At 52.1% G+C, this 71,758-nt stretch overlaps 1 long non-coding RNA gene across 1 annotated transcript; it reads right to left on the reverse strand.

The window, feature by feature from the left end:
- Nucleotides 1-11,070: 11,070 nt before the first annotated feature.
- LOC139079182 (uncharacterized) lies at nt 11,071-37,558 on the reverse strand. The gene is made up of 5 exons (XR_011532551.1): nt 31,175-37,558; nt 30,942-31,025; nt 25,154-26,190; nt 23,081-23,173; nt 11,071-14,868 (listed from the first exon to the last, which is right to left on the reverse strand). It is a non-coding gene; the product is annotated as an uncharacterized lncRNA (long non-coding RNA).
- Nucleotides 37,559-71,758: the final 34,200 nt, after the last annotated feature.

The raw sequence follows: 71,758 nt of genomic DNA on the forward strand, positions 1-71,758 counted from the left end.
TGTACCCTCCCCTGCCCTCCTTGCAAACTCTGCCTCATCCTTCAGGATGGGGCTCAGACATCACTTTTTCCAGGAAGAATAGCCAGGAAGCTTCCCCCGCATTCCCATGGGACCTCCACCACCGCAGTCACAGCACGTGCTGCTTTTGGGTGGCCCCCATGCATTTCCGCCCCCTCACTGGACTGCGAGCTCCTCCAAGGGCAGAGAGGGGGTCCCCAGCACTCAGCAAGGGGCCTGGCCCGGAGGAGGGACTTAAAGGGTACTCGGTGAGTGAACACACGTGTTGCAGATCAGAGGCTCCCCAGGAGCTGAGTACTCTAGGAGGACACAGGAAGCAAGTCAGGAAGAGCAGTGACCCTCCAGGCCCCCAGGAGGCTCAGAACAGAGGTCAAGCAGGCACATGCCAGATGCTTCCTCCGCCCCTGCTAGCCCTTCTCATGTTGGCACAAGCAGAGCCCAGGGGCAGGACGGGTAAATCTCAGGCGCCACCGCCTGGTGCTGCCGCCCGAGAACGTAATTCCAGGCAAGTAACTTACCCTCCCTGGCTCTCCATTTCTGCTTGTGCCGAGGCCTGCTGGGACTACTGGAGGAGGAAGTAGGAAGTATGGGCAAATGGCCTGTGGTAGACTCCCAGGAAAGGTGAGCTGGCGCGTGACTCCTTAGCCTTCCCCTGGCCTTGCGCTCTGGGGAGGCACAGACATGTCTGCTTCCCCTGCCCAAGGACAGCTCCATAGGGAGGTGGGGACACCACTTGGGCCCCAACAGGCCTTCCCTCCTTGAGACCTCATGCTGGCACCTGCACCTGCTGCTCCTGTGAACATTTTCTGGCCACAGTGCCCTACTCTGAACCAGCACTCTGGGCCAGCGCCTCCAGGGTGACCCGGTGACCAGGTGCCCGGAGAGTGGAGGATGTGACGTGCTCCAAGGATGTTCTCCACCCCCCCACACCGCCTGCTCCCCACACCACAGAGGCCTGGCCTGGGCGCTGTCCCCTCCCTCCCAGGGGAGCCCACCTCCGCCCACCCCGTCCAGGTCAGCGGAGTGTTCGATCTTGCACCTCTCCCGGAATCCGTCGACGTCCTACCGTGGAAACACAGCCAGTCACGCGGCAAGCTCGGCCCGCCAGCCCTGGCACTCCCCCTCTGATCCCGTTTGTTTTTCTAATATAAAACTAATATGACATAATGTATAATCTAATTTGGAAATTACCATTTGCCTGGCTGGCCCACACTGCCAGCCAATACCAACAGCCAGAGAAATTATTTAAGAATGTTTCTTTTCCTTCGGAACACGGCTGATAATTTATTTTTCCGTCAGAAGATTACTTTTCTCTTTACGACATTTCCTGCCCGGGGGTTGGCGTTAGCGTTCAATAAAAGGCTCTGTGCCTGACGGAGGGAGCCAGTCAACACGGCTTTCCTTGAAGGAGGGCGGGGCTCAGTGGCGGGCAAGGGTGGGCTGGCACCTGTGGCCCAGGTACAGGAGGCAGGTGACAAGGGGGCTTGTAGTGGGGAGGCGGGGCAGAGCTCAGGAAGTCTCCTGCCCCTTGTCGGGTAGGCCAGGCCTCACAGCTGCCTGAGGTCCGGGTTCCCCAGGGTACACTGGCCTCTGGGGGGTGGGGAACGCCCATTTGGCATTCCCCGGCAGGAGGGCTTAGCACCCCGGCAACTCTAAGTCGACAGTACACTTTGCTGAAATTCAGGCTTCCCACGTCTCCACCCAGGTCTTCACCAGAATGAAGCACCTCTTCTCTTGCAGCCCCATACACACAGGCACACACGCACGGTCACACCCACACCTTCAGTGCACCACAGTGCAGGCCGACTCCCCCCTTCATCCTTTCTGTCAATGAGTATTTGAAGGCACGTTGGCTCCTGAAGTTAGAGCTGTTTCAAATCCTGGCCCTGCCCTTTGACAGCTCTGGGACCTAAGACAACTTTCTTCCCCTCCATGGGCCCCCACAAGCCTCACCTGTGACATGGGGACAACAACAGGGCTGACCTCATTGAGTTCTGGAAGATAACATGGGATGAAGTATGAAAGGGGGGTCTCGGCCCAGTGCCTGGCCCGCAGTAAAAGCTCAGTGACGTCACTCGCACTGCTAAGCTCTGAACGATGGGGCTCTGGTGACGACCAGAGCTCCTGGACTTGAGGATGGTTCCAGGCCCCAAGGGCCTCCGGCCTTGGACACCAGGCTCATGCTGAGGGCCAGTGCCTCGCTCTGAGAACCCACTGAGCTGACACACGGTGGGTCCCAGCCACCCCTGGGTCACTGCGGGCACTGAGAAGCCTCACAGGTCTGGTCACTGGAAAGAAGCATCCCCACCCCAAATACTTTCCACCAGGCCACACCGGAGGGGGCTCCTGTCCACCCCGCCACACAGGGGGAAGGAACACAAACGGCCTTCTCACATCTCCGCCCCCTCCGCCCACGACGGTTCTCTCCCAGAAACCCAATCTCCCAGCGAGAGTTTATTTACGCAGTCGAGTGACAGCTCTGATTTCTTTCTGGGTGTTTTGAGACTGAGCTGATGGGAGCCCTGGTCAAGTACAAAGAAGAGAACAAGCCCCCGGCTGTGCCCACCGCCCCCTGGCGCTGCTGGCCCGCGTCCGCCGGCCGAGCGGGGTGCGCTCGGAGAACTTGGCCTTGTGGTTAATTCGCCCAGTGAAGTGGTTGTTTTGGTTTCACGGTGTGGAGGCAACTGGCCCTTCATCGAGCTGACTGGATGTTTAGACACAGCCTCTCCTGCTTGAGAGGTTGTTTGACAGAATGGAGTGGGTGTTTTGTTACCGCCTGGCGACCAGGGTGACCTGTGGCTTCGGCTTAGTTTGACTGGGTTGACTGCTTGTTTAGCCGTGCTGATTGGTGGTTTCAGCAGCTGACCGGTTGTCCTGTCACCGTCAGACCCATCCGACCGGCTGTGGAAGCGGGCGCGCTCCGGCCTCCGCGCCCCAAGCTGACTGGATGTTTGAAGGAATCAGTCCAAATGTTTGGACACTGTCTGAGGCCACCGATCGGCCGTTTACAGCAGATGGGGCGCAGGGCGTGTGGCGCAGGTCTGACCCGGCTGGCCCAGGGTCCTGGCGCTGGCGGAGTGCACGGCCAGCTGTCAGGCGGGTTCCGTGTGGCGGCTGCGTCGTACTCAGCAGACAGGTTGTTGGAAGTCGTCTGCCCTGCGGATCGCCTGTCTGACTAAGTCGAACAGCGGCTTAGGTATCATTGGATCATGTCGACTGTTTTCAAATCGAGCCAACGTTTGACCCGGCTGTTTGAAGGTGCCCGTTTCTTGGGCCACGTTGAGAGGTTGTTCGGCACTGTTTGGACAAGCCAACCGGGAGGGAACCGAGCTGACCAGGAGTGTGGGCTCGGCACACCCACGCCCACTGTTGCTTGGCCACTTGACTTCACCTCTAACTGAATGAGGCACTGCGGCTTCCAGCAGGTCACCCACGGCGAGTCTCACGGGGACAGGAGCAGGGGCCAGCCCAGCCCTGCCCAGCGGAGCGGGAAAGAACAGGGCTCGGGGGACCCTCAGTCTCCAGCTCAGGCCCGGGCAGGGGAGGACAGAAGGCTGGTGACCGTGCAGCTGCTGCCCGGAGCACTCCGGAGCCAGTCACCGGAGCCGGGCCAACACACAGGCAAAACACTGCAGGAACGCAACCTCTGGGTTAAGTGGTGGGAATTAGGCCCGATGGGGCCATTTCACTGAGAATTTATAGTCGCCCACAGGACTCCGCCCCAGTCAAAGGAGAGGCCCTCCCATGTGGACCGAGGTTTGCTCCGGCCCAGCTCACCGACAGCACACCCCGCCTGGAGGAGCTCTGAGCAGCGCCCTCCGAGGGGAGCCTGGGGACGCCGGGTGCACCCTCCCCATGGGCGGTGCCCTGCCCTGAACCCGCAGTGGCGGCAGCAAGGACTTCTCTCCCCGTGGACCTCCTCACAGAGGCCCCGGGAGGAGCGGCCACCCACGCCGGGTGACGAGAGTGGCGCCACCAAAACCTCCATCCTGCTGGCGGGTCATGGGAGCGGAAGTGCCCACATCCTGCACTTGGCACATCAGATATCAGGGCTGGAGGGGATTCCAGAGCGGGGCAGGACTGACGGCCTCATTTTGCACATGGGGAAACTGAGTCCTAGAGGGAAAGGGACTTTCTGAGCTGGGCCTTAGGGCACTCCAGTTAATGAACCCTTTTCAGTCTAGACAGGATGAAATTGGAAAGCCTTGATCAGGGCGCTGAGGGGAGGCATCAGCTCTGATGCAGCAGTGAGGAGGAGGGGGAAAGAAAAGGCTGTAGCCAGGGTGGGGCTGGAATGGGAGCCCAGCGTTCTAACCCCCGTGTGGACTTAACGCAAGTCCCTGCAGGAGAAGAGGAATGAGCCACTGCTAAAGAAACATCCAGGGTCATAAGCTCTGGTAACCGAGGCTTGGGGTTCACAGTACCTGGACTTTCTGCCTCCGGTTGCAACCCAGGAGTATCATCGTCAGAACAAGGGAGGTGATGGTCTCACCAGGCTCCACATAGAGTTCAAGATAAAGGCTAATGTGTGAATGGTAAAGTGGGTCACAACCAGGAAGCAAAGGTTCTCTAAGCCATGTTCTGGGAAAAACTGATGAAGGCAGAAAGGCTGTCCTCCCTGGAAAAGAGAAGGCAGGAAAGATGGGGTCACATCTGGAAAATGCAGCGGACTTTCAGAGAGTAGGAGAGCAGGCAAGCTGGCGAGTGTCAGAACAAAGATAAAAACAGTGCAGCCCCCAGTAGGTACTTGAAAAATATTATTAAATAAAATCACAAGGAGGCAGAATATAAGAAGAGCTTTCTAACCGACAGAGCCACTCGAAAGAGAGGATGCCTTGTCACTGGCAGCTTGTGGGCAGGATTCCTACATCAGGTGAATAAGGAATTAGGTGAGTCAGAAACGACAGACGTGTCACCTCCTTGCTCAGAAACCACATCTTCATTAATGCAGCCTCAGTTGTGCTTCCTTGCTCTGGCATTGTCAGCTCGCACTGAGCTTAGGTACCACTATGACCCCCAGATTCTTTTCATACAAAGAACTGTGAAGCAGACCTCACTGCCCTACACTCAGGCAGTCACTTTTCAAACCCCTGTTTTCAAACACTTGAACCTTGGTAAATTCCAGTTCCGGCATCTCCACTCACGCTTCCAGGTGTGTGAAATTAACAACAGAGAGTAGCCTCGGCAGCCCTGGCTGCAGGCAGAGGCTTGCTGCCCCTCACTGGAGACCTGCCTTTGACTGAAAGGCAGGGAAGCAGAGAGCCGCTCTGCACCATCTGACACCTGTAAATTGTTGGTTTTAAGATGCTGCTGTGCATACGGTGCCAAGTGCCCCAAGTCCCTGGGCTGGCTCCCAGAAGGCACAGAAGGAAGTCAGAAAGACAGCCAGGGCATCAAGTCTACCAACAGGGACCCCAAGAAAAGACGGATGGGGCATGTGAGCAGCCTCCATGGCCCTTGGAGCCCTGGCCAGACAAAGAGGCATCGTACCCAAGCATGGTGGGTCCAAGGGCCGCAGGCCACCCAGGTGGCCCGGGCACGCAGCACTGGCACTCACAGGAGACCAGCGCATACCTGTGGGGCCTACTCACTGCTCCTTCCTGCAGGAAGCACCTTCCCAAACAGCCAGGGCCTCGTCCACACACACACACACACACACACAAACCCTGAGGCCCTGGGGGCTGAGCAGAGATAGCAGAGGAGGTCAGGCCGCTGTGGGCTCTGTGCGCAAGAGGCGAAGGCTGAGCTCTCAGGCCCACTCCCCGCCGACATGCGGGCAGAGCCGGGTGAGGCCCCTGACCTCGTTGGGCCTCCTCTTCACTGCTCCTCAAGGTGGAAAACCCCAGAAACCTGGGGTCCACCCCCTCGGCTCAGACGAGACACCAAGCCCAGCCAGTCAGTGGCGGATCTGGGACCGGAACTCGGTCCCTGCCCCCAGCCCCCAGCCCCCTCTCCACCTCACTGAGCTGCCCCCACGCCTGCGCACGCAGCTCAGAGAGGGTCTAGGACACACCTCGGGCCTCCATGCCAGGATGCCACTGAATACCAATTAATTGTCGCAGCTCCGGAGGCTGCAAGTCCACAATCAAGGTGTCGGCAGGGTCACTCCTCGGGGGCAGAGTCTGTTCCAGTCTGGCCTGGCACCCTCCCTCGCACCCCTGGGCTTGTGGAGGCCTGGCTGGTCTCTGCCTCCTCCTCACATGGCCTCCTCCCAGGGGTCTCTGACTCCAGTCCCCTATTTATAAGGACACCAGACATTTTGGATGAGGGCCCACCCTAAAGATGTCATTTTAACTTAATTACCCCTGTGAGGACCTGTCTCCCGATAAGGTCACATTCTGAGGTCCTGGAGGCCAGGCCTTCAACCTGGGAACTTGGGGAGGACACGGTTCAGCCCATAACAGAGGGGTCTGTGATTCTGCTCAGGACCCTACACACATTCACACACACTTGCACATGCTCACACACGCTCACACACACTCACATGCTCACACACTCACGCTCACACACACATGAACGCACATGCTCTCACATGCTCATACATGCTCATGTGCTCACTCACACACGCTCATGCTAGCACACACATGCTCTCACATACTCACACGCTTACACACTCTGACACACTGGCAGCTGCAGCAGAGCAGCCACACTCACAGGGCGGCGTCCTGGCCGCATGGCTGCTCTAGCAACGCGCTCCCAGGAGGAGGGGCTGGCACGCACGCCCTTCACAAAACTTTCCAGTAGAGACGATAGGTGGGAGGAGGCGCCACTCTGAGGCAGGGCAGCAAGGGCAGGTGCTGCCCCCGGTGAAGGTCCTGCCCGCCAGCCCCATTGGGAGGGCTCTGTCACAGTGCTGCCCCACCCCACAGCTCCCTGAGACCCGCTGCCCCAGCCCTGACACGCACACGCACACACACTCACACACACCCCCCAGGACCCCACCTCACCTCCTGGGTTCCAAGAGGCCACTGTCCCGCCAAGGGGACAGAGACCATGAGGTCTCCTGGTGACTCTTCAGACAGCCGCTCACTTGTTCCTGTGGCCCAGTGCCTCCCTCCATCGTCACTCCCATCTACGCGTCCACTCTTCGTCACACATGTGCCCAGTCGTTCGTCCTTCACATTCATCTGGATCGTCCACTCGCTGACCCCACATTCATTCCCCTGGACAGCCACCGACTTGAACACAAACCCATCTCATTTATGTCCATAAATGTTATCGGTGAGCGCCCGCCGGTGCTGGGCAGGTCCCAGGCTCAGGGCACAGAGTGAACACACAGCCAGAGCCTCTGCTCTCGGAGCTCCTGTCCCAGAGGAGGAAAACAGACAAATGTTTCAGACGCTGGATGTACGATGAAGAAAACAATTCAGAGTAACGGGATTGAGACCGACGGGGCAAGAACCCTCTCTGGAAAAGCTTCTCTGAGAAGACACCACTCAGGCTGAGACCTCAGATTGAAAAGTAGTTGCCCATGTAAGGCCCAAAGGGAAAAGCATGCTAGGCAGTGGGAACAGCAAGTAGGGAGGCCCTGAGACAGTGGTGCATCAGTCCACATTCCAACAGGAAATAGGCAGCACATTCTAGGAATCCTGGGAGGATCTCTTCCCAGAGGAGCTGTGGTGAAAGAGAGGGTGTAGGGAAACACACAGAACAGAGCAGTGACCCGGGCACAGGTCCCAAAGCTGTCACCAGTCTAAAAGGGAGGGTGGTGGAGGGGCAGCTAGAACTGAGAGTCGGCCTCCTGGAGAGAAGTGAGGGCCTTCCGTTGAGGGACACAGCCAGCCTAAGACACCCGTAGGGAGAGAGCACGGGACTAAACACCCTGAAGCGCTCAGCTCCCTCCTCCTGATCTCCTGGGGTGCCTCCCACCCACCAAACCCCGCTGGAGGCCAGGCTACAGAGGACCCAGCTGATGGAAGCACCCAGCTCAGTCTTGCCTCGGGGCACAGGGCAGGGCCTAGAGGGGTGCAGAGAACACCTGGAGAGCACGCAGAAGACGGGCCCAGGCAGGGATGGTCACTGTTCCCAGGGGTCAGAGCAGCCAGTGTGGCCAAGTGAGCACCTGGGCTGGTGGGAGGTGGGGCTGCGGGGCGAGCAGGGAGGGGCGATGGAGGGAGCAGGATTTACTCTGCCTGCAGTGGGAACCCACGGGAGGAATTCTGCAGGACAGTGACTGGGGCAGACTACTCCTTCAGAAGCCCCTGCCGGCCGGCCGCTGGGCGGGAAGTTCACTTGTCCACTCAGGATGGGCTCTGGCATTCACCGGCCCCCCTGACCTTCTCTCAGCCCTCCCCAGTTTCAGCAAGCCCCCCTCAGTCCTCTGTGCTGGGCCATCCTGCCCTGTCGTGCACTGAGGATGACGCAGAGATGCACAGACCGGACTCCACCCTCCAGAAGCCAGCATCTGACAGCAACAGCCAGGTGCCTGGTGACCTGGGACACAAGGAGGAGAGTGGAAGGAGCCTTAGGGAGCGCCCGGCGGGGGTCTGGGGTGGGGGTGGAGCGTATGGGGCGAGACCCAGGCTCTAGGCCAAGAGACATGGTCTCTGCCACCCACTCACTATGTGGCCAGAGGCCAGGTGGACAGCCTCTCTGAGCCCATGACCCGGGGGTGCTAATTCTGCCCAGCCACCCCTCAGGGCTGCTGCAAGTGGAGGAAAGTCTGGGGAGGCTGTGGCACCAAACCCATTTCCACGTCTTCCTGAGCATACAGCTGGACTGCATTTCCCAGCCTCCTCGCAGCCCAGTGGGGCCACATGACGAGATGCCAGGCAATGGGACGGGAGTGCAGTGACGTGTGCCACCCCCAGGCTGGCGCCAGAGCACCCACCTCTGCTCCTCCGCGCCCCTGCCCCATCGCCCAGCTGAGTGCAGAGGCCTCCAGCACCCTCGGGATGGCAGAGCCACAGAATGGAGGCTCCTGGGTCCCCGAATCACCACACGACCAGGAGCGCTTGCACTGGACTCTTAATGTGAGTGAGAAATCCACTGCTGTGCTAAGGCCCGGAAAGCTGGGCGATTCCTCAGTTGCAGCAGCCTAGGTAGCCGGCACTGAAGCTGAAGCCCCAGGGCTGCCTTGACCCGAGGGATGCTGAGGGCCCTGCGAAGTTGGGGGGAACAGGTCAGAGGGTACCCAGGGGCCCAGCCATGTGGGGACGTGGTGAGGAATCTGGATGGCACTGTGATTAGAGGATTTACAGGTGCCCCAATTCCCAGTCCCCCCACTACGTAGCCTGCATCCCCCCAACCGCCGCCCCCCTCAGCAGCCCAGGAGGTTGATTCAGGTGCGAACCTTGAGCCTCCGTGCCTCCTGTGGAATGCAGGCACAAGCCAGCCTCAGGCTCTGTGGGCCGGGGCGGTGGGAGGCCCCACCCAGGGACAGGCTCTGAGGCACCCAGGCATGAGGAGCTACCACCTGAGAGGTGGGGGCCAAGAGGACAATCTGTGTTATTTAGGGCAAAAGAAGAGGCAGCCCCATGTCCCCCACCCCCACCCCAGCCCACTGCAGACGGGGCTCAGAGTGTCAGGCAACCACTGACTGTTTAAGTGTAGGGCCCTGCAGGGACGCCTGGCCTTCACCATCAGATGGGGAAATGAAACCCAAGACCACAGACACACTCAAGCTCCCACAGTGGGACAGGAGTGGGGCCGTCAGGGGTCAGCTGGGAGTGCAGGGACCTGGCGCCAAGAGCAGCTCTTCCCTAGGCTGCCCGTAACCTTGAAGCTAAGACCAACCACCTTGAACAGAGACCGTGAGGATTACAAGAGTGAAGGTAGGACATCCCCACAAACACCCTACACGGCCAGGGCGCTCAGCAAAAGATGCTCCATTCAGTGAATCTGCTGCCCTTCGTGTGATAACCTGGAACCCTCTGCTGCCCAGCCGAGGGAGTGGGGCGCACTGTCCAGCCGCTGGACACTCATGCTGGGCCACATGCTGCCTCCAAGGGCCCGAACAGCCACCCCAGGGTCGCCCTGGCCACAGGCACTCCTTCTTGTGTCCCCAGGCCTGCTCTACTAAACTGTGACGAATAGAATAAGGAGGCAGAGAGGAGAAAAAGAGGTGGAACAAAAGAAAAAGGAGAAGAAAGAAGGAGGAAGGATGGGCCAGCTTAGGGGCTGGCGGGCAGCGGATGGGGACACCGTCCGCCCCTTGATGAGAAATCACTGGAGACCTTCCTCTGAGGCCTCAGCACCTCGGGGATTTGTGCTTCCTCCAAGCAAAGGGTCTGTGGGTATCCCGTGGGCACAATAAATCGCACCCAGGCGTGTGTCCCCTCTGCTGGGGAGCCAGGATGAAACGACTACCCGCCTCTCCAGGGAGCAGGACCCTAGGCAGGAATCCATCCTACTTTCCTACACTTTCTTTACATCTTTGCCTGATGGCTTATCTAACTTTACTTCCCCGTATTTTAGCATTTTTTCCGTGTAGATTGCTCCCAGTCGCTTCTGGGAAAAGACTGTGAAGGGAGGAGGAGAGAGCTCCACTCCCTGCTCGGCTTGGACCACAGGACTCTCCTCCCTCGGCAGGCCCCCTGCCTCCAGGAACGCAGCTGCGAGCTGGCCAGCCTCTCGCCTGCCCATCCGGCTGTCAGCTTGCTCTAGACAGAGGGCCCCACAAGACGCCAGGCCGTCAGTCAGGCTCACAGAAGATCAACCTGCAGGAGGCCTTCAAGGTAACCTGGGGGTGATGAGAGGAGGGGGGACGTGAAAGATTCAGCCAGGAACCCTGCAACTCCCGTATCCCCATCCGTGGATACACAACCTCCAAAGCCAGCCCCTTACCCTCCCCTGAGGCTGAGAACTGCCCACTACCTCCTCCCACCCTGCCCCGGCTCTAGGCACGGGATGGGGCTGGGCTCCTCGGCCCCCATCCTAGGGGGTGTCTTAGTCAGTCAGGGCCGCTATAATAAATTGCCATAGACTGGGTAGCTTAAACAGAGGGAATTTATTTCCCAGGGTTCTGAAGGTTGGGAGGTCCACACTCAGCAGCCAGCACGCTGGTTCTGTGAGAGCCCTCCTCCTGGCTTCAGACAGTTCCTCCCCAACGTTTTCGCGGGGTGGGGGCCGGGCAGGGGTAGCCAGCTCTCTGGGTCTCTTCTTAGAAGGGCACTGATCTCATGGAGAGGGCTCCACCCTCACGACCTAATCACTTCCCAAAGGCCCCACCTCCTAACACCATCGCCTGGGAGGTTAGGTTTCAACACATGCATTTTGGGGACACGAATGTGCAGTCCACCGCAGGTGGGGAGGTGACAGATTGTGGAAACTTCCACCTGACCCTTCCCCAGAACGCCCTCGCAGCCTACTTCCTCCCTGGAACTCTGCTGGTGCTGATGGGCAAGCCTGGGACGCCCCCCCCCCCCCACAAACTCCAGGCTGAAACGCCCACCGTGAAGGGCAGTGCAGGTGGTGAGTGACCTCTGAAGGTCACACTAGCTCTCCTCATCCCCATCCAGCATCCAGTAATCATTCCCTGAGCACCGACTCTGTGCCGGGCCTGGGTGGCAGAGGTATGGCGACACCACAGGCTGGGAGAAGACAGAGGCGGGGGGAAAAGTGCGATCAGGGACATGAGGATGAAGTTGGGGATCCTAGATTGCTCAGGGGGTCAGAAAAGTCTTCCCAGAGGAGGGACACTGGGCAGGGCCTTGAAGGATGAGAAGAAGTTTGCCAAAACCCTCAAAAAACTAAGAATTTTTCTATAGCACGTTCTTTGTTCACTTCCAATGTGTCATTTGGTCTTCCAGACTCATGACTCATCCAGCAGGGATTTAGAATGCGTAAATGTTTAGCTCTGGAAGTCTCTTTAGATAGTATTCTCATTTTAAGATTAAGATGACTGGGGCCCAGAGAGGGGAAGGGACTTTCCCAAGGTCACACAGCAGAGGATTAGTGACCAGATCCTGAAAATCTGAGTCTCGGGACTTCTCGTCTAATGTTGTTCCCCCAATGGCTCCCTCACCCCCTTTTCCTTTTCTACCCAACATCTGGCCTGACAACTGCCTGGCCCTGCCAGCCAGACTCAGGACAAGTTTTACAGGGAGGTAGCTGACTGGGGTGAGGGGTGGGGAGCAGGAGGGTGAGAGTAACCCCACAATGTTTTCATACTTGAGATCTGAAAACACGATTTCCCCAGCAAAGAAGCTTAGCGTTAAGCGGAAAATCGGCCGGGAAGGGCATGATAGCATTTCTAACAGTACATTAAATGCAAGCTGAGAACCCGACAGACTTAGGAACATTCAGCACACTCTAGACTAATAAACATTTTACAATATTATTGCACATGTTCATTTCACTTTGTACAAATAATCATTCCCTTCACATCTAATAAGTCTGTTTGACACATAAGTGGTCTTGGGCAAACACCTCGGAGGGTCTTGTTTTTCTGCGCATTGATCATTTATTTGTGTAGCCCGCCGGGACAGTGACTAATGATTTTGAGGGTTTAAACGTCCTCAAACATCGTCTTTGTCTCCCCGCCTGTTATTGCATAAATGTAAAATAATTTCATTTTGGCCGCAGAATGTATTGTTTTTCACGTATGAAAAATGCCTGCCCTTCGCTGGCTGGCATGGCATCAATCAGTTTAAAACAACATTTGGAGGAGCCTGGTCTCCAGCGAGCTCGCGAGGTCCCCGGGTGACAGGCCCAGGAACACCACTTACTGGGGAATTTCCAAACAAACCTGCCACCACCACCGCGTCAACCCAGAGGCCTCCTCGCCCTGCGAGGTGAGCACGGGTCCTCCCCTCCGAGGCCAGGGAGCCAGGATTCACTGCTGATAGCTTGCGCTCTCCTTTCTCCTTCTCCTCCTCCTTTCTCTCCAAGAGCAGTCACAGAGGTCTCTGAGCCTGGTGCTGCTGTGCTAGGAGCTGGGGGAACAGGGATGACCCCAACACGGTCCTGGCCTCCAAGAGCTTAGAAGCTGGGCAGGCCCCCACTAGCTCAAATAACTCCTGTGTGGGAAACAGGAAAAGGGGCTCCCTGTGGGTGGGCTCAGCCACTTGAACCTATCACTTGGTGAGCTGGTGCCTTTGTATGAATTAGACAAAAAGCACTCTTTCCTTTGGGCAGAGGAAGCCCGCGTCAGGGCACATCCCTCCACCGGGTGTTCTTGTGAAGCCTGCAACCTAAACAACCATACACAGAGGCCACCCTGGTGGAGGGGGAGTGGAGGTCAGCGGGCAACAGACAGACTCAGAAACAATGCTATGAAATACACGTGCCGTAGTGAGACAAGCCATTAGGAGTGGAAGCCCAGAGGAGGACAGCTGACGAGGCAGGAGGCTTCGTGGAGGAAGTGACCTTTGAGTTTGGCTTTGAAGAAAAAGTAGGAAGGGACAGGCAAAGAAGGGGAGCAACAGCCCGGCCCTCCCACCGAACAGAGGGAAGAGCCTGCCCACACAGGCATGAGGCCAAGGAAGCCAGCCATTTGGAGGGACTGAGCACAAGGAGAAGGAAAAGAAGGAGGGGAGGGAGAAACAAGAAATGGGTGTGTGAGGAGTGACGGATGGACAGACAGATGAAGGGGTGGATGGACGGATAGGAGACAGAGATTGTATTAAGAAGTCTGAGATTTCTCGAATGCCTTACTAAAAAATCTGTGCTTTATTCCACAAGCAGTGAGACTGGGGGATTCCTATGGGCTCGGGAGCAGGGGATGACAGAGTCAGAACTGCATCTGAGATGGTCACTCTGACGTAAATGAGGCGGAGAAAGTGAGGCCAGGCACTGAGAGGGCCCCCCTGGGCTCCACCAGAGCCACCATTTGGAGTCATCTTGTGAGAAAGCAGGAAGGAAGAAAAGTGATGTTTATTGAGCATCAATGGGGTAAATGATATATTTATTCCCAACTGCGTCATGGGAAAATGAGGCTCAGAAAAGTGATGTGTCTGAAGTTTCTTGTCTGCGGAGTTGCGAGTGACCCCATGTGCCTGTCTCCACAGTTTGCGCCTCTGGCTGCCCAAGCGTGTCTGGCTGAGGGATGCCCCAAAACTGAGCCTCCTCATGCCTCTTCCTCAAGAAGCCCCCAGCCATGGCGAGCACGCCCTCATGTCTGTTCCAGCTGCCAAATACAGCCCCACTGGCCCCACAGGGCCTCCGTCTGGCCCTCCTCCCTGTCTCCTGCCCACTAGTTCCAGAAAATCCTGGAGCAGATTCACAGGTCAAGAAGTCCGGATGAGGCTCTAGCTCTGGCCTCCCTCCTACCCCACTCCACCACCCCCACCACACACAGTTTGCAAGACAATGTGGCATGCCATTCTACCTTCTCTGGGCCTTTGCACATGCTGTTCCCTCTGCATGACTCTCATTCTTTCTCTGTCTAGCTAATGACTTCTTGTCCTTCAAGGCCAGCTTCAGTGTCCTCTCTTCCAGGAAGCCTTCTCTGACTCCCATGGGTGGAATACGGCCTCCTCTGTGCTCCTACAGCTCCTGACTTTTCTCAAGATGGCACTTACATGTTTAGATTTTTATGGTCGATCTGCCTCATCTCTGTCTATCTTACTGTGGGCTGCTGGAGAGCAAGGAATATGTTTTATTCATCTCTCGGTCCTCGGCTCCTAGCACAGGGCCCAGAGTAGAATCAGAGAGTATTGTAAAGATAGATAAGTGGTCACATGGATGAATGGATGGGTAAGTAGTTACATGGATGGATGGGCGGATGAATGGATGAATGGATGGGTAACAGTTACATGGATGGATGGGTGGATGAATGGATGAATGGATGGGTAAGTAGTTACATAGATGGATGGGTGGATGGATCGATGGACAGACAAACAGCTTCTCTCCCTTATGGGAAATAAACTTTGGACTTGACTCCACGACTTCGAGGAAGAGTCACCTGACCTGGAAAAAAAAATGCAATCTTAAAAACTGAGGCTCTTGATGGTACAGAATAACTGAAGATAACTTATGGATGCACAGACCCGCAAATCCAATTCATCCAACTTCACCGAGGAGAAGGCCAGACAAGGTGAGAAATTATTATGCAGGCTGGGGCTCAAGGAGGACCCCAGCTGGCAGTCATCAGGTCCCAGAGAGTCTTGTGCACAGATTTCAGGGGCTGGACCTTTACCGTGAGGCCGATGGGGAGCTGGTGGAGGGTTCTCTGGGCACCATAAGGAGCCATCAGCATCTCTTGAGTCCTCTAAGTGAGGATGAGATCGAGGTCAGAGGCCTTAACCTTAGGGATTCCTCCCTGTCCATCCTGCAAAGGCTGATCAGAAAAACAGAAGGTTCGCCAGACGTCAGGTCCCCATTCTGGGGAGAGATGGGTATTGTCAGAGTGACTGGGACCTGCACCGAGGACACCCAAAAAATTACCCCAAGGCCCCATCTTATACTCTCCCCCGGCCCCCTCTAGCTCTCTAGCCCCCTCTAACTCCACTTGGACACAGATGGATACGCTATGTCCACGAGGGCCAGGAAATACATAGTTCTTCTCCCACCTGCTCAGCCTGCAAGCAGGCAGAGATTCATGAACAGGTACCACATACCAGAGGGCCCGTCATATAAACCATTTCTTAATTCATTTCATAAGTACCTATTGAATACCTATGTATCAATCAGGATTTGATCAGAGAAGCAGATTCGTTACAGGGGTCTGATCTTATGCAGTTGCGGGAGGTGGTTGAATGTTCTGCAGGCTTCTGTGTCCTGTCCTAGAAGCTGAAGTCCACAGGATGGGCAGTGAGGAAGGGAAGATAACGTGAAATAGAAGGAAGGACAAATCACAACCATGAGGGTTCTTGACCACTCTAAGCCCCTGACCTCAGTGACTGCATGTCCTCTGGGAGAAGCTGGAACCCTTTGTCACGGAGCTGCACACGCACCGGGCCCAGGACCAGGAAAGCTGAAGGAGGAGATGGGGGAAGAGCTGGAGCTGCCGCGGGGCCCTGGCTGCTGCCCCAGGTCAAGCAGGCCAGCCAGCAGAGAAGTGACCAAGCGTGCGAGCTTGGGCCCCGCACTGACCTTCCCCGCACAAAAGAGATATGGCTGCTCTTCACTGCCACCTGCCAAAGCTCAAGGCAAATCTCTCCTGCAGCCCTTGCTAACCTAGAACTAGGCAGGGAGGGAATTCTGGGAAACGAGGTTCCCGCTTAGCTAAGCTGGCACCATGGAAAAACACTAGGCCCGCCGGGTTCCTGGCAGGGAGCTAGTCAGTGGAGACCAGCAGAGAGAAATCACAGTCCCTCCCATCCCAGAGCTTAATCTCATGACAAAGAAAAACAATTTTTAAAATGCCACAGTCTGATCGACGTTATGGCAGGGCACATTTAGTGACTGTTGAGGGCACGTGCCAGTCTACCATTGAGAAGACGTGAATTAGTTAGGATTCCATTCAGACCCAAAATATCAATAGGGTGAACAGATTAAAGCTTCCCTCTGACTTCAAGACAGGCTGTTTCGGTGGGTCCTACACTATCAGAGATCCAGTGCCTTCCGTCTGGTTGCTGTACCACGTGTGGCTTCATTCTCCTGCTCACTTCATGATCCAAGACGTCTGCTGGCTGATGTAACAGCTACTAGGTCACAATCCCAACCATCAGAGAGGAGGAAGTGGAAGGGACACACACACACGCTCCCTTCCAGGACACTTCCTGGTCACTCCACACGTAACTGCAGCTAATTGGCTAGAACTCGATTACACAGCCACACCTAGCTGCAAGGGAGGCTGGAAAGCATGGTCTACTCTAGCTGGCCATATGCTCCACCAAAAATTAGAGGGTCTATGACTCTGAAATAGGGAAAAAGTGGGTGCGATGGCTCAACCAGCAATCTCTACCTCAGGTGATATATAATAGTGGTCAAGACCTCAGGTTCTGGAGTCAGACCACCCTAACTCCACTCCTAGCTCTGCCACTTTCTAGCTGTGTGATGTTGAACAAAGCAATTACCTCCTCTGAGACTCCATTTCTCTAGGCACATGACAGCATTATCATTCCATGCCAAGCACTATCCTAAACACTTTCCATGGATTGTTATTATTAATCCTCACAATGAACCTATGGGTTAAGTAGTACTATTATCCCCATTTTACGGATGAGGAAACTGAGGCTCAGGGAACCAAAATGACGTGCCCAAGATTATGTTGATTCATAAACACACACTTGGTGGGTGCCTGCTCAGTGCCAGCCTCTGTGCTGGGAAAATGCAGGGAGACCTCAGAATGGTCCCAGCTCCGCCAGGGCTCTCAGCTGGGGAGGGGCTCCCTGGGGAAAGCAGGAGAGGCCTGCTCTCTCCACTGCTACAGACCACCCCCCATGGCACAGGTGCAAGGGCTTAAACTCAACTAAAAATTGAGCTGGCTGTAGGAAAGGATGGTCAAATATTTCTTTGTTTCCTTCTTCCCAGAGCTCCCAGCCTGTGCCCACAATTGTTCAAGGGCATCGTCCCAGCCCAACATACACCAGCTTGGACTCATGGTCACAAAGCACTTCTACATCCACTATTGCATAAGGTCCCCCTTTTGTAGATGAACCTGGAGTCACTTGCTCACGATGACACAGGAAGTATTCCAGAAGCTTGCACCAGAGGTGTGGGAATGCCCAGTCTGTGTAAGAAATGACACACAGCTCAACAGCTCAAGTGGCCACGGCACTGAATGGGGCAGAGGGTGAGCATGGAGCCCACTGAAGAATCTGATTTCTTCCAGAAGGCAGCAGAGAGCCAGCCTCAGGGTGGACGATGCCACATGGGAACCCTGCATTTGGGGCTGCACATTAGGGCGGCTTTGGAAAAAACAATCAAAACTGTTGAGCCTGATTTCTTAGGCAGTAACTCGGGGCACCGACTTGAGCCCTCCCAGTCACTGGCCTCAATTTGCCCACATGTGACCAGACGGCTCCTTGGTGACTGTGAGAAGTTGGGTCAGAGATTGCCGCTCTCCAGGCCTCAGTTTCCCTTTCTGCAGAGCACTTCCTTCACCATGGTCCCATTTCTAAACACAGAAAAGGCAGGCCAGGCCACACTCCGCACACACGAGACCTTGTTCTAAACTAGGCCTTCCACCCAGCCTAGTGACAGGGCTTTGCCAGGATGTCTCAGGAGACGGGAAGAGGGAGGTAGACCTGGCACTCCATTCCTGGCCCTGGACTCCTGCCCTGCAGAAAGGGTTAACAGCGAGTGCCTCTCGGGGTGGCTGTGATGAGTAAATGACACAGTCTCCATAAAGCACCAAGCAGAGTGCCAAACGCCCTCCACAGATGGGGATCCCCTCCTCTCCCCCTTGCGTTGCCCAAGAGAAAAGTCTGGGATGGGCACTATTTGGCAGCAGAGAATGCCAGGAGTGGAGACCAGCCCCCTCTGGGGTCCCACGATGGTTGTAGCCAGAGAGAAAGGACTTTTCCAAGCTCACGGAGCACGACACAGACCAGCCAGGCCCAGCACTCAGGTCCTCGGAGACCCACTGAGGGACCTCTGTCCAGACCACGATGCTGTGGGGGTTGTGGGGGGCTGAGCACTTGGTACTGGGACTTGCAAAGTGTGGGCCAGGGTCTCAGTGCGTCCTTGATAAACATTCAAGAAAACCACCCAGCCACATCCCCATCACATCTCCACTCGCCTGTTGCCTTGAGGAGCAACCGGGTTATTTGTGATTTCTGACATTCGCCCCCTCCCTAAGCCCCCATCCCTTTCCTGTTTGGCCTGTGAATTGGAAAGGGCTGTAAACAGGCAGGCGGGCTCCTCGCCCCCGGGGCCGCCTGTCAGCCAGCCAAGGGAAAGGTAGGGCCCAGGGGACCCCCAACCCCACCGCCCCACGCAGCCCAGCTGAGGGGCTTGTAAAGATAGGATTTGTTTGTTTTTTTGGATCTGGCTCAGGATCTGGCTGAGGCTGGGCCCATGGGGAAAAGCAACTTTTAAATAAATGCTTCAAGATTGTGCAAACATTTCAGTAGTATTGGAGGCCTGGCGTTCTGGGTCAGGGAAGGAAAAAAATACCCGTCAATCATTCCAGAGATGAAAACCCGATAGCAGAGGGGTTGGAGAGGACCAGGGCTTGGGTTGCAGGGCTCAGCCGCGGCTGGCTGGGACCAACGACACTTAAGCCCTCTCTCAAAAAATCATTTGCATGTTAATCAATAGAGCAGCCCTGTTTGACTGGCACAGAGAACACAGGCGGCTCGCAACATGATCAGTGTGATGTGTGCAGAAAGGATGCGACTCCAAGGCACACAGAACTGGATTTTAGCCCTGGCTCTGCCACTGATTAGCTCTGTATCTCGGGTAAGTTATTTAGATTTACTTGGCCTCGGTTTTCTCATTGGTAAAATGGGGTTGTAACATCAATCTCATAAAGATGTTGTGAGAATTAATAAAATACAGACTGCAACAGAAAGCCTGGCCTAAGACAAGAGCCAGTAATAAATCATGACAATATTACAAGCTGCCGTTTATCGAGCATCTTCTATGAGTGGGGACTTGCATACGTTTTCAGTGATCCTCAAAGCATGCCCCCTGCATGGCCAGGCATTCCCAAGCATATCCTATGCCCCTATTCCCAGCTAGCTCTCTCTTGGCTTGAGTGGGCTCAGCCCCTGACCTCAGGCGCTCGTGGTCTTGAAACAAGGAGGCTTGGAGCTGAGAGACTGCAGGCTGGGCCAGAGAAACATGTACACAGCATGGAACTGGGAGCCAAGGCTCTGAGCAGAGAGTCCAGCCAGCTTCTGTGGACGGGAGATTTGATGTAGGTCTTGAAGGATGAGTAACATGTCCACAGGCAGGCACTGGGGAAAAGCATTCCAGGTGGAGACCAGCTGAAGCACGGGCTCCCAAGTAAGCCCTGTCTGTGTGCAGAAGGGTAGGATGGAGGGAAGAGGGGCATTCAGGAAACAAAACTGGTGAAGTTAGGTCTAAGTGCAAAGAATCCTGCACTGAAGGGGTCCAAGTCGGTTTCCCGGGCCAAGGGAGTGTCTCCTGCTCCCTGGTTCTCCTCCCCGCAGCTCTGCAACTAAGGCGGTTGCCCATCTCTCCATGTCTACGTGTCCCTATTACTCCTTCCCAACCCAGTTCAAAGGGCTCCAGGGGATGAGAGAGTTTTGAGGTTAAAGTGCTCCACCAACACTGGGTACTACTATTTTACATGCGCACACACGGAGACACACACATGTGTGTACACACACGTGCACACAAATGCACACGCATGCACAGGCTCAGGGATCAGAGAGACCTGGCTCCAAATCCCAGCTTCTCCACTTGCTGCGGCATGACCCCAAGCGATGCATCTATAGAATGCACACACAGTGCCAGTAAGATGCCTGGCACATAGTAGGCCCACACAATATGGTTCCCATCCGACACATTGACAAACTCAAACTATCTGTTTCTACTTCAAGAGGAAACTGCCACCCAATAGGGTCAGTTCCTGCGACTGTGTGGCCCTGAGATCAGCCCCCTACCCTCTCATCAGACAAATGGGGAAACTGAGGCTCAGAGAAGGAAGAGAGCCCGTCCAGGTTGGAAGCAGGGGCAGAGGAGCACTTGCAGAGAAGCCTTTGTGGAATGCCCAGTCGCTGTCTGAGCCATGGAGAGCGAGCAGGACTCCAAAGGTGGGTCCACGTGGGAAGGGCACTTCAACAGAGGGAACAGTGTGAGCAAGTGCCCAGAGACCTCAATGGGACACCTGGGGAAAGGCGAGTCACCTCATCTGTCAGGGTCTGTGCTGGAGTGGGACAGGGATGGAGCTGGGGAGTGGGGGCAGGTCCTCGAGTCCAGGCCGGACGGGCCCTGCAGGCTGTGTTTGGGAAGCTGGACGCTCTTGAGAGCAACAGGGAGCCCTGAAGGGCAGCAGCATCGGGTCAACATTGCAAGAAGAGTCTACAGGGTTAGAAGCAAGACTGGAGTCTTGGCCCAGGGCCACACCAGGAAGAATGGAGAGAAGTGGGTGGATCTGAGAGACATGGAAGAGATATAAGACTCCTCATGGAACATGTATTTTCTATAAGAGACGAAAGACACAGAGTGGACACGGCAGAGAAGACACATTAGATGATTTTAATTTTGGCTGAGCAAAGCACAAAGAGCCACCTTTAACTCACAGGACTGTGCCTACAGGATTTTGAACAGAGGAGAGTACTCAGCACAGAGGGCTTCCTGAGGCCCCATCTACAGGGTCCTGCACCACAACCCCTCCCCGTAAGGCTGCTCACCCTCCGCTCCAACCCAGGGAAGAAAGCAAAGGCCTCATGCCCAGAGAAGGAGGCCCGCAAGGCAGGATAGAGGAGAAAGCCCAGATCCCGTGGGGGGGGGGGGGGGGGAGGGCACACAAATCAGATGGCAGTGGGCCAAGTTCTCCTCCAACTTTATCTCCTTCCCCTTTCTTCCTGCCTGGCTCCACGCCCAGGGCTGCCCTCAGCCTCTGACTATGCGCTTGGAGCCGCTCCCTGACCTCTCTGCCCCTCGGTGGCCTCCTCCGTAAAGGGAAGGCAGCGGTCCTCAGCAAGCAAGGCTGCTGGAACCGTGGGCAGGTGCCACGCACAGAGCGGCGCTTAAGGGCATCATTCCTTTCCACAAGAAACGATTCCATTGTTTCCATGTGTGTGGTGCCGCCCTTTCCAATTTACAAATCCCTGCTATTTGCTCAGCACAACCACCCTGTGAGGTGAGTCTTATTCACGCTGAGTCGGGAGAATCAGGATTAGAACCCGCATCCCTCTGACTCTCCAGCCACACTCTCCCCTACCTCTCGGGGAGCCGTCTCCCTCTCCCGCAGCCGGTTGCCGCCGCCTCCTCCCCTCCCGCCCCCAGCCCCACGGCTCCCCCTCCTCCCCCTCCTGCCCCACGCGTCTTCCCCTCCCCTTCCTCCTCGGCGCCGCCCCCTCCTCCTCCTAGTCCTCGGAGCCCAAATACGCGACACCTGGAGCAATAGCAGCCGCCCCGCGGCCTGGGCCTCATTACGGGCGGCCCTTATCGCGCCGTGCATCACATTATTTCATTTCAAAGAATCCGCAGAGAAGCCCGTCCCGGCCGACAACAGAAAGTAAAAACACAGCTGACTCCCATTAGGGCCCTCTCACAGGCTCCGCGTGAGGTAATGAAATATGGAAGCGGTGAGATATGTAATGCTTTATTAAGCGGTCTCAGCTACAACGGCGTGCATGCCAATTACGCCTGCAGGCTACCGCCCGCCCCCGGCCGCGGACCACCCAGCGCGCGCCCGGCCCGCGCCCCGGCCGCCACCCGCCACCCGCCAGGGAGCAGGGGGGCGGAGGGAGGAGCGAGGGCAAGAACCGGGAGAGGCGAGGAAGAAGGGGAGGACAATGGGGGAAGGAGAGGGGAGCATGGGGAGGCGGAGGGTGGGAGGAGGGAGAGGGGGGAGGGCAGAAAGAGAGGAGAGGGAAGAAGAAGAGGGATACAGAGGAATAGAAGCGACAGTGGTGGTGCCCAGCGCCATCTCTGGGTTGTGGAAAGTCGCAAAGGCATCATTAGGGCCCCTGAGAGAGCCAGAGCTATTCTCTCCTCCAGACCTGTGGGGCCCTGGGAAACTCAGAGTGACCCCAGCAAAACTGAGAGGACTCAGATTCTTAGAGGACCAGACAGGGAAGAGCCAAAACTAAGGCTCAGAGAGGGAAAGACACTTAAGGAAGGTCACACAGATGAAACCTGGGCAAGATGAAAGGGAAGCCAGACCGCCTGTTTCCTAAACCAGATAGTTTCCATTCCACCAAACTGCCTCTTCTTTTCCCTCTGATGATGTCTCAATGGCAAAGTGCTGGCATTATTGCGGGATGAGAAACATGTTCTTGTTGTACATCTGACTTTTTAACATCCCAAAATCCTCTGCCCCCTCTAACTGGACCTCCATGTTTTCCAGCCTTTGCACAAGTTTCTGACTCTGCCACTGCCTCGGCTGGCTGTTTAGCCGCTCTGAGAGTCAGTTTCCTCATCTCTACAACGGGGATAACAAGTCCACCCCCTTCGGAGCTTATGGTACAGGTTAAATGAGATAATGCACAGTGTGTGGCCCGTGGTAAGCATTCTGCGGTGACAGCTGTGGTTCTTCAGCACTACGATGAACTTATCCTGTCAGTCATTCAACAAATGATTTCCGAGTACCCACCTGGTGCCAGGGAATGTACTCGCTAACGTCCCTGCGTGGAAAAGGCGAGCAAGGTAATCTGAGCCCCATCAGGAAACTCTGGTAAAGGTTCAGCTGCAGAGAGGGAAGTGAAAATTACTGGCTAATATGGAATTTGGGATTATCTGGGGATTTGCATTATCCATTCCAGGAGTTCTCAGCCATATTACTACCTCAGTACAAACAAGCGATGGTTCACTGCCTCAGGAGGGTCCAGCGCGGGGCCTAGGGCAGATAACCAGGCTGCAAGCGGTGCGTACTCCCTGATGCACGTCCAGGGCCCCCGCTTACACCCACGCCAGCCTTGCAAAAGGCAGGAGAACTGGAGAGCTTTATCTTAGAGAGTGACCGGCAATTCCCCGGAGTTTCTTAAAAGAAAAAAATCATTTGCAAATTTGAGTTCTTTCTGTGGTTTTAGCAGCAAATTCCTTGTGACTCCAACACGCAGAGATTCCCAAGCTAAGATCTGCCGATCCAGTGTCCCCACCTCCCCTTAGCCTCACCCTCTGTCCATTCCCCTCCGCCCATCTTCTCAGATGGCTGGTGCCTACCTCCCTCTACCAGGGGAGAGAGAATACACTGACAAATGCTTACGAGAGGTTGCCCCATGCCAGGCACGGTCCTAAGTTTTATATATATATTTGTTGTTGTTGTTCGTGCCATCGTGTCGATTCCAACTCCTAGCGCCCCGATGCGCAACAGAGCAGAACACTACCCTGTCTTTTTGCTCCATCCTCTCACCTTCCAGCTCTGTATCAGACAGTGCTCTGCTGCTCTTCATAGGATTTTCATGGCTAATTTTTTTGGAAGTAGGTGGCCAGGTTCTTCTTCCTGGTCTGTTTTAGTCTGGAAGCTCTGCCGAAACCTGTCCAGCATGGGTGACCCTGCTGGTATTTGAAATACCTGTGGCATAGCTTTCAGCATCACAGCAACACGCAGCCACTACAGTATGACAGCAACAGACGGGTGGTGTGGTTCCCTGACAGGGAAACAAACCCGGGCTGCGGTGGTGAGAGACCCGAATCTTAACCACTAGACCACCAGGGCTGGCACGTGTGTATATATATATAAATGTGATATATGTTGTAACATATATCCTATTCTATATTCTATAATATGTAATTATATATATTTTATTATGTAATTTAATATATTATATAATTATTTATAACAATGTAGAATATACAATAGAATAATATATTGTCTATATTATATTCTATTAAATATTAGAAATATGATTCATAGAATAGTACATAAATATAGGTTTATATTATATTTATGGCTTTAAGGGCAGTGCTCATCATTTTGCAGATGAGGAAACTGGACCACAGAGAGGTGAGCTGACTTGTCCAAGGTCAGCAGCTAGTAAGCGGCAGGTAACCCAGACAGTTTGGTTCAAAACCCCACCTCTCGATCACTGTACAATCTGGAATTCGCAGGGGGAGGCAGGGGCAGGGGCCAGCTGGAGGGATGCGATGAATAGCACTGCTGTTTCTACGAAAGCCTGTGAGCTACAATTGCACACTTATTTAATTCTCCCAACACTGTTGTGAGGTTTCCTTGGCCTCATTTTACAGCTGAGGACGAACGAACGGAGGGGAAGGGCCCTTGCTTGAGGTCACTCAGCAGGTCAGTGCAGAGCTGTGCTCGAACCCAGGGCTGACTGCCAGCAAGGCTGGTGCTCCCTCACTCTCACACCACCTCTGAGTCTCCCCACCACCAGAAAATAGCATGTTCAGAAGGCCAAAGGAAGCAATGATGAAGCCTGAATAGCAAAGTGCGGGCATTATTGTGTGAATGAGAACCATGTTCTTTTTTTACATCTGACCTTCTAACATCCCTAAAATCTCCCCCCTGCCCCCACTGACCCTTCATATTTGCCCAAGTGCACCTCACTCATTCAACGTACATGGGCTGAGCACCTCCTCTGGCCGGGTGCTGGGGAAATAAATTGAAACCCTTGTGGTCCGTGCCGTGGAGGAGTGCATGCTCTGGGAGCAGCAAGGACGCCTGAGCCAATGACAAAGGGGAAGGACACAGCTGTGCTGGAGATACCTGTTACACACAGAGAATCAGGCCGACGTGCCCAGAAGGTCAGGGAAGGCTCAGCAGACGTGATGTTGGTGCAGAGTCTTGTTGCCTTGGAGGAGAAGGAACTGAGAAACCTGCCTATGGAAAGTAGGGAGCACTGAATACCACAACTCCGTCCAGGAATTGCTAACACTTTTTAAGGCCCACTGAGCAAGACAAGTGTTAGCTAGATCTGATGATAGGAGAGCACCAGAGGTTTTGTAAGTTAAATTATTTACATCAGTGGAAAGGTAGGGCACTCACTCATCCCTTGTAATTGTTTTTCTTTTAAATCTTGCTCCCAATAGACTTTCTCCAGATTATTCATCCTCTCTTGAACAGAAAGGCCCAGACCTTTGTTTTCATCATACAGGTGACATTACCCCCTTTTTATAGATGAGGCTCTGAGAAGTCACTTAAGTCAGACAGAAAAGGATAGGACTTTCATTTACTGAGCACTGAGCATGTGCCAGGTGCTGTGCTAAGCACGTGATGTACATTGATCTCATTGGATCCTCGAAGATACCCTGTGAGACAGTTTCCTAAGACTTTCTGACTTCTTCATATTTCAGGTCTTTGGCCTTACTGTTTCTTCCGCCTTTCAAATATTCGTCCTTTGGACCTGGTACACTGTTTAGGCTTCAGACTAAATAATAGGCTTCTGATAAGACAGCCGACAACACAGTGGTTCAGATAGAAAACACGTTTCTCTCTCTCATCCAGTGGTTTGGAGACAGGCACGTGGTCCAAGGTGAAAGGGACAGCTGTGCTCCCCGAGGCCATCCAGGGACCCTAGTTTCTTCTGTTTCATTGTTTTGCCATCCCCTCATGGTCAAAACTAGTTCACCCACACTAGTCCGCATCCCAGCCATGGGGAGTGGTGGCAAGCCATTTCACTTCCACTCACATTGACTTACTTAGTAGAAACTCAGTCCCATGACTTCACTAGCTGCAAGGGAAGAGGGAAGTTTTCATCTCTAGCTGGGTGGCCAGGTGTCCTGCTAAATCCGGGATCGGTATTTCTGTTAAAAGAAAGAATAGAAGAACAGAACTGGGAAAACAAGCGGAGTACACTGCCGCCCCTCCCTGTCTTTTATCATCCAGTTCACATGTTGGCTCCTCTGCAAAGCCTCTCCGGATGCCTTCCCCGAGAAGAATTCATTGCCCCCCCCCGCCCCCCGTGCTTCCACAGCCCCGTGTCCTTTGCTGCTTCGTACCTCTCATTTTGCAGACCTGTCTCCCTTCCTCTGTAAGTAATAGGCACTATAAATAATGAGCACTCACTATATCCTAGGCTCTGTGCTAAGCAGGTTTTATGCATTAACTCATTTGAGCTCCCCATGACCCTGGGGACTTCCTCCGCTGAAAAATGAGCATCACAGTGGTACTAACTTCATAGGGTTGCTGTGAAGATTAAAAGAATTGGTATTGAGATGGGTACTGAGTACATGCTCAATAAATAGTAGCTACTACTATGGTGTAAGTGTGAATTGATAGATGTACCCATGGACGGGGTTAATCCAGTCATAAGCTATGCTCCCTGCCCTACACAGCAGAGCTGTGAACGTTAACCTCACCTCGGGCTGTGTGGGCACCTAGAGGGACACGGCCCCAGGACTCTTGGTGAGTGGGAAGTCTTTTACAAATATAAAATGCCTGGGTCCTGGAAGGCACTACGTTATCCCCCGCCCCTCAGGTGAGAAAGCTACCTTGGCCAAGGCCACACAGCTAGTAAGTGTGGGCACCATGGCTCAAACCAGACTTATTTTAATTGGGGGGGTGAGGGGGGCGCGGATCGTAACTGGCTAAATACAGTGCATGAATCCCTGACACTTAGTAGACCCCAGGAGAAAGCTCAGATGCTTAGGCCATTCAAGACACTGCCACTACCTGGTGGCAGCCATGAGTATTGCAGGCATAGCATCTCGTTCGTTCAAACAAGACAAAAGTACCCCAAGCATCAGTTTTGAATTGTTTTAATATATTAGATATAATCAAGGCCTTCTCAAACATTTGGTGTTCTCTCTTTTATCAGTAAGCTACACCAGGCTATTTCCATTGTTCTTAGCCACTTGCATTTCCTAGATCTGTTCTTTACACTCTTAGAATTTCTGAAATCAGAACGTGTATGATAATAATGGGTCAGCCTCCAAGAGGAGGGGCGAGCGGTCAGGCAGTTGTCAGGTTTATGGAATGTTACTTCAGATGTGTGATTTACAAGGAAAATAACACACAGAGTTGGTTGTTAACTTCAGTTTGGATCCCTAATTACTGCTTTAAATGTCTTCAAAAATATTTCATTGTGATGCAAAGAAATGTTACTGTTTATGCAAGAGATGGCCTGCCACCCAGCCGTCGGTGCAGTTACTGGCAGTAAAAATTGCGCAGTCTCCCCAAAGAGACCAGAGAATTTTCTGAGTGGTGTGAGGTGGGTCTGACCAATTGATCCGTCAAGTCCTATAACTTAAGACGCTCAATACCTGCCTGTCCAAAGCTTTCGGCTAACTTTCAAGAAAAGCTGTTTAACTTCCAGCAATATGCAATGCAGTTAATGGAGAGGGCAGTGGGGCTGTGTGTTTATCCAAAGCAGAAATGCCCATGAAACACTAACGTGCTTCAATATGTCTTGAGATTATACTGTACATCTTAAAAAAATAAAGTTTACATACATGAGATGCAAAAAAGCAGCCCCATCGCCATGACATTCTGCATAATAGTTGATGACCTAAAGGGATTCCACAGCATATAGAGGCGCCAGTGTACCTTCAAACAATGACTGTGATGCCAAAAACAAATGAGTGATGGCAGGGACAACTGGTATGTTCTCAGTTACTTTTCTTATTTTTGTACCTGTAATGTGGCAACTCTTCCCCCAGCCCAAAGCGTAATTAAATCAACGGGGCATCTCACACGAGTGGAGTCTTAGTGTCAAGGAGCTGTCATTTCCCTTGACCTGAGCTGCTCGTTAGAGAAGAGGCCTTCAGTGTTCCATTCGCGCCTGTTCTGACACTCTTTGCTAGCACTGTTCCCCTACCCTGACGTCAGAATTATGATTATAATACTATCAATAACATTAATGAATAATTTGTGTAGTACTTTATAGTTTCCAAAGTACTCGCACATATTTTCTCAAATCATCCGCACAAGCGCTCCGCAGACAGTCCTGTTCTATTGATGAGGAAACGGGACTCCGAGAGATGACCTGGCCCAGCCAAAGTCACACGGCACGACTAAACCCCCGCCTCCTTCATCGTAGCACTCTGCTGACTTCCGTTCTCTCTTCCTTCATCCCTTCTGTTGCCCTCATCTCTCCAGGCATCTCTGTCTCCCTGTCTCTGTTTCTCTCTATCCTGGTCTTAGGGTGTATTTTTCTATCTGTCCCTCTCTCTTTTCTCTTCATCCCCATCTCTCTCTGCCTTGTGCCTCAATGTCTCTTTACTTTTCTGTCTTTTTATTGTTTTCCCTCTGTTTTTACCTTCTTATGCCTCTCTTTTCTCCCTCCTTCTCCTCCTCCTTTCTCTTTCCTTCTACTTCTTCCCTCATCTCATCCTCCTCCTTCCACCCTCTTCTCTCCCACCCCCGCTCCTCCCCCTGGCTTCTTAGTACCTGAAGAAGGTGAAAGTTTTCTCTCCTGGTGGCCAGCACCTCTCTTCTCTGAGGACAGAAGGAGGGGCTGGAGTGTGGGGTGGCCATGAGAAGGCGTCTTGGCCTTTGTCGCCCCCTAGAGCCTGTTCATTTTGCCCAGACCTCCTGCCCCAGGCTGACCCCCTTGAGCCCGGACCAGCAGTCCCAGAACATGGATTCCTGGGAAGAACCCAGCCAGGGACAGTCTCCCCATAGTCTGCCTGTGTGTATCTGAAAAGACCAAGTTAAATGGAAAGTTCTGGGCATCCTGACAGGTAAAGGAAAACTAATACCAAACTTGGAATCCTAGAACTGGACTGGATCCTGGCTCTGCTAGTTACCAGCTTATGACTCCAGGCCACAACCTTGTCTTTCTGGACCTCCGTTCCTCACCCATGAGGTGTGTCACCTCGCAAGGGCTGATGTTGAGGATTAATTAAGGCCACGATGGTAAAAACACCTGCCACGGAACAGGTGCTCTGTAAGTGTTGGTTTAGACTCAGAGTCCGACGAAAGGGAGGCTGTTCAAGAGTGAGGAAGTGGAGAAGGAAGGGGTGTTTAGGGCAATGGGAGCTTGTGAGGGACCCGGAGGGTCCCGCAATTGCAAAAAGTGGCCACAAATTCTCCCCAACCATCAAGAGATGGAGTCCGCTTCCTGACCCCTTGAATCCAGTTGGCCACGTGGTTTGCTTCGGCCTATGGGTCCTTAGCAAACGTGCTGCAAGCAGAGGCTTCGAGAGCACTTACGCATGGGGGCTTGGCTTCTCTTGCTGCTCTGGGAAGCCTGTGACAGCCACCGTGTGAAGTACCTGGGCTAGCCAGCTGAATGGTGAGACACGTGGCCAGGTACCCTTGTCGCCCCAGTCATCAGCCAGCCACCTACCAGGCGTGTGAGTAAGGCCATCCCTGCCATCTGATCACCACTGCATGAGTGTTTTCGTTATTTATTGCTGCATAATGATTTACCCTCAGAGAAGCTTAAAACAACACTGATTATCTGGCTCAGTTCCTGAGGGTCAGGAATCTGGGAGCAGCTTAGCCCGAACGGGAATCTAGGGGCTGGCGAGAGCAGGCAAGAAGCGAGTCCACACCTGCCACACCCTGCCCTTACTACGGAGCCCCACAGCGCAGCCCCAGCTCAGCACCCTTGCAAGCCTGCTTCCCCTCGCAGGGTCTCGAAAATCAGAACCCAGAGGGTTCTCAGCAGCGAGCCTTCCAACCCCTCATTAAACAGCGGGGGAAGCTCGCCCAAAGTCACGCCACAAACCTGCACAGCCACAGGATTAAAACCGGCCCTCTGCTCCCGCCCTGGGCTTCTTTGCGGTATATGAAGAGCACATTGCGACCCTGGTGACACTTCTGTGTGGAACTGAATGTATTGTTCAATATTGCCCATCTGGGACTCAGCAACCAGCCCAGGGCGACAAGGAGAAACCAGCAAGAACAGGAAGGGGAGGGAGAAGTTATTACCTCTCGCTGGTGCACCGCCCTCTTACCCTTTCTTCCCACCCCTTGTGACTCAGACTCCTGCCTCCCCGTGTGACCAGACCTCACTGAGCACCCACCCAGCTCTGCTTCCCAGGAGGCACCTGTCAACCAGAGAATATCCAAATCTGAACCCAGATCTAGTCCTAGGATCTCAGCGTCTCAGGACAGGAAGGCACTTCTCCTGGGCTGTGCTCTCTCGATGGCAAGTGGCCATTCAACTTCTGCTTACATGCTTCCAGAGACCGAGAACTCACTACCTTCTCAATTGGTTGGAAAGAATTGTTTGAAAGAGTTGTGGAGATAGATCTACCTACATTGAAATCTCTGTGCGACAGCTGTGCCACCTTTGATGAGTCATTTGACCTCTCTACTCCTCAAATTTCTCCTCTGCAAAATGGCAATAATGCCTCCTGAGCTTGGTTATTGTGAAAATTAAATGAGTTTATAAACATGCGCAAAGTTCCCAGAAAGTAATGGGCACACGATAATTTTTATTACATAGGCACAAGGTGGGAGCGGGATGGAGCACAGGGTTCCTGCCTATTCCAGATCCTGCCTGCCCCAACCTCAGCACCACCCCCACCCCCACCCCAAACACTGGGGCTGCAAGGCATTAGGATCCCCTGAGGTTTCTCCCCAGACTTGGGAAGGCAGAATTCACCTGTCATCTCAGGGATGCAGGAAGGCACCGGGCAGCAGGGTATCCGAGGGTGAGGAGGGGAGCTTGGCGATGGATGGGCTGAGCCTAGAATGGTCAAGGATGGAGGAAGAAAGAGAGAGGAGAGAGATATCACATGTGTAAACAGAAGGTGATGGAGAGGCGTCAGCAGGAAGTTGCATGGGCATAGCTAAGACTCCACGGCTCAGGTACTGGGGAGGGGAGTTAAGAGTTACCTCCTCGACTCCGATGTGCAAGTTAAATAAAGGCCACTCGAGGCTGACTCTTTCTCCAACATCCAAGTGACTCTGCATCTCTGGGAGGATGGAAGACGGGGCAGGAAGAAGGCAGCAAGGCTGCTGCTGTGAAATCGGAGAGGCACAGGCCTTTTGGATGGAGCACCTGACCCTGCAGGCAGGGGAGCACCTCTCAACATGCAAATCATCTGCCACAAAGCAAAACAAATTTGCAAGCAAATCATGGAGTGTGAGAAGTTGCTAGGGAGCAAGGGACAGGAAATGGGAATTCATTACACCTTCCCATTGTCATTCACGTACAATACACAAACTGCCACAAGAGCCTTTTCATTTCGCCGCTGCCTCCTGGTTTATTTCAGCATCATTAAACAGCTCTGAGGCTCTTCATGGGCTTGCTTTTGAGCTCACTATCTTCCGTTGCCGTCCACACCCGCCTCTACCCGTGCCCTGTGCCCCTGCAGCCGGTTCCCAGCCTTCCCCTCACCAGGTCCAGGAGAGGAGCCCACCCTGGGTTGCCAGCCCCAGGCCACTGCCCCATACCTGGTCGCTTTTCCCAAACCCCACCCACAACTTTGTGAACAGTCCCTTTTAAAGACTCACCTCCATGCCTAGAACAGGCAAATTCAGAGAGAGAAGGTCGAACAATGGTGACCATGGGCCTGGGGGCAGGGGGAGTGGGTACAGTTGGGGAAGATGAAAAGTTCTGGAGATGGATCATGGTGATGGCTGCACAACAATGTAAGTGTCCTTAATGTCACTGAACTGTGCACTTAAAAGTGGTTAAATGGTAAATTTTATTTTATGTTATATGCATTTTAGCACAGTTAAAAAACCCAGCCTGAGGGTGCCATCTGCTTTCTCCCGGGACCCTGCCTGAGAGAAACTCCCGCCAGCACTGTTTTCCGAGTACATCCACAGTTCCTGACCCTGGACTTCTCCAACCAGGGGGGTTTCAGGGGGTGACCTTCAGGGTTGGGGGGCAGCTGGCCTCTCCAGTGATGCTCTCGCTGAAGGCCAATGAGACCATTGTAACTGAGCTGAAGAAACCGAGACTCCTGGGAGGGTGCCTGCTGCTGGGGTCCCCCCCAAACACACACCCACACGCGTGGACAGAAGGCTCACCGTGGGGCCGTCATATCCTGGGGCACCATCATCTGCACATTTGCTTCCAGACCAGTGTTTCTTGTTCTCTGACTGTTTCACACACTGGCTCCAGCTGCTCACACAATGAGATGGGTCCTTACTCTGCAAATGTCTGTGTGACCTGAGGCGACTCCATGCCCTCTCTGGGCCTCAGTTTCCCCTTTTGTACATTAAGAAAGTTAACCAGTGGTATTCAAATTTTTCTTTTAACCAGCAGAATCCTTTCTTCAAATGAATCCTTTCAAAGAAGCCCAAAGTAAAAGTAAAATTAAATCAGAGCTGCTTGGGCTGAGAATGGCAGGGGATGCCCAGAGCTTCACTCTTTCTCTACAATCTGAGGAACCCTAGGGTTCCAGGAGGCATGGTTTGAGGACCACTGTCCTAGCTGGCTCTCAAAAGCTCTCCAGGCCCTGGCCGTGTATGTGGTGGGGACAGTGCCAAACAGGTGCGCTCAACATAAATGTCTGCTGGATGAACAACCCGGAAGGATACACACCCTCCCTCCACCTCCCCCTCGGCCTCATTTCTCCCCGCCCCGCACCCAGCAGAGGGGGCCCAGACCCAGGCCTGGAATTCACTAAAACCAGCCTCCTAACCGTGCAAGACCCACCCCTCCTCACTCTGCCAGTGACACTCCGGTGGACAAGAAATGGCTGAGCTTTTGCACCCGCCACCCCCACGATGGAAGCTTGCCGTTCCCCGGCCAGGCCAGCCTGTCGCCTCGAACACAGGCGGAGGGTCTGAGCTGGGCCAAGAATAATATTGTGTCAGGGAGTCCATTATGAAAATAATGGAATAGAGGGAGCCACCCCTAATAAGGGACGTGCACGCTTCCCTGCGATCTGCCACGGCCTGACGAGGGCTGAGATGGCCCTTCCAGGACGGGTGTGTGGCCAAGATGCTTTAAATAATCATTAAAAACATGTTTGTGATTTATCACCGGGGATCGGCCAGGCGGGGGGCTGCTCGAGGCTGGGCCTCTTCCCCCTTCAGCTCGGGCGTGTGGGGAGATGGGCATGGCCACCCTTCCCCTCCCATGTCTCCCCTGAGCTGCGGACTTCCCCAAGGAGAGGAAGAACTCAACTGTAAAATGTCCGTCTTCCTCTCTCCTGGCCAGGAGAAAGCAAATCACGGTGATAGGTGACGTTTCCTGGGTGTTTAAGTGTGTCACCTCATTTGACCCTCTTGACAACACAGTGAGCTAGGCACTGTGACGACTGTGCCCATTTTAAGACAGAAAACTGAGGTGCAGAGATGGGACTTGCTCACAGCGACGGGTGGAGGAGGGGCATCTGAACCTCGGTGCTTGGCTCCAGGGTGCTGGACTGGGACTCGAGGGTGCCTCCCAGGGTGGGGAGCAGGGCTTCCCTCCTGTCGTCGCTCCAGGATTCCCAGTCGCCACTCTCCTTGGTGCCCTATGGCCTCTGTGCAAAAGGAACCCCCCGAGCCTCCCTCAGCCCCCAATCCCATTTATCATTTACATCCTGTGTGCAGAGACGTTGAACTCCCCACTCAGCCCGGCTCTCTCTGCACGTAACCTCAACTTCAGACTCCTTCCTGAGTCTCTGCCGAGGCAAAGGGCAGAGGAAATCCTCCAGATGGAAGACGGCCATTCAAAGAGTGGAGGAGTAACCTAGAGGCCACCGGATCCAGGGCACCCGCTGCCTTGGAGCTCTCCAGGAAGCTGGAGGAGACCACATGTGTCTGCTTGGCCAGAAAGATCCCTCCCATGGGTGCAGGGTGAAGAGACCTGGCTGGGAGTCAGGACAAGGGCATCCTGGTCCCAGCTCTGCCCCAGGCTTGCTTGTGCTCATGATCTTGGGCAAGTCCATTCCCCCTCCCTGGGCCTCAACTTCCAACAAATGATTGTAAAAATCCCTTTTTTCCTCCCAAGGCTTATAAGGAAGCTGAAGTGGGAAATTAGTTCAGCAGTGTCACCGGTGGATGACTCCGTTTACTCCTGTGGCTCCTCGCACAGCTTGCCGTGGCCAGCAGCCCCAGCCCCACTCCAAGAGTTCATCCGGCTTCTTTGCCTAAAAGCCACCTTTGCTATCCAACACTAAGGGCTTTGCTTGCACCATCTCATTAAATCCTCAAAGCCCCGGTGTGGCCTGTATGGCTGGTAGCCCATCCTATAGCTGAAGGAACCAAGGTTAAAAAGGATTAACTAACTTGGCAGTTACTCCTCCTCCCAGTCCATCATCCGTTCACCCATCCACCCTCCTACCCTTCCAGCCACCCATCTCCATTATTCATTCATGATCTCATGTATTTGTTCAGTCAGTCGTCACCCATTCTCAGATGCGTGAGCCTGTGCTCGGCCTACAGTTGGATCAGACAAGGTTCCGGCCCTCAGGGAGTTCACAGTCCAGCGAAACACACACTCAGCTTTTGAGGTCACAGCTCTGAGCAGCACAATGCTGTGGTCAGACCTAGGTCACAGTCTTGACTCCGCTCTAATCTACCCCTCTCTGGGTACCACCACCCTTTATTTTCATTTCCTACATACAGGCCAATTTCTGCCACCGGAGCCAGAGACTCTGAAGGACACAGGATTGAGTCCTAGTCATAATAATAATAATAATGATATCCTGCAGCCATTAAGCTGAGAGCCAGGGTAGCGGTCACTAAGCACCGTGCTAGGCTTGGCTAACCACTTACCATGGTGTTATGGACTGAATTGTGTCTCCCCAGAATTCATATGTTGAAACCCTAACCCCAAGGTGACTGTATTTGGACACAGGGCCTTTAAGGAGGTGATTAAGGTTAAAAGAGGTCATGAGGGTGGGGTCCTAATCTGATAGGACTGACCCACAGAGGAAAGGCCTTGTGAGGACACAGCAAGAAGGCAGTCATCCACAAGCCAAGGACAGAGGCCTCCCCAGAAACCAACCCTCCTGGCCCCTTGATCTCCGGCTTCCAGCCTCTAGAACTGTGAGAAGGTACATTTCTGTTGTTTAAAGTGCCCAGCGCATGGTCTCTCACTCTGGCAGCCCGAGCAGACTAACACATAGAGTGTCCTCATTCTTCTTCACAGCGATCCTGAGACAGCGCCCCTGCTTCCTGCTTCATACAGACGTGGAATGTAAAGCTCAGAGAGGGCAGGTCAGTTGCCAAGGATACACAAGTTAAAAGTGGCAGAATCAGGACTCACCTTTTGGTCAGGCAGACATCAAAGTTGCTGCTCTTAAGCCTGCGCTGTACTATCTCCCCTCTGTGGTCCAGCACCAGCCAAGGGCCTGGCCAGAGCAAGAGCTTCATGAATGCTTGCTGAATGAATGGACGGATGGATGACTGCCCACCACCAGGACACCTGAAGATGTCTCTTCTATCCCAGGCCTTTGAAGACATTCACCCAGAACCCGCCCTGCCATCTAGGGGAGAGCCATAGCACCCGGACCATCTGGGTCTCAGAAGGTGACTTCCAAACCAGAAGGGGAAGTCAGAGGTGGCTGGATGGATAGTGAGGGGAGGGAGCTCCAAGTGGCAGTGTGAGAGGAGGCAGAGGTTTGGAGGCAGGAGATCAAGGAGAGGTACACGGAGGGGACAGAGATGGGAGGAGAAGGAGAGAAGGTGTTGACAGAGAGGCTGGAGAGGAAAGCACTGCCTGCAAACCTTGAGTCAGAGAATCAAACAACTTTGGGAGTTGGCCTAGGCTCCTGGTCTCAAATCCAGGAGCCACTGACCAGACGCAGCCGACAGCCCAGCTGCAGCTCCAGAAAGATCCAGAGGCAGATGGAGGCTTGCAGGTGTTGGCACATGGACGCTGATTGGAACCACAGGAGACTCTATGGTCCCCAGGTGGAGGGACGAGAGGTATGAGGATGGGGTGAGGATGAGATGCCACTGGAGGGACGGCCATCGCTTTCCAAGTGCTCCTGTGGGCCAGTTGCTTTACATCCCGGAGAAGTCGGGGGCTTCGTGCCTATTTCAGACATGAGGAAATGGGAAACTGAGGTTTGGAGAGATGAAGCCATTTGTGTAAAGGCACCTGGCTGGTAGGTGGTGAGGCTGGGATTTGACCCCCAGCTTGTGTGATCCCAAAGCTTGGGCCTTATGTACACATTGTGTGCATTTGAATGAGCTTGGAAACTGCAACCCAGGCGACCCACAATAATGGATCGGAAGACAGGGCAATTTGAAACACTGTGCCTGGCACTGTGCTCATTGCATATGGTACCCAGTCAGCCAGCACTGAGGAATTAAATGGCCTCCTGATGGCTTCCCTGACCTTCCTGCAACTCATGTCTATCCCTCCATCATCTCCAGATGCCTCTACCCCAGGAATTCTTCCAGGAAACGCCACAGGATCACCCTCCAGTGAGGTGGAGAGCTCCTTGTCACTGAAAGCAGGGGCAAGTGCCTTGGGAGAGGCTGGGAGAGATATCTAGTGAAGTTCCTTCCTGGGCTGTGCTAGGAATCTCCATCACTCTGCCACCCAAGAGCCCACCAGGCGTCCCCTGCCTCTCTCGTCCAGCCTCAATGCTTTTCCAGATGTGGCTTATGGCTCCCAACTGTCAGCATCAGGGGACTCCACTCCAGCTGAACAGGCTATGGCTCCTGTAGGTTCCCTCTGCCACCCCAATGCTGCCTCTGACTTCTCCTCTTATCCCATTTTTCTAGGGTGAGCTCAGCTCCCATCTTCCAGGAAGCTGTCCTGACAGTTCAGGGAGAAGAGAGACCGGAAACAACCTGGACACTCACCTTCTGGACCCTTCACTGGGGTCCTTAAAGTATTCTACCCTAATGGCCTCATAGTCCCTAATTAATCCAAGTTTTGCAGATCACTTCCTTTGGGGGACGGCTCAGTGAGGAAGGCAGGAGCGCTGCCCTTGAAAAGTTCACAGACGGTGGGGGCAGACGTGTACGTGAAGAACAAAAGGGAGCATGAGCAAGAGCCGTGTCCCCGAAGACGAGCGACCTTTAGGGAGATGGGCATCCAGTGGTTTGGGCATGGGTGTTGGAGCCAGTCAGACCCGGGTGTGACTCTCTTCCCTGGAACTTTCTGAGCGTGCGACCTCAGACAGGTAAGTTCACCTCTCAGGGCTTCAATGTCCTCATCTATCAAAGAGGACTGTTGTGAGAGTGAAATGAGAGACTGCTACTGTGCAGCATGCTGAGTGCGGTTAACAAGGCTGCGTTGTATATTTGAGAGCGGCTAGGAGAGTGGATCCTGAAAGTTCTCATCACAAGACAAGGAAAATTTGTAACTATGCATGCTGACGGATGTTAACTAGACTTATTGTGGTGATCATTTCTCAATATATACATATATTGAATCATTATATTGTATACCTGAAACTAACATAATGTTTTATGTCAATTATATCGCAATAAAAAAATAAAAAGAAAAAAATTATAAAAAATTATAACTAAGCATTCTGCAAACATTAAAAGATAAGAGGATATTAGGACAATTTTTTGTACATAAATATAAAAATGTAGATGAAATGAACAAACTACAATTTTCCAAAACCCATTCAAGACAAAATAAAGTATCTAGGTAGCTCTACAGTCATGAAATGTTTTAATCTGTAGTTTAAAATATTCCCAAAAAGGAGATCCAGACCCAGAGTTTTTACTGATGGAACAAGTAGTTCCAGTCTTCTACAGCTGCTAAAAAATATTTAAAAAGAGAGAATATTCCCAATTTATCATGTGAAGCGATCATAAATATATCAAAACCTGATAAGAACAGTATGAGAAAGGATAATTATAGGCCAATGCGACACAGACGCAAAAATTCTGGGAGATATTAAAAAGCTGAATACAGAAATTATAAAGAGGATAATCCATGATGACCAAGCTGGATTTATCTTAGTCATGCAAAGATGACAGACGTACAAAAATGTTTAACGTAATTTGCCATATAAACGGTAAAGGAGGAAAATGATATGCTCATCTCATTAGATGCAGAAAAGCCATTTGATAAAATTTAACATCCATTCATGATTAAAAAATGAGCAACTTTTTAGCAAATTAGAAATAAAAGAGAACTTCCTTAACCTGAAAAAAGATGCTCTGCTGTTCAGTTAAGACTGCGAACAGCTCTGTTCCCAGTGCTGACTGGTGTCCTTGTTCTCAGTTGACTGACATGTGCAACCAGCACCTCCTGAAGCAGCGACTCAATCCAGAGCGTGAGTCTGACGGCAGGAAGTTCTCGGACCACTGTGGTCAGGCAGAAGAAATGGTTATGGCAAGCTTCGGGATGCTCTTCAGATCTTATCACTATGCATAGACTACTGTTTGTGCATTTTCATTCGTCCAATAAATACTTATTAAACATGCAAAAAATAAATAAAATTTCAAACATATTATACATTGATGCCTGATCTATGCTCCTCAAAATGATGACAAAAAGTCTATCCTTGCATTAGAAACAAATCTAAAGGGTGAATTCCCAAAATCTCTATGTGGTAGGATTACAGGTAAATCTTATTTTCTTATTATTGCTGTTCCTTCATTTATTGAACAAATATTTATTGAACATACCTATTAGGTGCAAGGCACTATGAAAAGGAAATATAGACAATGGTTAAGAGTGTGGACTGTGGTGCCAGACTGAGTTTGTAGCTAGGGTCTGCTATTCACTAGCTGTGCATCCTTGGGTAAGTTGCTTAACTTCTCTTTTCCTCAGTTTGCCCATCTGTAATATGGGGATATTAAAAGAAAAAAAAAGAAAATGCATGTAAATTGCCTGAACTGTAGTATCTGATCAAAAATAGCAACTATTATTACGTATAACCTGCAAGGAAAAGTGACATGTCGCAGAGGAGAAGGGTAGACGAGGTGCTCTCAGTGCTCAGAGTAGGGGTTGAGAAGACATCAGAGACAGGAATGCTACCTGGAGGAGGTAGCATTGGAGCTGCACCTTGAAAGCTAAGTACTTCAACAGGCAAAGAAGGGGTGGAAGGGCATTCCAGGGAGACTGGACAGCATGAGCAAAGGCCCAGAAGTGAGAAAATGTTGCGTTAAAGGCACGAGTCTGGTGTCGCTGAAGCACAGGGGTTCAGTTGTGCTGGGGTTGATTCCAGAAGCCTTACTGAACTCCATGCTAAACGCTGCAGGACAGCTGCTCTCTGCCCCTCAGTTTCGCCATCTGTAGAATGAGGCCGCTGGAGTCAGTCACCCCTGGGCTCCCAGCCCCTCCAGGACACTTCATTCTATGGTGCCCAGTCTCCGGACATCTAATCACTTCCACATGTCAACCCTGACCCAGCTCCCTCGCCTTGCCTGCAGAACTGCAGCCAGCACGCCCTGCTTCCGGGCCTTGGACGACCTCCCCACAGTCCTGCAGCGCACGGCTATTCCAGGGCCACCAGTCATGTGGCCCCCGCTCCAACAGAAACACAACGCCCAGGGCGGTGGGCCCTGTGGAAACACCAGCCTCCATTCCCTCCTCCGGCCTCGGCAGCACCCGAGGACAACGTGGATTTCCTTGGGGTCTGCGGGATGCAGAGAATGTTATCATTCTCAGGGAACTCCGAGTCCCGTTCTCACTGCTTATTCTGGCCGCTCTCCGCGATGCTGCAGGCGCTATCAGGCAAGGAGGTCTCCCTCCTGCTCTCCTACCACCAAGGGCTTCCAGTTCCAAGAGAGGTTTCGGGTTTCAGAGAAATGAAGTCAGTGCCCAAGGGGCAGCGGGCGCCTTTAACAGAACAGAGGGCTGAGCAGGACTGCAGGTTCAAGCTGTGTCACTCCCCAGCACGTCCCCTGACCCCAACTCCCACAGATGGCAGGCATTCGCATTTTCAACCTGGAATCTGAGAATTCTAGAATCTTGGAATCTGAGAATTCTAAGATCTTGAAACTAATGGAATCTTAGGCTACCAGGACCTTAAGAGTTGTGGAATCTTAGATTTCCAAAAACAAAGAAATGCTAAAATCTCAGAATCAGAATCATTATGTCCAGGGAAGAGATGGGTTCCACCACGTCCTAGCTTTGTGACTCTGGGCAGGTTATTTGACATCTCTGTACTCCATTTCCTCATCTGTAAAATGGAGTAATAACACTATCTACTTTCTAGGGTGATTGCAAAGTCAGAATGAGTCAATATGTGCAAAGCATTTACAACAGTGCCCGCGGCACCTGGAAAGCGCCCTAGAAGTGATGGCTATGGTTCTAAGATCACCCTGCAGGGCTGGTGCTACAGTCCAGGTCCCTGGCTTTCCTGTCTAGAATTTTCCCCATTCCAGCCATACCACCTCTCGAGATAATTAGGAGGCAACCAGCCTTGGGACCAGAGAGAAACTTCAATGATGGCTCCACCCCCTATCACAGAGATTCTGCTGTGGAGAATCACCACGCAAGACACAGGTCTTCCATGACTCAGAAATAGAATGGGCAGAACCGTGTTCCCTCCCAGGACACAGAGCACCGGGCAGGTGGAACCAGAAAGGCTCTGGCATCACTGGCTACTCTCGGTGGGCTGACTGGGCTGAGTTGGGTGGTTCTTCTGCCCCACATGATGTCATCTGGGGCAGCAGTCTTCACGGGGCTCAGCAGGGCTGGAACATCCAAGATGGTTCACTTCCATGTCTGGCGTGTTGGCAGGGATGGCTTGAAGGCTAGACTCAGCTGGCACACTAGGGTACCTGGCCTCTCCCTCCCCAGGTGACTTCTACATGTGGTCTCTCTATCAGGGTATCCAGGCTTCTTACATCACAGCTCAGGGTTCTCAAAAGGACAGGAGCGGAAGCTGCCAGGCCTTCTGAAAGATTGGGCCAGTGTGATAGGCAGAATTCTAAGATGCTCCCCAAGATTCCCACCCACTGGTGTACATGCCCTCTGTATTCCCTTTGCCTCCAGTGTGAATGGGACCTGAAAATGATGGGAAAGTCACTCTCTTGATTGGGTTACCTTTATAGGGCAAAGGTGATGACATAGATTCCGTTACAGTGTGTATGACTCTATCACGCAGACTGGAGAGACATTCTCCTGCTGCCTTTGAAGAATGAAGCCACCATGTTGGGAGAGGGCCATGCCACTGGGACCTGAGGGCAGCCTCTAGGAGCTGAGACACACCCCTGGCCTACAGCCAGAAAGAAAACGGGGACCTCAGTCCTACAGCCACAAAGAACTGAATTCAGGAAGAGAACCCCGAGCCTCTGAGGAGATTGCAGCCCCAACCCTCGCCTTCATTTCAGCCTGGCGACACCCTGAGCAGAGAACCCATGCCTGGACTTACAGAACTGTGAGCTAAGCAAAGGGAGTTGTTTTAAGCTTCTCCGTTTGTGGTAATCTGTTACACAGCAGTAAACCTTATAGCCAGAACTGGCTGATTATCACTTCCACTACACTTCACTGGTTACAAGAGTCACAGGGCCAGCCCAGGTTCAACATGAGTGGGGACCACACGGGATGTGAATACCTGGAGGGATGGTTCATCTGGGGCATCCATGGATATAAATGATCACAAGTGTAATCAATTCCCTGACACCTAGATCCCACCTGGATCCAGAACAGACCCCCGTGTCTGGCTACGTTTCTAGAAGGCCAAGTGTACACCTTCGGAAGGTAAACTGTTTCGGTGGAAGTTGCATTTGATGTCTTACCTGACTCCCTCTTGCTGTAATGCCAGTCTACTGTATATCAGTCCAAATAAAGCACGTTCTAACTAGAAGGATTCACAAGCGGCATGTAGGTTAAACCCCCTTACTGAGAGTGAGGGTCCCAGGAGGAGGGGGATTTGCAAGGTCTCACAGCAAACCAGAGCCAAGGTTAGGGCCCATGTCTGTGGACTCCCAGCCCATGACTGCCTCCAGCTACCTCTCATTTTGTGCTCAGTGTATCATTCTCTCTTCTGGCCCCAAAGGAAAGCACTCAGTTTGCCTTGACCCTTTACCTCTCCTGGGCCCCACCCCGTGCTGACCCCTTGGGGATTCTGGGCTCATATTTTTTACTCCCCTGAGTCTGAGAGATTAAGAAGAGAAATCTGGAGTCTCTAGGGACTGGACCCCACCATGCCTTCTCCTCCAGAAGAGGACTGACAGGGTGGGGGGCCTCCCTACTCAGCCCAGCCAAGGCCAGGAACCACGGAGGGCAGCGTATGCACCAGGAGCTTCCACACGGGGCCCCGGTGTGAACCCTTTCCTGACCTGCTCTGGATCTTGGGTAAATCCCACCCTGTCACCATTCTGTGTCCTCACTGTAAACGAGGACAACGTGCTGGAAAGTGACGGGAACTGAGTGGTGCCCTTCGTGGACCACAAAGGGTTGATTTCCTGGGCTGTTTTTCCAAGGGAAACCTGATGAATCGTCCTTCTCTCTCCAACTAAGGACTCGAGCCTCCCATCATTCTAGTCCCCTTGCCCAACTCCTTCCCTTTCTCCAGGAGAAACAGGAAGCCAAAGGCCACGGCCTCCATCCCTAGGATTTCCTATCCTGCCCAAATGTCACCTCCTCAGAGAAGTCTTCCCAATCTTCCTATCTAAACTAGCATCTTCCTTCCTGCTTTGTTCTCTTCCCCTGCTCCTTTTTTTAATGGCACTTACCAATATCTAGGTAATTTGTTTACTTGTTTATCATCTGTTTCCTACACTAAATGATAAGCTTGAAAAGGACAAGGATGTGTCTGTTATTTGCCACCATATCTGAAGAGTTTGCCAGATAATCGTGCTGAACAAGTATTTGTTGAACCAGTGAATGAAGGAAGGGAAGCAAGCCAAGCACAGTATGCAACTTCACTGTTGGTCCGCGGGAAATCGTATCTGAGATACCAGTTTGTAAAGCAAAGAAAATAATGTGCAGGAAGCAGGACCTGAGCAGCCCACCGCCCACCAGACCCTCTCTCCTCTGGCTCCTGGTTGCACTCAGAGCCTGAACCACTCGCTCAACACTGACTTACAAATTGCTGAGACAGTCGCTAGAGTGCTGATGTTTGGAATGAATAAGCTCTGTCGGTGTGAGTCTGGCTTCTCCCAAGCTTACTGAGGGCATAGTCACTCTGTGTCCCTCCCCAGAGTGCCTAACAAGTGCCATTTGGGTGGTTGCCCCTCAATGAATTAATGAAGGAGTGACTGAGTAAGTGAGTGAATGGGTGGGCGAATGGATGAATGATGGACAGCTGGACTATTAGATGGATGGATGGTGGATAGATGGGTGGATGGGTGGATGGTGGATGGATGGATGGATAGAGAGACAGAGAAAAAAGGGAAGAGGGGATGTATTGATTGATGGATGGATGATGAGTGGATAGATGGATAAGTAAGTAGGCAGATTTGATTTACTGTGTCTCAAAATCTCCAAAGTCACGGAGCACAGGAAGCAGATTTGCTCTGTGGCCCTACAGGACAGAGTTAGGACCCCTAAGCCAAAGCTACAGGAAGGCAAGTTTCAGCTCATCAGAAGGTAGAAACTTCCTGTTCTAGAGATGTGCAAGTAGAAAACAGGCACCACCACCCCCCACCCCACCCCCCACCCCCACCAGTCAGGGGGCTGGGGCAGGTAAGAATCTGGATTCTGGTTGGAGGTTGGGCTACATGACTTTTTCCTGCAGATGCAGAAACTACAGGATTCTAGAGGAATCAGAAGTGAACTCCCCCATCATCTGTCTTTGGCAAAGACTGGGCCTTCATTCTCTACCCTGAATCTTGCAGATTTTCTACCTCGACATCTTTCCTAGAGCTGAAGACAGAGTCGATGACAACTGGGCTAACACTGAGCACATAACAGGCACACTCCCAACAACAGCCAACGAGGCTGGGATTGCTTCTCACCCCACATCTATCTGCCTTTTCCACTGTGTCTTGGCTGCCTTGTAGGCAAGAGTGCTAAAATCCCAGAATCTTAAAAGACAAAGAAAAACTGTGTAGCCTTGAACAAGTTCTTACCCACTCTGATCCTCAATGGCATCCTGTGTAAAATGGAGAAAACACCACCTTCCTACAGAGCTGGTGGGGAAATTAAATGCAAGAATGACCCATGCGCCTAGTGAAGGGCTGTGCACATAGAAAGCCCTCGACAAGCGACGTTATTGGAACTCGTATTGGTTTTAGCACTGACGGCAATATTCAAATCCACATTTATATTTGTATTCATATTGATCAGGAATAGTACCATAGTACACCCTAGTATTACGTGTATTACATATTGTTGCCATAGATTCATAAATCTAGGACCACAGATCCATAGATTGAAATAACGTTGTGAGAAACTGACCATCTCAGAAGTTTAGAACTTTAGGATTACCAGACCCCAGAGCCATGGATGATTCATTTCAGCAACTCCCAGAAAAGGCAGGGCCTCTGAGGTCAGCTGTCCAGCCACCCCGACCAGCTTCTACTCAGGGCAGCTGCCTCTCTCCGGCGTCCTTCACTCCACATCTTCAGGCCACCTTGGGGTGCCTGCCTGGACCCCTCGGACCTGTGCTCCTGTTCTCAGACAACCCAGAATCCTAGGAATTTGCGGCCACAGTGAGTAGGGGCCTGGGACTGGGCTGGGGGGATGATGAAATATGGAAGCTCCCAGAGTCGGGGCTGGTGGGGAAGGCCACATTTTCTGTGTCATGTTCTATTGCACGCCAATCAATTACAGTGCGCCCTATATAAACACATCATGAGGGCTTTGACAGGGGGCCGGGGTGAAGTTGGGTGTCAGGGTAAAACAGGGGATAATAAAATCACTGGAGATTTATTTCTCTAAATTGGAAACTTCATGCTTACACCTGACTAAATCATCAGGCTGAAATTGGAGCCGACTCCCACGGAAAACACATGTAACCTTATCCCATCTTTGTTTCACGGCGACCCATCAAGCTGCCTGATGGATTCTGCAGATGCGGCCAGCGTCCTCCTCTGGCTCCGTGATTCTAGGGGTCTCGATCAGACCTGTCTTCACTGTGCCCACCCTGCTCTCTGGGTCCTCTTCCCAGGCAGGCCAAAGAAGCAGCCCCCCCCCCCAGGCAGGTGTCCACGTGGGTCTCCTGCCCCTTGATGGCTTCCCTTTGCTCCCATGGCGAAAGGACCCCATTTGTACACCTAAAATCCCTTCACCTCAAACCCTCGTGGTCCACGGAGCCGTTCTCCCTGAGAAGGGGAACCATGTGGAAGAGCAGGAGAGGCAGCCGGGACACCAAGGAAAGAGCTCTAGGCCAGAAGTTGTCTCCCTGGGTTCAGATTATGGTTCTGAGATAAAACCCTTTATCTGTCTCCGTGAAATGACTTTGCTGCTTCCTTTCATCCTCTCTCTTCTCTCATAGAACTTTCATGAGGATTTGATGAGCTAACGGGTTGAAAGTGCCTTATCATTTATCAATTGACGGCGTATGAGTGTATCGTTTTCCACGGAATCATGAAGCACCGTATGCAGTGCTGGAAGGCAGTGTGAAGTCATCCGTCCCCATGTTCAGGAACTTCCCTCTTCCTGGGAGTGACCAGCCAGGGTTGGGAGGAAGAAGTTAGGAGGGAATCTAATCAGCGAGCCCCCTCTGTATGCTGGGCACTGGGTTAATGTGGCTTATACGATATTTCACGTGATCCCCACACCGTAGGTAAGCGTTATACCCACTCCGAAGATGATGAATCAAGAATCAGAGAGGTTACCTAACTTCCCCAAATCACACAGCGAGACAGTAACTAGGAAGTCAGTCTAGGTTTGTCTGACTCCAAAGTCCGTTAAAACGCATGACAAGTGTTCCATGAGGCCCAAGGGAGGAAAGGTGGGCAGTATGTCTCAGGGCTCAATATAGGCCCTCCCCTCTCCCAGCCCCTCCCTCCAAGTCCATAAATTCTCACACACACACACAAACACACTCGCCCCAGTGCACACCACAGGTGGTCAGTGGCTGGGAGCCTGAAGGATGAGGCTCCCTCCTCAGAAGAGGACCCCAGGCTCACACCTCCACTGTCGCCCTCTGGGCAGAGCGAGGGGCAGGCGAGCAGGAGGAGCCCGTGTGTCATTTTCGGCAGCCGTCAGCAGAGCCTTGCAAAGTGCAAGATGGCTTTTTTAGCCCAGCATAAGGATCTAGTTAAAAACCAATAAATCAGCAGTGAAATGTGCATAGCAGCCTTCTCCGTAAAATCAACATGGCTTGCTCCTCTGCAGGGAGCCCTCTGACCGCGGGGCTGAAGCCTGGGGCTCCGCATGGCCCTCCTCTGTCCCCTAGGGATCTTTGGGGAGATGGTCTCCACTATCCCCGGAGATGAGCGCCAGGCGGCCTGGGTCCTGCCGAGCAGGCGCCTACATTCGAGACGTCCCCTTCTAGACGCAGAGATCAAGAAACGTGCGAGCCGGCCCGGACAGCCCTCGCCTCCTCCCCAGCGCTCCGCCCTGACACAGAAAATCGAATTATGAGATGAATGGGCTGGGGAGTGGATGAGGAGCGAGAGCCGCAGGGCGTCTCCCCAGCGCAAAACACAGCCAGCCATCTGCAGAGAGGGGCTCGGGACCCCCTTGCGAAACCGAGCCTGGGGAAGACACCGCGCTGACCTCGGAGAGACTGGGCGACCCAGCCCCCCTGTGCCCAGGCCAGCCCCCCGCGGGGGGTGGGGACTTAAGGAGGCCCCAGATCACCCTGCGGACGGTATTTAATATCTGTAAAACTGCCACTCGGGCAGCCAAGGTAAACAGTGTCCCTGGCAGTTCAAAGGTGAGCGAGTTTAAATGTTTCCCCTCTGCCTGAAAGGAATCCGTGGCGGGCCTGTGGCCGGCCTGGGGAGGGCCGGGCCCCCCGCGCCGCCAGCCCGCGGCATCTGTGCGCACAGAGGCGGCGTCTCCCACGCAAATACTCAAAATTTCTCATTAAAACTTATGACTGTGTCAACAGCGCGGGCCGGGCCCCTAATCTGGAAAAGACATTTCGCCACCCGGCCCGCCCGGCCCCGCCCGCTCCACGCCCGGGAGCCCGGCCGCCGCCTCCCCGCCGCCTGGGCGCGCTGGCGCTGCTCCTCGTCGCGGGGCTCCGGGCACCGGCCTGGCAACGTGCGACGCAGGGCCCGTGGGGGGCCGGGCCGGGCCGGGCCGGGCGGGGGTCGTCCCCGCGGCCTTCAGCGCCGGGTGGCAGCGCGGGCCACGGGCGCCTCCCCTGGGCTTGGAAGGCGCGTCCTCCTGGCGGGTTCACTTTAGAGTAAACTAAGTAGCCCCGCCCCTGGCTGCACCCCCGCAAAGCCCCCAGCCGTGAACACAGCGACCTCAAGGCCCTGAACCAGGGAGATGTGGAGGCTCCTGAGCCAGGGGCGCAGCAAGAAGGCCGCTCGGAAGAGGGTAGGGTGACTCCACCCTCAGCAGGTCTAGACCCGCAGACAGAGGGGAAGAGGGAAAGCAGAGAAACACTAGGGAGAAAGAGTTCACCCCCGGTTCCAATCCCGGCCCTGACACCTGGGATGCTCCCCTTCTTCCTCCATAAAATGGGGACGATAATAGGAAGTTAATACCTATACCCAGCTTCTCCAGTTCCTGGCACGCAGTGAGGACTCCATGCACAGTGGTTAGTTATTCATTCAGTCGACCTGTGTTTGCTAAAGCCCTCGTATGTACAGCCTTGAACAAGGCAGCTGATAGTCGAGGGGGGAACAGGCAACAGTTAGAACCAAAGGGGCTGAAGGCTATGAAAGGGGATGCAGAGGATGCTGAGTGGGTGCTCCAAGCAGAGGACGGGACAGACACACTGTGACTGAAAGATGAAGAGTGCCAAAGGCAGCGGCGGAAGGAACAGCCTGTGCAAAGGCCCTGAGGCAAAAGAGAGCATGTGATCACTGGTAAAGGCAAGGAGAGAAATGAGGTTGATGGAGAGGGGTTGGGGGAGAGACATGCCTACACCGAGTACGGCTCTCCGTGAGCACTTGTAGATTTAATTCTTTGTTGCATGTGGGTGTGCGCTTCCTCATACACATGTGAATACACGCCTAATGTATGTGTCTTTGAACATGCCCAAAGATGTGCACCTACACATATGCCTGTTTAAAACGTGTATGTCCTTTTGGATGTGTGTATGTGTGCCTGGGGAAGCTTTTATTTTTTACGGTTATTATTGAAGTGTAGTTGACATATGATATTGTATTAGTTTCAGGTGTACAACATGGGGACTCGACATTTATTTACATTAGAAGATAATCACCTGATAAGATAGTAACCATTTGTCATCATGACATATGACAACATCACTGGCTCTATTCCCTGTGCTGCACGTCACATGCCATGACTGACTTCCTTTACGCTGGGTAAGCAGTGAGATGTGAATACGAGTGTACTTGGGTGTGTACCTATACACACGACTGTACATCCCTGCTTGTGAGTCTGAATAAGGACTTGTATATTAGTGTCTGCACAAGCATCTGTACCTCTTGATATGTGTCTTTGTGTACGCACCTGTGCTCACACACACTTTAACAAATGCTGATTCCCCACTCCCTGTGCCCGCTCTGCTGTCTGTATGTGGGAGCTGGGGCGGGCGGGGTCCTGACCACACCCTTCCCTTCCACTGAGGGCAGACATTCCCCAGGAAAGGCCGTGCCTGCAACTGCTACTCATCTCATCGGCCTGACGTACCCACTTCCTTCTGAGGCCACACGTTCTGTTTGCTCCACTCCAGGCAACAAGAAAAGAAAAGCATGTCAAGATTTCCCTCCAGAAAGTTGAAACCTGGGCACCCACCCTCTCTGCCACTGTTATACCCAGGTCAAGGTCTGTGGAGACACCGCTGCATGGAGAGCAGGAGTAACTCAGCACTGGGCGTGGGCAATTGCTGCCCCAACCCATGCCAGCAGGTCTGCTGCAGTGCTGTGTGACCTGGGACAAGTCACTTTACTTCTCTGAGCTAGTGAAAATGAAGTCCATGCTCCCTGACTCCATCTCAGGCTGAAATAGAACACAAACAGGAATAGGAGCAAGATGATGATTATCTCACCAAATTTTTCACTGGGCTGGGTTAGCTGCCTTAAAAAAAAATAAAAGAATAAAAAAAGCCTCATGTAGTCCAAAGGATCATGTTGTTTCCAAAGGGTCAAGAATTTTGCCTTTGTCACCTCTGGGCTCCCCTCCTAGAACAGTCCCTGGCATATAGAGAGTGCTCAATAAATATTTGTTGAACTGATAAATTTGTTCATTCGCTCATTCATTCGCTCAGCAAAGAACCGTTATGTCGGTGTTCGGGGCCAGGCCTTACCCACCCCCGCAAGAAGAAGGAACTCTGGCTTAGGCGTCATGAAAATCCCAGGAAAATTGGTACCACTTTAAATTCACAGCCGCCTGCCTCCATCAACTCAAAACTGCCAGGTAATGTGGCTGTCCCCTGCTCCTCTGTGCCCATGCGGCTGCTCAGACCTCCCTCTGGGAACTGCCGGCCTTCCCTGCCCTGCCCGCCCAGCGGTGACCTTCCCCGAGAAAACAAAAGCCAGCCACTTTCAGCCACAAAACCTACACCTTTCCCTGTGCCGGCTCCAAATCCCACCTCGCTCCCTCCTACTGGAATGACAAATGGGCTCCCTCCCCCATGGAAGCCAGACCCTCCCCTCGAATCCCACCCCTCACCAGACAGGTCCCCTGCCGCCTCACCTCTCCGTACCTTCTACCTCCATGTTCTCAAAGTGACCATTGTGAGCCATTCGAGCCATTCCATCTGGGGTGTTGTGACCAGCGGTTATAAAAAGTAAAATAGGAGAGAAAATATCAAGCGCGTCCCACCCAGTAGAGGCGAGTATGTGTCAGGAAGCTGCGGGTTCCGGCGTGTCTGTGTGTGTAGGTGTTCCCGTCTGGAAGGGAACGCGGGTCTGACTGCGGGTTGCAGGCGGGAAATTGCGAACGGCCCCCTTCGCCCTCTTCTCTTACCGCCCTTCCCATGGCGGATAAACATCCTTAAGAATCTCATGAACAGCCTCTCCCTTAAGCCCACATTCACCTCCAATGGGTGCACCCCGTCTGCCTGACCACCCCCAAAATCTCTTCCAAACCAACCTTCTTCAGAGAGTTGTCTATACTCAGCATCTACGCGCCCTCCCCTCCCATCCTTGGCAAATCAGCACTCTGAGTAAGGCCACCACTGCCCACAGCAAGATCCAGGGAAAGCTGTGCCCTCGGGGCTCTCAGGACACTGTTTCCTTGGCTCCCACGACCTCCTCTTCCCCCGGTTTTCCTCCCACCTCTGTGGCCTGCCGTCTCTTCTGTGGGCTCATCTGTTCCTGCCCAGCCCCACGGGTGGGCGCCCCTGGGGCTCCCTCCTGACCCTCTGCTCTTCTCACTCTCCCGTCAGTAACAGTGGTTTCAAGGTCTGGTAGGCTGATGGCGCCCACCTCCATCTCTGCATCCCAGCCCCCCTCCCAGACCCCAGGCTCACCTCCACCCTCTGGCATCTCTGCCGGGTGTCCCACAGGTCCCTCCTACTCCGCACACCCAAAGGGAACCCAGCTTCTTCCCGCACCCTCCCTGACGTTCCTGTCTTTGCATCAGCACCTCCACCCACCACATCACCCAAACCTGAAAGCCGGCATCATTCTGGGCTCCTCTGGGGCCCCACTGTCCAGTCACTACCTCCCAACAACTACCTTCCATCCCCTCACTCCTCTCCACCTGCCACCACTCTGAGTCAAAGCTGTCATCATTCTGCCTGAATTACTTCCAGAGTCTTCTAACTAAGGGGTCTCCAACCCATCCTTCTCCTAGGGCCGTGTTGCTCTCTGCTTTAAACCCTCCAGTATGTCTTCTCAGCTGCTGGAACAAAGTGCAGGTTCCCCACACACTTAGAAGACATGTCCACGCTGACCTCCACCTTCAGCCCTCGGAATTTTACACTCTCACCCTTACTGGTGCTCCTTGGCCTGGGGCGCCCGTGACTGCTGGCCCCTCGACTTGCTTGGCCTCCCTAAACGCCCTCACTCTCAGGTTCCTCTGGCTGAGGCTGGGCTGACCCAGGACACCCCAAGCTCACGTTCAAAGACTCAGGCCGGGCCCAGCTGCTCAACCCCATAAATGAGGATTAGGGCCCCCCTTTGAGGCGGGCGGGTGGGCTGTGAGAAGAGTTGGTTTGGTATAGATTTTATGGCAGGATCACATTTCGTCATCAGACCCCCTCTGAAGCCAGCCAAGGGCAGGTCAGGGGCAGGGAAGCGGGAACCTGAGCCGCCCCACCAGCCCAGAGCACGGAGCTGCTGGCACAGGAGGGAGCCGTGGCTGGGAACCAGGGGCCCCGAGTTCCAGCCTCCCCTCTGTCCCCCTCACCCCCCACGCCCCTGCTGTGTGAACTTGGGCACATCCTTCCATTCTCTGGGCCAAGGTCTGTAAAGCAAGGGCCCCAGACTCGATGGGCTCTCAGGCCAATTCCATTGCCAGCCTCCAGGCCCCCTCCCAGGCTAAGCCTAACAAAAGATCACCCTCCGCAGAAGGTTGCAGGGCTGTTACATGTTTACAGACTTGTGGAATAGGGTTGCCAAATAAAATACAAGATGTTCAGTTAAACTTGAATTTCCGATAAACAACAAATCATTTTCAGTATAAGTATATCCCAAATATTGCTTAGGTATACTTATATTAAAAACTACTTGTTTATCTGAAATTCAAATTTAACCAGGCATTCTATATTTTTATTTGCTAAATCCGGCACTTCTGCCTTGGGTATGCTGGGGCTTAAGGGCCACAGCCTCACGGTCCACTAACCAACACAGGTCAGATTCTGACTCATTAAGTGGTCTTGGGAAAATCATCAAGTTGGGCAAAGATTTCTGGTCAAAAGCCAGCAGGGGTTTTGTGGAAGGGTGCTCCAGGCAAAGGGAATAGCATAGGCAGAGGCCTAAAGGTGGATGGCCTTGGGCATATTCCAGGAAAGGCTAATAAGGGACCACGGTGTGGGATACAGGCTGTAAGTGGCAGGAGATGCACATGGAAAGATCAGCTGGAGTCAGACCACACTGTATCCAACCTTTGCTGCTGCTGCTATTAGAGGACTGGGCCCAGAGGAGGGCTGAGTTGAAGCAGGGTCACAGCCAGACATTGGGGTGCAGGGAGCAGGATCCAGCCACACAGAGATTAGGGCAAGGGAAACTGGCATGGCCTGTGGGTAAGGGACCTCCAAGATCCAGCCAGGGAATTTGAGCTCAGATCTGTTCTATGTACAGAATAAACAATAAATAGCAGTCAGTAAATGGTAGCTGTTGGGTTGTCATTATTATCAGAAGTTCAGCTGTGTTTTGGTAACAGCTGACCTCATGTCAGGCTCACAGCAACTCTGAGAGGTGAGTATTTAAGCCTCATTTTATTTTATTTTATTTTATTTTATTTTATTTTATTTTTGAAGACGATCAGCTCTGAGCTAACTACTGCCAATCCTCCTCTTTTTGCTGAGGAAGACTGGCCCTGAGCTAACATCCATGCCCATCTTCCTCTATTTTATACATGGGATGCCGAACACAGCATGGCTTTTGCCAAGCGGTGCCATGTCCGCACCCGGCATCTGAACCGGCGAACTCCGGGCCGCCGAGAAGCAGAACGTGTGAACTTAACTTCTGCACCACCGGCCGGCCCCAAGCCTCATTTTAGAGATGTGAAAAACGAGGTCCAGAGAGGGAGAGCCCCTTGCCCGAGGTCCCTAACTAATAGTAGGAAGAGGCCAGGTTTAAACTCAAGAGCTCTTTTCCTTACATGAGGCTGAATCTGTGATCAAAGCTGCAAAGCCTGAGCCCAGCGCCCGCATCATCCTGGGCAGCCTCCTCCCCCATGACAGGCCCAAACCTCCATCACTAGGTCTGGGAGACCTGGAACCCATCTTGCCTCCAGGTCCCATAGGTGCTTCTTTCATGCTGCTGTGAAAAGACTAGAGAAGTCAGAAACCTTGGGCCCAGTCTCAAATTCCCCAGTTCTTGGCTACATGATTTCAACTTTCTGAGCTTATCCTTCCTCCTCTGGAGAAAGGGGATAACAGTGCCCTCCTCCCAGGAATGTTGTGAAGACCCACCGTGATAACGTATAGGAAAGCACTTTCTAAACTGGAAAGCACGGTGCAGACTTGTTTCATTGCCCAAATTGCAAACAACATCGTCCTACAAATATAAAAGCTTTTACTAGTTCCAATCTTCCAGAATCATCAGGAGGCCTCTGCTCTAAGAAACAAGTCTAGCTCACAGCTGATTTGCGAGGCAGAGGTTATTGACGCCACTTCATTTATTCATCTGTCAAACATTTGCTAATCTCTTCTGTCTCTGGCCCTGTACTGGCCACTGGTGAATAGAGACACAGTCCTTGCCCTTGGGCAGGTGGTCAGTGGGAGGACAGAGATACACAATAATGATACAGTGATAATCAGTGACAAGTATAAGCAAGTATAAAAACATTGTAAACAAGTGAGGTGAACTTGCCTGAGAACTGGAGAAGTCTGTCAGGTGAGACTTCTGCAAAGGGGATATTTGTGCAGGGTCTTAAATAATTGGTTTAGTCCTTCATTCAATAAGTATTTATGGATCTCTTCTAAATAAACTATAACATAATATCATATCATATGTATGTCTGTGTAATATAATATATATAAATACATTATACTGTATCAGGTGTTATGAAAAAAATAATTCAGGGTAAGGGGACAAAGACTGGCAGGGGTGAGGACTATTTTATACAGATTGATCATGAAAAGGCTCTAAAAAAACTGACCTAAATGAGCACAAACCTAAATGAAGAGAGAGCATGAACACTGAATAATAATGAAAACACAACATAAACTTGTAAGATGTAGCTAAAGCAAGGCTTAGAGAAAATATTATAACTTTAAATGTTTATATTAAAAAAGAAGAATGATTTAAAGTGAATTATCTAATTTTCCATGTTGAGAATCTTGAAAAAGAAGAAGAAAGTAAGCCGATGGGAAGAAATATTAAAGATAAGCATGGCATGCATTGAAATAGAAAATAAACAATAAAGAAAAATCAGTGAAATCAAAATCTGGCTCTTTGAAGAGATTAATAAAATTGATGAGCCCCTAGCTAGGTTGATCAAGAAGAAAAGACACAAATTGCCAATATCCGAAATAAAAGAGAAGACATCACTACAGAGCCTACAGACATTAAAATTACATAAGGGAATATTATGAACAATTTTGTGCTAATTAATTCAACAATTTAAATGAACTGAACAAATTCCTTAAAAGACACATGTTGCCAGTACTGACACAAGAAGAAACAGAAAATCTTAATAGCCCTATATCTTTAAAGAAATCAAATTCATAATTTTAAAAAACACATGTGTGGTGATGGATTATAGTTAGGCTTTGAGTGGTGAACATGATGTAATCTACACAGAATTTGAAATATATTATGATGTACATCTGAAAGATATATAATGTTATAATTCAATGTTACTGCAATTAAAAAAGAAAAACTCCCACAAATAAAACTCCAGATGTTTTCAATGGTGAATTCTTTCAAACATTTAATGAATAAATCATACAAAACTTTTTCCAAAAACATAGGAGGAGGGAATCCACCAGCTCATTATGTGAGATTAGTATAATCCTGATACCAAAACCAGACATGGACATTAGAAGAAAAGAAAAATACAGACCAATATCCCTAACAAATATTGTCAAACTCAGCAATATGTATAAAATAGATTATGATCAAGTGGAGTTTATCTCAAGAATGCAAGGTTGGCTTATGCAGTTCTCCACATTAACACAATAAAGGAGAAAATCAAATAATCATCTCAATAGATACTGAAAAACCATTTGATGAAATCCAATACCCATTCATAGTAAAAGCTCTCAGAAATCTAGGAATAGGGGCTGTCCCGGTGGCGCAGTGGTTAAGTTCCCACGTTCCGCTTCTTGGTGGCCTGGGGTTTGCTGGTTCGGATCCCGGGTGCGGACATGGCACTGCTTGGCACGCCATGCTGTGGTAGGCATCCCATGTATAAAGTAGAGGAAGATGGGCATGATGTTAGCTCAGGGCCAGGCTTCCTCAGCAAAAGAAAGGAGGACTGGCAGTAGTTAGCTCAGGGCTAATCTTCCAAAAAAGAAAGAAAGAAACCTAGGAATAAAAGAGAACTTTCTTGGGGCCAGCCCGGTGGCACAGCAGTTAAGTGCGCACGTTCTGCTTCGGTGGCCCGGGGTTCACCAGTTCAGATCCCAGGTGTGGACATGGCACTGCTTGTCAAGCCATGCAGGGGTAGGCATCCCACATATAAAGTAGAGGAAGATGGGCAAAAACATTAGCTCAGGGCCAGTCTTCCTCAGCAAAAAGAGGAGGATTGGCAGCAGATGTTAGCTCAAGGCTAATCTTCCTAAATAATTAATTAATTAACTAATTAATTAAAAAAGAGAGAACTTTCTGAATCTGACAAAAGACATCTATGAAAAACCTACAGCTAACATCATGCTTAATAATGAAATATTAAGTCCTTTTCCCCCTATGATCAAGAACAAGGCAAGGATGCCACTCTTACTATTTCTATCGAACATTATACTAGTGATCCCGGCCAGTGCAATAAGGCAAGAAAATGGGAAAAAAGGCATAAATATTGCAAAGGCAGAAGTACAATTATCTTTATTCACAGGTGACAAAATTCTGAACATCAAAAATCCTAAGAAGTCTAAAAAATATTTATTAGAACTAACAAATGACTTTAGCAAGAATGCAAGATATAAGGTAAATATTAAAAAATCAATTCTACGTATGCAATTAGAAAATGAATTTTTTTAAATAGCATTTTAAAAAACCATAGGGATAAATTCAGCAGAATATGTGCAAGACCTCCATATCAAAACTAAAAAGTATTGCTGAAAGAAATTAAAGAAGTCCTAAAGAAATGGCGAGGTATACCATTTTCATAGATTGGTAGGATTAATATTAAGATATCCCCCAAATAAATTGATATATTCAACACATCTCAGTGAAAATCACAACAGCCTTTTCTGAAGAATTTATGTGCAACAGCAAATGCCCTAGAATAGCTGAAACAATCTTGCAAAAGAGCAGAGAGGACTTAAGACTGCTCGACTTCGAGAGTTACCATAAAGCTGCAGTAATCAAGGAAAGTTGGAACTAGCATAAGGATAGGCAAATAGAGGGATGGAACAGCATAGAATCCAAACTAGATCCATGCATATATCATCAATTGATTTTTGATCAAGTCAGTTCAATAGGGAAGGAAAAGTCTCTTCAACAAATAATGCTAGAACAACTGGCTATCCATACAGAAAAGAATGGAACTCCAACCACTACCTCACCTCATACCAAAAGAATTAACACAGACCTAAATTTAAAAGCTAAAACTATAAAACTTCTAGAAAAAAAAACATAGGAGAATGTATTTGTGAATTTGGACCAGGTAAAAATTTCTTAGGACACAAAAATCAGTAATCATAAAGTAAAAAATTGACAAATTAGATTTCATCAAATTTTAAAACTTTTGTTCATCAAAAGATATTATTAAGAAAATCAAGATTGCTTGCCTATTACCTCTATTCAGAATATATAAGGAATTCTTAATATTAAAATAACAAACAACCCAACAAAAACTGGGCAAATACTGAACAGTCGCTTCACAAAGGAAGAGATACAAATAGCCAATAAGTGCATAAAAAAAGTACTCAATATCATCAACAATGTGTAAATGCAAGTTAAAATTACAAAGTGATACAACCACACCCCCAGTAGAATGGCTAAAATGAAGAAAGACTGACAATGGCAAATGTTGGCAAGGATGTGGAGCAACCAAAATGCTCAGACACAGCTGGCTAGACTGTGAAACGGTACAGCTGTGTTGGAAAACTCTTTGGCAGTTTCACATAAAGTTAAAAATGCATCTACTCCACGACCTGGCAATTCCACTCTGAGGCATTTACCCGAGAGAAATGAAGACATAGGCCCGTTTCTCTTATACAACAGACATTTATAGCAGCTTTATTCATAATGGCCTCGAACCATAAACAACCCAAATAAGTGAATAAACAAAAAGTGGTATATCCATACAATGCAATACAACTCAGCAATCACAAAGAACAAACCACTAATCCACCTACGACATGGATGACGCTCAAAAACATGCTGAGCAAAAGAAACCAGGCACAAAAGAATACATCCTGTTGGGCTCCATTTATATGGAGTTAAAGACAGGCAAAAACTCATCTACGGTGTTCGAAGTCAGAACACCGGTTGCCTCTGGGAGGGGAATTGACTGGAAAGAGTCATGAGGGCGCTTTCTGGGTGTTGGAAATGTCCTGTGTCTTGCTTTGGATAGTGGTTACACAGACTTACGCATCTGTCAAAACTCATTCAATCACACTTAAGATCTGTCCATTTCATTGTATGTAAAATAAACTTTCATTTTAAAAGTTTAGAAACTTGAGATGAGATCCATGAAAAGTGGGCCAAGGGAGGATCAAAGGGGTCCAGGAAAAGGTGTGAGCAAGGCGGAGACGGCATTTGCACCGAGTCTTGAAGAGCAGGCAGCATCTGGATGGAGTGCTGCGAGAACCACAAAGAGATGTCAGATATGAAGGGGCCTAGGCAACTGCTGAATGTGAGGGATTGCTTAGCTCACCCACTGATGCCTCCTCAGAGCGAAAAAGGAAAGACCAGAATGAGCATTTTGGGTAGGGGTGGCGGGTGACCACCTGGAGCTCCGTGTTGCTGGAGAGAGATTGGTCAGGGCCAGATCCTGGAGACCAGAGTATGTGTACTCCTGGGGGTGTGCAGCAACATGCCAGGAGTAGACTAGGCACCTAGTTCACGCTGGGCACATGGAAAGTATTTGATAAATGTTTTTCAAATGAATGGAATCTAAATACAGGCACTGCTAACAGATCTGAGCCTGAACAATGGCTCGGAGCCCCAGAGAGGACCCGGCACTGGCTCTGGTTTCCCCTGCAGAGCCGCCAAGCACAGTCCTGGAGCGCTGAACTTGGACACATTCTATCACGCAGCTCAAGCCGCCCTGGGGGGGCCATATAACTTTATTGTAAGCTCGTGCAATAACACAGGCAAATGGAATAACAATGTAAAGTTGGCTTTAATTAAAATGAAGGGTGTTTGCCTCTCCCTCCTTTTCGTCCTAAGCCAGGGCAGCCTGCTGAGCTGTGCAGAGCAATCGGAGGAATGTTTCCAAAGCAGGAGGCAGCCTCCCCACCCCTCTCGGAGGTTCACCAACATTGGAGTGGCCCTGCCCCCTCGCCAGCCTCCACCGCACTCCTTTCTTATGTGATCCACATGGTAGAAAGGCATGAAGAAGGAAAACAGGAGTGGCGACGCCTTTCTGAGGGCATCAGGAAAGGAGAGAGAATGTTGTGAAGCAGTGTGGGGAAGGGAAAGGGGTCCAGCTCCAGAGATCTCGTCCACTTAGCCATTCTTCAAATGTCCCCTGAACTATGATGTGTTAACCTTGTGCTGGGCGCTGGGGCTATCCTCAAAGGACTCTCTGTCTGGTAGGAACTCATCAGTGCAGAAGAGCTATCCACCCAGGGGAACATGAGAAAGCCATGAATCCAGGAGTTCACCTATCTATCCTGACACCCAGAAAATAGAGTTGAGGCTAAGAATTTGCTCACTGGGGAGAAAAACCACATGCAAAAGGACCAAGACAGATGCACAGTGCTGGGCACTTTATATACTGCGTACCCTGTGTCCTAGCCTGTGGTGGGCTGGCACATGTTTAACCATATGAAGTTGCCATATCTCGGAAGAAGGGAGCCTTCATTTGTAGCCTTTGCCAATTTCCGTGGTGTAAATTGAAATCCGTGGCAGATTTCAAGTGCTGTGAACCAGCTCACGAAACTCCTGAAAAGTTAACACTCTGCAGATACAGGTCAGTTCCAGCAGACCCCTGGGCTGAACTCTGCAGTACTCTGGGCTGGCCAAGAGAAATTCCGAACACTAACATCTCAGCCCAGGATTTCTAGTCAACAAACATTTAAAGAGCATCTTCTCTGTGCTAGGTTTTGTGCCAAGAAGTCTCAAATCCATTAATAATAATATAAAAATAACTACAGCTAGCATCTAGTAAGAGCATACTATATGCCAGGTTCTCTTCTAAGGGCCTTTTCACAAATCAGTGCATTTAATCCTCACAACAACCCTATGAAACAGATACTTCTATTATCCCAATTTTGCAGATGAGAAAACTGAGGCTCAGAGAGGATAAGGCACTTGCCCAATATCACACAGCTAGTAAGAGGCAGGAGCACACAGCTGCCACTGTTGAATGCCCTCCCTACACTTTGATGATTTCCTGCATGATGAGTCCCACATTCTCTGCGGAGAAGCTAGAAAAATCTCATCCTCAGACCCCTTTGCGCCTCGGGTTCAGACACGTGGCCCAGAGCCGTCAATCAGACACACCTATGTGAAACCTGGATTCAAAAGAAGGAGGCAGCCAGGTGAGGGGATCGATCTGGTGGCCAGGGCAATGGCAGAGGCATCCAGTTCTTTGGGAAGGGGAGTGACAGAGCCGCTAGCATCCAGCCCTGAACGCCACACCGCCTGAGTGAGGGGCAGTAGTGTTTGCACTAAAAATGCCCCACGTTTACTCAGGCCTCATTCCTGGGCCCTCAGATTCTGTGAGCCAGCCGACAACCCATAGTAAATTCCTGCTCTGCTTAAACTAGCTGTAATGCACCTTGTTTGCAATTAGGAACCTCGATAAGATGGCAGATCCAGGCTTCAAACACGGCTCCAGGACTCCAGCTTTCATGCACAATGCCATTTTTCTCGTCTCCCCGACTCTGTAAGTGAGCTCCACTCCCATTTCACAGATGAAGAAATTAAGTCTAAAAGGGATCAGAGCAGCTGCCTGAGAGTACGTAGTAAATCGAGCCACGTGAAACTGTTGCTATTCAATGGTTTCTGGCCGAGAAATGGCAATTTCATGTGGTTCAACCTAACAGAAATAGGATTTTAGTCTAGATTTGTCTGACTCCAAAACCCTTGCTGTTTCCGGGGCCTCTGGTTTCTCACCATCAAATTACTCATAGGACCTGGTGGGTAAGAAGCTGCGCTCAGGTTGTGGCGTAGGGGAGGGGAGGAAGGGAGGGTTCGCCTCCCAGCAGAACCTAGGGACCAGGAAAAGAAGAGACGCAGGCTGCGGCTGCCGTCTGACTTAGTGCACCTCTACGTGCATTTCCCTCTGCCCAGGCCTGCACCGCCCACTGGGGAGGGCACTGGAAGAGGACTCGGTCCCTGCCTGGAAAGACTCTGGTCAAGGATGCTCGCCCAGGCAGGACTGAAGGAAAAACAGCACGGCGAGAAGAACAAGAGAGACTCAGCCTGTTCACATGCAGAAAGAAGGCCTCCTGGAGAAGTGGAGGCCCAAGTGGAGCCTTGTAGGACCGGTAGGTTGTGGTGAGTGAAGACAAGTAGGCAGGCATCAGGCTGTAGCACCAGAGACGGCAGAGGCACAGAGGCCAGAATGAGTGTGGCGATGTGAGGGGAAACAAGGAAAGTACTTACAGGGATGAAGTGAAAAGAAAGGCTGGGTGTCATTCCCACCTTCTCCAGCACTTGCTGGGCGCCCGCTGTGCGTCAGGCGCCGTGTGAGGGATACAGCTGGAGCCCCACAGACCCAGCCCCTGCCCCACGGGCCTCAGGACCCCATGCAGAAGCCATGTGCTCAACAGTAAGGACCCAAATAATTAGCTAATCGCAGCCTACCCAGATGTCGTCAACATGAAGATCAGGGAGCCAGGAGAGCATGTGACAGGATGGTGTGACCTGAAAGAAAAGCCAAAGAAGGCTTCCTGAGGAGGTGACACAAACTGAAACCTGAAGAAAGGGAGTCACCCGGCCATGGGGAGCCTTCCTAGCAGAGGAAGCAGCTGTCGGCAGGCTGGAGCCGGGAGGAGCTCGCCATGGCGGGCACAGCGCCCATATCGAAGGAAGAAGGAACCGAATGCAAGCAGTGTGGCGGTGTGAGCGGAGTGAGGGCCGGAGGACAAGCGGGAGGGGCCCCTGGCCATGCTGGACCTGGCTGATGGGTCATGGTAAGGAGTTCGGAACCATAGAAAGTGATACAATCAACTCTCTATTTTCTTAACCATCACTCGGGCTTCTCTGGGGAGAAGACACTAGAAAGAAGGAGAGTGGAGACTGTTGGAGCAGGGACATGGCCCAAACGGGGTCCTGGCAGGGGAGATGGCGGGATGTGGAGCCCTTCACATAGATTTTGGAGGGGGAGTTGACCCAGTAAAGTGGTACAGTACACGTGTTATGTGATAGAAGCTCCCCCTTCCTCAGTTTCATTGTCTGTAAAATGGGTCTGTAATCGGACCTTACTCACAAGCCTGTTAAAAAATATTTGAGTTGATCCTCCATAAAGTGTGAAATGGTGAGAGTGAGCTACGATTGACACGGGCAGCTTTGGGGGGAAGGCGGGAGTCCCATTTTGGATGCACTCAGTTGGAGAGGTTTATGGGACATCCCATGGAGACACCAGTTAGACTGCTGGGCCTCAGGAGAGCAGTCTGGAGGAAGCTGGGGACATCCCGGTGGGCGGATGGTACCCAGAGCTGCAAAGAAAGAAGGACAGAGTGTCTCGGGGACAAGTGCAGAATGAGATGCCCGTTGCCCAGCGGAGCCCTGAGGCCTCGCTCAGCTTTTGGCAGGCCAGGTTAGGGCATCGGAGCTGCTCCTGGATCCCAGGAAGAACAGTGGGAACAGCAGTGGCTTTGGTGGTGCCCCTGGAGATGCCAAGCAATTCCTCCTGACGCTGGCCCGGGGGTCTCAGCTGGCCGCCTTTCCTTGATTCCCGGGGGAGCCAGGCCTGAGTCAGCTCCTCCAGGCCCTGAACCTGTCTGAGCCTTCAGACCCACGGCTTAGGCCGCTAAGCCCCAGCTCGTGCAGACAAATCCCTCCTAATGGGGAGATCAACCTTTCGATACGACTACCGCTGCTCAAGGGACATGTTCCAGGGCAGTGGCCGGCAGGCCGGGCCGCAGAGCAGCAGGAGAGCGAGTGTCCCAGCACGCGGGCTCTCAGGGCCTCTCTGCCTTGTCACCACCCACTCCAGCAGCTGCAGGGACTCCCAGGGTCCTCACTTATCAAGGCCACAGTCTGGGAGCCCCGTGGGGAGATGGAGAGAGCAGATGAGCAAAGAATCTTGCAGGGCTGAGAAGAGCAGAGCCCATCAAAGGAGCTCCATCCGGAGGCTTTGGGACACAGGAGGGCTTTGGCGCAGTCCCACCCCAGGCCCTTTGCTCTGCCCTCTGCCTGGAACGTCCTTCCTCCAGGTGTCTGCAAGGCCTGCTCCACCACCTCCTTCAAGCCTCTGTTCAGCCATCCTCTCGGGGAGGCACTCCCTCGCCACTCCACTTCAACAGCCCCTCGTGCTCCCCATCCCCTTGCCAGCTCTATTTTCATCCATGAGATCCTCATCTGCCACACTCTATCTCATCTTCGCAATTGTCTGTCTCTCCCCACTAAAGGGAAAGTTCCCCAAGGACAGAGAGTCTGTCTCTGTTGTTCACTGATGAAGCCCCAAAGCCAGAACAGAGCCTGGTGCACGGCAGACAGTCAAGAAAAATCTGTTGATTGACTGATTGATTGATTAAAAGGTTGTCTCCTAGGCAGGTCACTGGGCCCAGAATCAGAGTCCAGAGTTTGAGTTCTGATTCTCCTCACATCCTTGGTCAAAGACTCTCTCTTTGAGACAAAGCCTCAGTTTCCACATCCATAAAATGGGAGTTATGACACCTGCTCTGGCTCCCATAGAAAAGGAGGCTTTGAAACCCTCTTAATATATTAAATTATTATGTTATTACATAATCTGCTACATTATTATTTACATAATATTATTCAGGCTGTAAAGGAGGAGCAGGGGGAGAGAAGGCAGTAGGAGCCGGGGCCCAACACTGTGGGGTCAAGCGCAGAGGCAGAGGGCACGCAGGAGGCCCGCACTGTCATGCAGGGGAGTCAGGTAGCCGGAGACTAAATTGGGGAGAGCTTGCCGGGAGGTCTTGAAGAGCCATCTGATTCATCGCTGAGGCCCCAGCCTCCAACACTGGGGAGGTCCCTCCTGGGTCTGAGCCTGCAGACTGAATCATCCTCCAGGAGGGGCCCCATCGTCTCCTGGAGGGCAGACTTCCTAGGAAGCTGGGAAAACCCAGATGCTACCTCCAAATGGCCCAGGCACCTTGGACCAGTGGAGAGCTTCAGGGGAGTGGCCCAGCATCCTGAATCTGGGACAGAATTGCTGGTTCCCCGCATTAGGGCAGCTGTGGGGTCAAGCAGAAGCCCCTGCTCCAGACCTGCCCACTCCCCCTCACCATCTTCCTGGCAAACACCCACGGATCTTTAAGACATGGCTCCAACATCACCTCCTCTGGGAAGCCTTCCTTGACAGCTCCCTCTCACCTCATCGCACCCCAGGGAGAAGTGACCACTCCTTCATTTGGGCCCCCTGTGTCCCGTTCAGTCATGCATTCCCTGAAAAAATTACTTATGGAGTGTACTATGCACCAGACACAGCCCAAGGACTGGGGATACAAGAGTGAAGGGACAAATGAATGCCATGGCCTGTCCCCATGGAGTTTACAAACGCTACCACGATGCTCCGCTGGCCTCGCGGATCCATGTCTGTCTCTGCCAAAGCACTGTGAGCTCATCAAGGCCAGAAGCTCTGCCTAACACTTCTCTGTATAACAGCCCAGGGCTCTGATATAACTGGTCCTGAAGATGGGGTGGCTTCTGTACTGAGCCCCCATGAATATCCTCCAATTCCTCAGCCACCCATACTCTTCCCTGAGACCCTCTGCTCTTGCCTCCATCCATCACTGACGCATTAACGCCCAGCGCCATAGCGGTGATCCGATGACCTGATTGGCCAGCACTTGTGCCTGTTGTTAAGTACTGTCAACATCACTCCTTCCTGCACCTAGAACCGCGTTGAGCACATAGGAAGCACTTGGTTGGTATTTGTTGAAGGAAGAAAGAAAAATAAGAAGGAAGGAGGGAATGAATTCTGGCTCTGCCACCACTTATCTACGCACACTTTGAGTTACTCATCCCCATTACTCAAGGGTGCTCCATGGATCTATAGCATGTGCCTCACCTGGGAGCTTGTTAGAAATGCAGAATCTCAGGCCGGCCCCAAACCTACTGGACCAGGATCTGCAGCTTAACAAGATGCCCGGGTGATCCGCATGCACGTGAATGTTTGCGAAACACAGTTCTGAGCTACAAGGACGATAAGGCCAGCTCTGTTGACCTCCCAGGGAAGCTGAGTGTCAAACGGGATGACTAATGTGAAAATGTTTTGAATATTGGAACATGCTGGGCAAATGAGATAGACTGCTATGATTATTCTTATGATTAATAATAGTCCTTGCAGAAAAACCACTTTATAGTTCTGTCATAAAACCTCATTAAATTCTGTTCAAATGTGTTATTAAAAGTTATGTTCTAGTCCACTTAGTTTTGTAAACCCCAAGCCTTTTAAACAGAATGGAGTCTGGGCTCCAGGACAGGAACACAGGCCCTGCTGATGATGGTTGCCATAGGCATGATTGAATGCAAATTTATTTCCCACGACTCCCTGCCAAGTGATTGATCCTGGGGCAGGAGGAGGTGATGGGAGCCCAGTTCCTCAGAGAAAGGAAAAACTAAGTAGAGGCAGAGGGTGGAAAAAGACAACCATGGGGTTTCACGCTGGTTTGTGGGGTTGTACTGCATGCCTATAATCTTCTGCCTTTCAGCCTCTGCCAAACCAAGTGGAAGGAAAAGAAGGGCGCTGAAGAGAAGGGAGCAGACTGGCGGGGAATTACCTCACCACAGGCTGGGGCCGTGGGCTGCCACGGGGAGGATCCTTCAGCCGAAGCAGCCGCAGTGGCAGCTGCAAGTAGCTGCGAGGGCTTTTGATGAGAGACTGGCCTGAAGCCCAAGGCCCTGCCGACAGCCCCATCGGCTTCTGGCCCCAAGATAAAGGCTAAGAGACAGTTAGGAAGATGCATCTTGGACTAAAGTTTGGGCAGGGGGTAAGAGAAAGCGCAAACCAGGGTTAAATGAGGTGGAGACTGATAACCAGTCAGCACTGGAGAGGAAAGCAGGAACTACCAGGTGTGGGGGGCGCTGGTCCTCTCCTGCTCCTGGTTACGTCTCCATGCTCGGCCTCCACTGGCCACCCCAGGGCGGGCCCCTCCAACGAGAGACAGCAAAGAAAAGCCCCAGGCTGGGGCGACTTTCCAGCTGGGTCTCAGGCCTGTGGCTCAGCCTATAAACTCTAAATCTAGCTTTACAGTCTCCTCTGCTTCTCCCTCGTCCTTCCAGCTTTCAATCTCCCAGCTCTCTGCCTGGGTCACACTGCCCCCTGCCAGCATGACCTCTCAACCCTTCAAAACCGCAACACTGACTCTCTCTGTCAGTCGGTCGTCAAACATCCCCTGGCACTTTCATTGGACCAGGCCCAGCGCAAGTGCCAGAGACACAGAGATGAATTAGACCCGGATGCGACCCTCAAGGACCCTGCTGTCTAGTGGGAGAGACAGACACTGACTCACAATAGGATAAGTTCCAGTACCATGGTAAGTGCAGGGGATGAAGAGAACAAAGGGGAGGCAGGAAACACAGTGAGGGGGAGCAGTCAGGGAAGGCTTCCCCGGGGAGGCGTGCCTGAGCTGAGACCCAAGGACCAGCAGGACTGCACCCAGATAAAGAGGGAGGGGGACAGCCAAAAGGACAAACAAGGATAGGAGGGACCCTCAGCCTCACTCGTCATCAGATATGCAAATTAAAACTATACGGTACCATTTTACACCCATCAGACTGTAAACACAAGAGTGGAAGGATACCAAGTGCTGGCAGAGACTTAGGGAAACGAGGGCTCGTGCAGCTCCGGGGGACCATCAGGCAGTACTAAGGGAACTTTAAATCCAGGTATGAGCCCTCTGAGCAATACTCCTCGTGGGTACTCACCACAAAGAAGTTCGCGCCTGGTCCCTGAGGGAGAGGTCCCGGAAGGCTCTCTGGGGCACTGTTCGTGGGGCTGAGGAGCAAGGTGTGCGGAGGAGGGGGTAAGAGAAACACAGCTATGTGCACAGTGCACGTGCAGTCAGAGGCAACGCACCAGACTCCAGAGGGACGTACAGTGACATGGATAGGTCTGAACAGCATGTGGCAAGTGGAACAAAAATAAGAAACAGAGGTGCTCAAAAGCAAAATACCATTTATATAAATTGAAAACATACACAAAGAACAAGAACACACATTTTTCAAAGAAACAAGCATTTCCAAGGAAAATCATACACACAACAAACCAGAGCAGGGCCCGGCAGGACAGAGGAGAACGATGGGTGGCCACGTGGAGAGAGGCCACTCGCCGAACTTGCTGGACCTACTGGAGATTTAAAAGAGAAAAAGTAGGAAGGCATTGGAGTCTGGGCAGAGAGGACCTCAGGTGCAGACACCCGGGGGCAACAGGGAGGCCTGTGGAGGGACACAGAGCGGGGCGCATGTCAGGGCAGACCGCGGGGAGGGAGGAGGCTGCGCGGGCGCGGGGCCGCAGTGAGGACTCGGAACCTGTCTCTCATCCGCTGGGCATCCCTGGGGGGGTTGCAACTGGGGGATGGGGTGCGGCTTGCTCAGATCTGGGTCTTAGCTGCTCTCACAGAACCACAGATCTGTGGAACGTCCTGAACACAGGGGCCTTAGAGATCACACCGTCTGCCATCCCTCCCCTCTCACACCTCCCAGGACAGGAAGGTCAGCCTAGCTTTTCATTGTCTACAAAGCACTTTCACACTCAGTCTCCCTGAGCCCCGCAGCACCCATGAAGGAAGCCAGGCGGGTGTCACTACCTCCAGTAACAGATCAGTTCACTGAGGCTTGGGAAACTCAAAAGGACCTGTACTCTTCAAATCACAGAATTGCAGCCTTTTTTCCAGAGGTTACGAGATCCAAAAAAGTCTTGTCAAAGTCGAGCTGAATTAAAGCACACTGAGTTAAATACGCCAACTAGGGTTACATCCATTTGCGTTATGCTCAGTCGAATCCCTTCATTCAAAAAATTGTTTTTAAGTGCCCACTGTGTGTCAGCCTGTGCCAGACGCAGGGAATGTGGCCGTGTACAAGACGGTCCCGACCCTCTCAAAGCTAACAGACTAGCAGGAAAGACCGACTTCAAACAAGTCTCTGGGATCTCACACTGTTCTAGCCACACTGGCTTTCCCATCCCTTGAACTAACCTAGTTCCTTCCTGCCTCAGGGCCTTTGCTCCTGCTATAGCCTGTTCCAGGAAAACGCTTGCCCCAGGTAACCAAAAGCCTTGCTCCTTCACTTTGTTCAGGTCTCTGCTCAAACGTCATCTCCTCAGAGAGGCTCTCTGTGACGACCATGTTTCTGCATGGCCACCAGCACCACTGCTCCACCCCCATCATTCTCTACCCCTCTCCCCTGCTGTATTTGTCTTCACTGCCTAATGCTATAACGCACACATCCACAGGTATACGTGTTTATACATTTTTATTTTATTTCTGTCTCTCCCCCTAATGTAAGCTCAAGGGCAGAGACTCTGCCAGCCTTTTCACTACAATACTCATGGCACCAGAATCCTTCCTGGCACATAGCTGAATTAATATATGAAATTTTCATAAGTTGGATGGTTGATACAAGAGGCTGTAGAATCAAATCAAACTTAAAACATAATAAAAAAAGTTTTTTTAATTAAAAAAAAAATCAAATCAAACTAAGACCAAAAAGTTGAGTTAAACAGAATTGGTTTAACTTGGGCCAGGAAGGGTTCGTTCAAGAACTCATTTCACAAATATTTACTGAGGACCTACCATGGAGCAAGCACTGTTTTATGCATTTAGGATACACGGGTGAATAAAACAAAGATCTCTGCCCTGAGCGAGGTCATATTCTAAGGAAAGTTACTGAAGGATTGAGATAAAGTAGATCAAATCCAGAAAACTTGAGTTGAGCCGGATTGAGTCAGACGGGGTTGATTCCGGTTGGACCGAGTTGCTTGGAGTGGGCCGGAACAAGCCGGGCAGCGCAGGGCTGATGGTGCCGCAGCTGGCGGGGGCGGGGCTGAGACACCTGGGGCTGTAGCGGGTTGGGTTGTGTTGATTTAAGTCCGGTTGAGCTGACGGGAGAGGGCGTGAGTTGAGTCAAGTTGAAAGTGTAATTTGTGCTGAAAAAGTATTTTGTGCTGAACTGAGTCTAGGCACTAGCTGAACAGATGTGGGGTAGGTCGAGTGAAGTTAAATTGGGTTTGAGCTAAGTTGAACTGGGTCAAGTATAGTAGGTTGGGATGGACCGGCCAGAGCAAGGCTGGATTAAACAGGGCTTCCTTGAGTTGGGTAGAAGGAAGAGACTTCGTGCTGAGTTTCTGAGCCTTGTGGAGCCGGGTCATCCTGAGTCGAGTTCCGTCAAGCAGAGCTGGGTGGCGCCCCGGTTAGAGGAGGTGTACGTGGCTGAGCTGAGCGGGCCTGCTGAGTCGAACGGATCTGTGCTGAGTTGGGCTGCCCAGACCTGCAAGGGCTGAAATAACACAGCCGGCAACGGAGCACAGACTCAGGCGGCTTGGAGGAAGCGCCCCTCATCACCTCCACACAGTGTGCTCGGAACCAGCACAGCCCCCGCCTGCCTTCCCATCAGGCTGGTGGAGGCCAGGTCCTCCAGCTCCCCAACCTCAAAGGCTCTGACAACTCTTTCAGACGTCCATCTCAGACAAGTCCCTGGGAGGTCCCTAAACGCAGATGCGTGGGCCATCTCCCACCCAGATCCTCCCTCCAGAGACTTTGGCAGATGGTGACAGGCTGTGTTCGTTCGCAGATTCCTCTCTGCCCTTCAGCCTCCCCACAAGCTCCCTACAGCCATGACTCATCAGGAGACTCGCCTGAGGCTGCACTCCACCCTGCTCCGCCTCCATGGCCACATACAACATTCCGTGGGGCTTCTGGCAACAGCCCCCCATCCCTCAGTTGCCATCAGGGGTCTGCTAGAGCAATCTACCCTCGGTGTCTGACTCCAGGGCCCCAACAGCACCTTGTAACCAGCCAGCCAAAGACAACCCCCTGCCCCTCTCCCAGCTGAGCCCTGAGCAAACTCAGCTGTGCCCGGCCAAGGTGGAGAGCGCCTCCCCACCCCCCATCCCCCGCTGCTGCCATCCACATGCTGGCCCCAAAGCCTAGCAGGCCCCTGACTGTGACCACCACCCGCTCTTGTCACTGCCTCCCACCACCCCAGCCTTTGCCAGTGTCTCCCCATCAACTCTCAGAATGGGGTAGGATTTCCCTAGGGCCTTGTGGAGGCCATGACTTCATGGAAGACACACGCACACACTCACACACACACACCCCATTTGGGTCACCTGCATTGGGAATGAAGCGATTTGACACAGATCACAGGAAAAAAAAAAAAACCTCTAGGTTTTTCTTCTCCCAACAGACAGTGATAGAACACAGGGGCAAAGAGCCAGGAGAGGAGAAGAAATGAGAAATAAGACAATCCCAGCCTCATCCACCCTTGTGTGAGTGAGGAAACGGGAGGAGAGCCTGAGACACGAGGAGCACCTCCATGAGGCTTGAAGGGGGAGTGGAATTGCCTTCTCCAGCTTCCTCCCTGCCCCCTTGTGACTCTTTGGGGCCCAGAGAACAGAATAAAGGAGGGCCTGAGCATCCCATCTACTGTGAGAGGCACTTCTCATGGGCCAACTGAGATGGGAGGGTGTCAAGGACCCTCAGGAGGCAGAGCTGAAATGGTCCTTGTAGATCATTTGCTCTCTCTGCCCCAGGACCTTTGTACATACTGTTTCCTCTGCCTAGAGTGTTCTCCTGCCCTTGTGCACACACCCCTTCCTTCCCTCTGCATAACCCACTCCCACAGGTCACTTTCTCTGGAACGCCTCCTCTGACTCTCCCCCACCATTGCCAGTCAGTCTTAGAGTACCCTGCACCTCTCCAATTCAGCATTCACCACAGTGCTAACTACTCATTTGCGCATCTCTCCCATTACAGCGTAAGCTCTACGAGGGCTAGGACCTTGTCTCCATCCTTCATCACTACGTCCCAGCAGCCAGCGCATAACAGGTGCTCAATTAATACTGCTGAATGAACAAATGAATCCAATACGCACGCGCACACACACACACACACACACACACACACACACACGGTGACAGATGAGAAAAGTGGGCCTGGAGCCAGAGAGTGACACCGTGGTTCACTCACAGAGCTGGTGCTTGAGTCAGGACTAGAACTCAGACCCCCAACTGCGGAGCTGTGGGGCCAATTCCTCTCCCACATCTGGACAAGCTGCATGGTCTCCAAGCAGGGGGCCGGGTGAGCTCCGAGGCAGAGACTGATGTGAACTAGGGACCCCACCTCCCCGCTCCCTCCCTGGGCTCTGAAAGCCTCTCCTCCCCAAAGTCCCTGGCAAGGGACAAGCCTGGAAACCCCTCCCAGCCCTCGGCCACTGCAGCTGCCACCAAAGCCCTGCCTGATTCCCCACCGCAGAACCACAGGCTTGGCGGGGAGAGCACGGAGCCGCCGTGCATCAGGAACAACTGTTGTGACAATTAGTTCCTGAGCCTCAGCCTCCCAGACTCGGGGTCCAGCATCCCAGCTGGTGGAGCATCCCCCCACCCCCCACCCCGCAGCCTCATTCCACCTGGAGGCATCCATCTATTACATTCCAGGCCTTCAGGGCCTTCAAGGCATGATTGCATTCCCTCTTCACAAGCACGTGTGGAGGTAGATACTATTGTTACCCCATTTGACAGATTAGGAAACCAAGGCTTCACAGGTTAAGTGGCTTGCCCGGGACCACACAGCCAGAAGGAAACACGATAGGGATAGGAAGCCAGATGGACATGACTTCAAAGCCGGTGTGCTACCCCCCCTTCAACCGCCCTTTCCCTGGGCCCCACACCAGGCCCAGCACACAGGCAGCCTCGTGGGGGTTTGTGGGGCTCGCCTTCCTTGGACGAGTGGGGCCCCAAAGGCTCTATGAAAATCTCCAGGGGCCTCTCTGGAGCAGAGAGGGAACCTGAGTGGCTGGAGCTTCAAAACTCAAGCCCAAGTACATAGTCGTGTGTCACACAGATATGCACACACACGTGCACACACACACGCCTCCTTCAATAAAAGCAGGGCCAGTCTCCACTGCTTTTCTGCATAAGATGTGTCTGGACAGAAGGTTCCGGTGCTAAAACCATCTGAGGAGCGAACCGTCACCTCCTGAGCCTGTCCTGGAGAAGGGCCCTGGTCCCCTCGTGTCTTCCTAGTGGACAGGGCAGGGTGGTCTCCTCACTCCACCCGTTCCAGTCCCTTGCGCCAGAGCAGGACTTCTCGCTGACCAGCCGGTGGGGCTGGGAAAGGGGCTGGGCATGAGGGGAGAGGCACCAGCGAGACTGGTGAGGCCAAGGGCAAAGCAGGGGCAGCCGTGCAGGTGGGTTGGTCCAGAGGGAGAAGGAGAGCGGCTGGAGGCTGGGAGGGAGCACTCCCGCCAAAAACGTTAACCCGAGCCCAACCATAAGAACGCACTCAGGACAAGTCCACATCCTGGAAGATTTCGCTGAACAGC

The sequence above is a fragment of the Equus przewalskii genome, chromosome 2 (assembly GCF_037783145.1).
Source record: "Equus przewalskii isolate Varuska chromosome 2, EquPr2, whole genome shotgun sequence".
In the NCBI taxonomy this organism is placed as follows: Eukaryota; Metazoa; Chordata; class Mammalia; order Perissodactyla; family Equidae; genus Equus; species Equus przewalskii.